This window comes from Melospiza georgiana, chromosome 15 (assembly GCF_028018845.1).
Source record: "Melospiza georgiana isolate bMelGeo1 chromosome 15, bMelGeo1.pri, whole genome shotgun sequence".
In the NCBI taxonomy this organism is placed as follows: Eukaryota; Metazoa; Chordata; class Aves; order Passeriformes; family Passerellidae; genus Melospiza; species Melospiza georgiana.
The window spans coordinates 12098884-12169196 of NC_080444.1; the positions used below are offsets into that span (position 1 = coordinate 12098884).

General features: G+C 42.1%; 4 protein-coding genes across 4 annotated transcripts; 3 read left to right on the top strand and 1 right to left on the bottom strand.

The window, feature by feature from the left end:
• The first annotated feature begins 17236 nt into the window (after positions 1-17236).
• Positions 17237-22763, top strand: CCNG1 (cyclin G1). The gene is made up of 7 exons (XM_058034793.1): positions 17237-17407; positions 17808-18065; positions 19060-19313; positions 19902-19980; positions 20063-20161; positions 20407-20601; positions 21212-22763. Exons 2-6 carry the CDS (start codon positions 17808-17810, stop codon positions 20596-20598), a joined length of 882 nt encoding a protein of 293 aa, XP_057890776.1. The 5' UTR covers positions 17237-17407; the 3' UTR covers positions 20599-20601; positions 21212-22763.
• Positions 22764-25526: 2763 nt separating this feature from the next.
• Positions 25527-29788, bottom strand: NUDCD2 (NudC domain containing 2). Its single transcript, XM_058034794.1, has 4 exons — positions 29492-29788; positions 28126-28174; positions 26763-26914; positions 25527-25862 (listed from the first exon to the last, which is right to left on the bottom strand). Exons 1-4 carry the CDS (start codon positions 29678-29680, stop codon positions 25779-25781), a joined length of 474 nt encoding a protein of 157 aa, XP_057890777.1. The 5' UTR covers positions 29681-29788; the 3' UTR covers positions 25527-25778.
• A 185-nt stretch (positions 29789-29973) lies between these two features.
• On the top strand, positions 29974-42024 carry HMMR (hyaluronan mediated motility receptor). Its single transcript, XM_058034837.1, has 18 exons — positions 29974-30032; positions 30493-30591; positions 31177-31253; positions 31816-31896; positions 32596-32784; positions 33021-33107; positions 33389-33489; positions 34558-34632; positions 34766-34944; positions 35704-35852; positions 36143-36357; positions 36965-37081; positions 37880-38038; positions 39178-39330; positions 39440-39539; positions 39779-39955; positions 40454-40616; positions 41245-42024. Exons 1-18 carry the CDS (start codon positions 29978-29980, stop codon positions 41262-41264), a joined length of 2196 nt encoding a protein of 731 aa, XP_057890820.1. The 5' UTR covers positions 29974-29977; the 3' UTR covers positions 41265-42024.
• Positions 42025-45746: 3722 nt separating this feature from the next.
• Positions 45747-56826, top strand: MAT2B (methionine adenosyltransferase 2 non-catalytic beta subunit). The gene is made up of 7 exons (XM_058034953.1): positions 45747-45868; positions 48789-48983; positions 49804-49918; positions 50203-50355; positions 52988-53181; positions 54096-54209; positions 55234-56826. The coding sequence occupies exons 1-7, from the start codon at positions 45806-45808 to the stop codon at positions 55402-55404; spliced, it is 1005 nt and encodes a 334-aa protein (XP_057890936.1). The 5' UTR covers positions 45747-45805; the 3' UTR covers positions 55405-56826.
• The last annotated feature ends 13487 nt before the right edge of the window (positions 56827-70313 follow it).

A 70313-nucleotide genomic window follows, 5' to 3' on the forward strand; every position in this document is an offset into this window, starting at 1 on the left:
TTGACCTGTAAAAAGGCACTGGTGTGTTTCTTCTGATTCTCAAAAAAACCAAAAATCCTATGAGAGTGAACTTGTCAAGGCTTTTGTGCCATAAACAGCATCTCCCTGAACACTAGCTACTCCAAATTTTTCCACTTTTCTTTCCACACATCTAATGCTGCCTTCCTACTTCCTCAATTACAGATTCAAAAAAGGAAATCCTTTGTCAGTCTCTACACAGGCACTTGTAAGCCCTCAATAATTAACTGACATAATTAACACAAAACACTGGGAATTCAGGACCAAATAATGAGAAAATTTGCACAAAAATCACTTTGAGACCTTCCTTGCCTTCTCCCTTCCATAATTTGATGTGTAATGTGGTTGATTTGTGTTTTTAACACAATTAAATGCTTGCGAAACATAATGACTAATAGTTTTCACACCTCTTTTACCTTTACAAAAAGCTGAAATTTAAACTGCAATCCTTCACTGCTCAGGAATTGCATTTCAACCATTGCATAAAATAAGCACTCAAAACTGATCACCACTGCAATTTCTCTTTGGAGTACCTAAAAATACAAATATGTTCAATGTCCATCTGAAGGAGCTTAAGTTAACACACAGTACCTCCTTTGAGAGCAAGGGGCTTCACCTGAATTATAGCTTAAAAGAACATGGACTAACTAAATGTAAGGTAATTTTTGGTGGTGGTTTTGTGCAGGTTTAAGTTTAGCCTTAAGTGCAAATTTGCTGTAATTTCACTGAAGTATCAAATCAGAACTTCATCCACTATCTTCTACTGAATTCAAATGAAAGCTTTTGTTTCCAAAGACAAGCAATCACATTTAGATGCCACAGATTAAGTCAACACCTCTCCTACTCCTTCTGATACCATTTTCATTACCAAGATCTTCTCACTAAATATATAACATGTGGACACGCAAATCATGTAATCATTCCCAAATCCCTTTAACATTTTAAGTTTCTTAGTTCTGTAGTTGTTAGTCATTGATTTGTACTTGCATTATCCCTAGCCTTTGGAGCTCTGGAAACCAAATACAGACTTTCTACTGCCTATCCTACTACTTTTACTGCTGAAATAATGAAACCTTATATAAGTTAATAATTTCATTATAAAAGTTTATTTCACTATATCTTCCAGAAAAGCCATTCAAGAGAGAAATATGCAGTCAATTATCCAATAGAATGAAGTGGTAATGCTAATTACCAAGTTAATGTTCAATTAGATTTAACAAAAATACTGCTGGGAACTTGAGAAGAGCCATAATACTGATGGCTCTTTATTAATAGAATGATAACATACAACAAAGCAAAACCTGCCAGCAATGAGATGTCAGACTATAAAAGAGTCCCAAGAACAGATGACTTTTCCTGAGATTTAAGCTTCCTACAATCCTCACAGCTCCTTAGGGAGCCATGTCAATTACACCATCATCAATGCAAATGGCATTTTAAAGAGTCTCTGCAATGAACAAGGAATGCAAATGCTGATCAGAGGTGCTGGTGCTCAGCACATTTCTCCCAAAAAGAAAAAGCTCTGGCATCTCTTGTGAGTCTGTTCACTCGGTTCTGATAGTGTCATTTTCTGATGAGCCACTGGTGCCCCCTGTGCTTTTGTCAGGCAAACATGACCATTAAGAAAAGCTCATTTTCCACCACCAGAGCAGTGTGGAATGCAGCAGGGGCAGCAGCAAGTTGAACTCCTGCACACAGAGTGTGATACTGTGAAGTCTGCTGGTGTTTGTGCTTGATAGGCTGTTCTTATTAAGATAAAATGTTTTCTAAGGAACTACCATAAATAGAAAAGTAATAAAGGAAAAAAACAAGTGGCAGAGTGTGAAAACACTTAATATTGCTACATGGTATGGGCAGGAAATGAAACTCTGCCTGAAATTAAATTACCACTATTCAAAAAAAAAAAAAAAAGAAACGAAAAACCCCAAATGCTCATTTTCAAAGGGCATTTGATCTGCATCCTCTTGATGCTCTACTCAGCACATAACAGGGCTCTTCTGGGAATAGATGCAAACAAGTAAAAGAAGGAGCCTTACAAGTCAAAAGGAAAACCCAGTATTAATGAAATAAACTAGCATATAAATCTGAAAATAAATTAGAACCCAGCCAGTCACCACACTGCGAACCCATTCACATGTGATATATCCACTTCACATTTGCATATCAAGCAAAAGCCAAAGAAACTCTACACTTATAAACATGGAAGACTATTCTACAATCACTCCCATTTTTCAAAACCCAAAGCTCAAAAACTTTACCAGAAGCCATAAGAAGTGAACTTTGAAAGGCCTCCATGGAACAGGAATCCCTGCTGCAGATAGCTGATTTTAAATTAGTTTTTAAATTAGTGAGATAATCCCTATTTTTAATTTGGTATTTCAGTAAAGGTTTCCATCGATCTCAGTTTTCCAAGTGCACTTGAAAGCTTCTAAGTAACAGCAGTAGGCCGATTTTTAATTTTGCTTTCACACCACTTGATTGGATTCAAATTCCGTGAGGCAAAATGATATCTGGCAGCAAATGACACAAGATGCCACTTGGCATCGTATTTTGATTTTTAAGCAGAAACTGTTGGAACGCTTAAAATCATTTCCTTGTCTTACTACAGAGTATCTGAAACACAGGTCTAATTTAGTAATGACTCCAATGTCAAACAGAGGAAGCCAGCACACTAAAACCTCCTTTTTCTGTGGATTGGAAGGATATTGATTAGATTAACTGGGGGAAAGTTCAAAATACTGCATGAAATGTATGAAAAAGAAGATCTACTACATAATCAAGAAATGCTACAGACAAATAGAGACTTTACAATGCAAGGACTCATGATGGTCAGTTCAGGAGGTACATGCATATTTTACAGATCACTGCAACCCCAAAACAGATTTTCATCAACCTATGGTTACATCATGAACACCACTTAAATCAGGATATTTGACTTTATTACATTCAGCCCACATAAACACTTATTCTATCTCATTTGAGCTGCAGTACCACTGTGTACTACAAATATTATTTTCATGCTTCCCCCATCCACATTCCACTACTCTTTGTTACCCTCTCTCATCTCAGTGACTTTGCCATTTGTATGGCAATTTCCTCTAACAGCTTTACTCAGATTCCAAACTGTACAAAATGCTGAACAAAGCAGAACAAGTAATTCAAGCACCTTTAAGAGGACTACAGAGCCCTTTAGCAAGCATTAGATAAGCTTCTGAACAAACAGCATTTATTTGGCAAATTATCCCTAAGGTCATTGAATTCCACAACAACCAGAAGCAAACCCAACAAAGAGGAATGCACAAGGAACAATTTTACTGTTGGGGAAAACCTCATCTAGTTGGGATACACAACCACACTTACATAAATGGGGTTTCATGCTTTAAAGCAGCACTAATTCTTATTAATGCTTGCTTCTGGTAATCAAGAAGCTTATGAGAAAGAGAGAAAAAAAAAAGAACAAAGCAGTGACAACACATCTCCCAGAATTCCTCTGGTACTCCAGGGAAGGATCCATCACTAGAAACTCACATGACACAAGGCAGGAATGTTTAGCATCTCTTGATATTCACACAATACAATGGTCAAGGGGTACAGGTTTTTGCGTCTGTTTTTAGCCAGCATAGACTGGCTAAATACATATTGAAGATGAGACCTTCCAAAAGCAGTAATGGAATTTGGTTCTAAAGCTCCAGAAGGACACAATATTTCTCTGCATTTCTCTGGTTCATCAGGGCTTTTCATCTCTACTTCAGAAATACCTAAATTGCCAAGGCTTCAGTCCAAGTTCTTCATAACTAGAAGTACAAGAGTAAGGAATATGAGCTGGTGATGTCTGGGGCTCATTCTCCAACTTCTGACCAGAAGCAACATCTCAACCTTTTCAAAACAAACTTTCTGTTGAAATTAGCCTATTATAAGAAAAGCATTTTGTCAAAAATACCTTAACCAGCTCTCATTCATCAGTTAAGCATTTAGTCTCACAGAGACAGATTATTTTGTTCTACTTCTCTTCCATAGAGCTTCAGTAAGAACACCCCTGGTCCACTCATGCAGTTCAAGACTAACACACCTTCCACACAGCTGCCTCAATTCAGCCACACATTTGAGCATTAAGCATGTTCACATGAAAGAGTGAGAAACAAGAGCCCGGCACTTGTTGAGTTTATAGACAAAAAGCAAGATTTCTTTTTGATAGCTGACAAAACTGTCAACAAATATAGATTTAGGAGCTTGAACATCACTAAATAAGCAGCAGGAATGAAAATACACCATCCGTTCAGACTTGCCAAACATCAGCTTCATTTGTGATTCTAAGTTATAAATCTTTGATAGCTGGGGGCTGTGGAAGTGTCCAGACTGTAGTGAAACACTGACTCATGCAAACAAAGCATGAAGCAAACAAATAAAAAACACCCAAACAACAAACCCTTGTGCCTACAAGTGACTGAGATCCCATTGCAACTCAGCCTGTGAGGTGTGGAGCAGGAGCTGTTTTCCACATGAGAAGATGTCAAAGTTGCACTGCAATGTTTGCTGCTGGATCAAAACCCCTTGCTCTGCTCCTTGCATTCAAAAGGGATGTAACAGCTTTATTCATCCCCTCCAGGGTTTGCCCAAGAGTATTGGGAAGTCTCTTAAGCTCATCTCCTGTAACTACCCTTTTGAACCCTGAGCAGAAGTCCTGGCTCAGACACACTGTGCTGAGCAGCACATTAAAAAGAAACTTGGAATAACTGTGGAGAGAACAAGCACAAAACAGTCCCAATGTGATTTTATGTTCACTTACTCTACAGCAAGGGCCTGTCTGCTTCTGTGTCTCAGGAAAAATCCTACAGAACCAACAATATTCAAACCAAGAAACAGCACACTTGAGTTTCATCATTTTCCCCAGAACAGCATCAAAAATACACAAACAAAACATGGCCACTCACACACTTACAGAGAGTTTGTGCCAGAAGGAGCTTTCAAAATGCTACATTTCAGAGTGCTAAAATGATTGTTCACAGAAACAAAGCCAAGCAACAGAGGCACAGAGCACAGATGAGCCAGCACTGGAGCTGGGCAGGAACCCAGTATTTCATTACATTCCCACTCTGACTTTAGCCTCAAAAGACTTTTTGTCCTCAGTCCAGCTCCCGCTGCTGCCAGCCTCTCCACTGGTTTCAGCAAAGGTTGATTGGGCCTCGGGGCTTAAGTTTCAGACATGCTGGATGTGTGTTGACCTCAGCTGTCGTGGTGAATGCTCAGCAACACATCTGGGAGAGCAAGTCCTCGGCATGCAAAACAATTCTGGTCACGTCATCACCTCACAGGACTCACAAAAGCATAGAACTGCTTTAACAAGAAAGACAGCCCTGAGAAGGATGGTGACAGAGAACTGCAACAAATCAGTCAAGAAGACTAAGCACAGGCTGCAGACTTGCAGAAGGTTTCAGAAATAAATACACATCCAATTCATCCAAATAAATACACATAAAATTCTTCTCTTTTAAGTGAAGCATTCAGTAAACTTCAAACTATAAACCAAAGCATTCTACAAACTGAAACATCGTGAATGAAGAGATGGGAATTTCAACATACCTTAAAAGACAATGCAGTTCTGCATGATTTGCAGTAAAACTTCTTCTTTCTTCCCCTGGTTTACAGGTAGAATTAAGCCAGTACTTATATTTTCTTCTCCAGCCAAAGATGCCTGTCCTCCATTGAAATTCTTGTTTCCATTAAAGCACAAGTCACTTAGGTACTTAAAATGTACTTCTGCAATATTTTGTTTGCATCTATCCACAACACATTGAATAGCACATCAGCTTTATCCTTAAAATACTATTTTTTATACCTGAGAAGTTACACAAAGGCATGGAGGAGGCCATCCAGAAACAGTAGTTATTATAAAGATAACTTCTTTCCTGTTTTTTAAGTGTAGGACTTGAGAGAGCTACAAAACACAGAGCAACACCAGACAACATCAGAAGGCATCAAGCATCTGCCTTTTACTGCTCTTCAGCCCAGCCTTTTATCCCCTCCTGCTGATGCCCTGCACCTGTGTGCCCTCTGCTCCCTGTGTGATTGGTCAGTGCCCCTGGGCTCTCCATGCCTCGTAATCTCCAATGGGATTCACCTGAGCACACAGCTGTAGCCCATTAGGGATGAGGCTGGACCAGCCCCACTCCCAATCACCACAAACTGTGTGCCTACATTTAAGTACCTCACAAACTCACACTGCAATTTTTAAGGGCTAGGAAGACTTACAGGGCGTTTGGTTTTCCAAACCTACTGGGGAAAAGCAGCTCCCAATAACTACCTGTTGTAAATAAGCAATTTCTATCACATGGAGAAAATACTTGAGATTTTTCTCAACAGTTCAGTAGTTCTCTGTTCAAAGGCTTTTACTTTTAAATATAATAAATAAAATTTCTATCTTCCTTTCTAAATCCTTTTTTCTTGCCCATAAGGAATAGCCTTTACAATTACAAAGTAAATGCTGTGATGAGTTGGAACTTAGAACCTCCCTGGAGCACTTTGTGAAAGTGACTGGCTTTCAGTGCTGTCTCAGAGATCTTCCACGTAAGAGTGATTAAAAAAATAGAAAGAGAGGCAAAGCATGATTCTGATGAAATATATTGAATGAGGATTTGGGGATTCACCAAAAAAGATGTCATTTCCCCTTCATTCATAATAAGCTCTGCCTTGTCACCAGCTATTAAAGCTGGGAGTTCTTGCATTATGTCTGGTCAATGCCTGGTGCAGTGATGATGACCACAGGTACTATAAGAAGGGTGGGGCTGCAGACATCAGTATCATAGCTCCTGCCTGGATCCTAGAGTGTTTATAACTTTCTATACCCAGGGAAGAACTGAATATAAAGGCCCAAAATGGTTTCCTTCAATAAATTCATTATCTATGGCCTGGTTACAAATTGTGCTGTTAGCATTTGGACGTGCTGCTGCTTAGCAGAGAATCAGCAATGCAGATTTTGGGCCAAGCCCAGGGTGAAAGGGAATAAAAAGGCAGAGCTGAAAATCTTTGGCAGGGCAGATATTCCTTCCACATTCCCAGCAGCAGGATGGGCCTTCCCTACAATGCAGAGCAGCTCTTGACTGAGGCAAACAGGTCCAAGAATCTTTATCAGCACAGCAAGCACTGGAAATCACAAATGTAGGCAAGAGATTGAAAAGAAATCGGACCACGAGAGACAAAAGCAATTAACATTACACCATTCTGACTATCTAGTCCTACCAGAGGACAGAGAAGTTTAGCACCACAGGACCTTAGAAATTACAGGTTATATTGTTTGTAGCTCACATTAAAAACACTCAGATTATTTCTATTAGCCAGTGTTTCAACTTACTCTTTTCTTAAGTAAATCAATACATTGGTTGCTAATACCAAGTTTATGGAGGTAGCTGTTAACAGTCCTTTGATTTCTGCTTGAAATTCTGAAATACTTTCTAACAAAACCATACTTTTTTTAACAAGACAAGCAAGAAACACATTTTCTGTTTATCTACTGGGATAAACAAAGCAGTAATTGGTAATTCATATCTTCCTTAAATTATTTTCCTCAGTAGGAACTGAGACACACAATAAGTGAGCATTGAAAGGAAGAAAAACAAACATCTGAAATGCTGCAGGTCTTTATCTCACAGCTATGATTATGAAGACAGCCTTTATAGGTCTTCCTCTGTCAGTCTGAAAAAAGTTCCATGTTACAATTAAATCAAATCAGATGTAAGAAAAAGAAAGGTATGAAACACTGAAGTGTAAAGATGCTCATTACCCTGAAAGAAAAATGAAACTGCATACAGAGTAACTGCATAAACCACACATTCTTGTGTCACCAGCAAAAACAATCTTATTGATATATATTTTTATATCTGACATTAGCTTGTAATAACATTTTCAAAGAATAGTTCTTTCCTATTGATTTTCTGTGCAATCCATTAGAGAGAATGCTATCACCTTTGAGTCAGCTACAGGGCTTTAACCTTTCAAGAAGTCTGGGAACACAAATATGACAGTTTTTCTGAGCAGCATTGATTGCTGCATATTTTAAGTTATTCTGTAGAGGAATACCAGAAAAATAGCTTCTAGATGCATAATGTATAAGCTCATTTACAGGAAGCAAGGAACAAATCAAAAAGGGAGAAGTGACACCTAAGAAACTGATAGAAGCAACAGCAATTTTGTCAAGATAGATAACAACATGGAAAATTTAACCTTATGGAAAAACTCTCTTTATTCAAAGCAAGCATTTTGACAAACAGCCTTTTATTTTGCAAACTGTACTTCCAAAAGGTAATGAAGAGTACCCAAAATGAAATAAAGAGCATTGCCCCTTGTCTCTGAGACCTCAGCACACAACCTGCCAAAGCTCCAAAATGTAGATTTCCCTCCCACAGACATCCAGTGACATGGAGACAGCACTAAGCTTCCTGTCCAATGCACATATTCACAAACCTCGTGGTAAATGTGAAAGAGAAGGTTTGCAAACACAGTGCTGCCATAATTCTCCATTCCTCTGCAGTTCCTCAGACCTAGGCTCGTGCTAGATTCAGATCAGCAGCCAGCTGATCTGTAAATGCCTCCTAAGGAAGGGTTTCCCAAGCCAAGATCAGAATCAATTTTACTTCACAGCTTTTACCTGAAAACCATACTATGTTACAACATAATAAACATCCAGCCAGGAGTCCATAAATATTTAACTAATCAGTATTGGTTTTGTTTCAGGCAGCTTGACAATTTACAGCTGTGTGCTTAGTGAAGCACAGGTTCTCCAGGCTCAGCAGAACACAAGAGGGGTGTTTTCCCTGTCCACATTCCAAGAAGAGATTCCCAAACTCCTGTCACTGACCACTCTGTTCTAACCATGCGTGTACCAGTGGCCTCAAAGGAAGGAGCCCGTCCCTGCTGGACCCCACTGCTTGAGGCACAGAAAGTGACCATCAAGGATGCTGTAACCTCAAATTCCTTACAAAGAGAGTGCCTGAAGACATGCAGGTGCCAAAATGGCTCCATTCAGCACACAAGGTATATTTGTACTACAAACAATTCCTGCACAAACGTGCAAGTTCAGTTGGAAGTGCCATTGCTCCTTTTGCACATTGAGAAGGCAGCAGCCACACAGCACAGCACATTTAGCCTGCAGTTACCCCTTGGACAGGGCCTGTCTTCTATCTCTGAGGCCACTGGTAAATACAGACCTACTCCTCCAACATCTCCCTCATCTCATCAGAAGTTTGCTGCCTACATACTTTGAAAACATGATTATGTTTTATACAGGTTGAGTTTAGACTCCAAGGCCCATCCATGCCATTGCTTACCAGGCATAGAAAGCAGGAAGCATTATTCTCTGGTACAGACTCCATTGGCATACTAGAAGATAAATCAAACAAAAAAAAATTAGCTGGATAAATTTCTTAAATTATAGTTAAAATTATTTGCAAGCAAAGCTAATATACTTGATCTTCAGCTTAAAAGCTTTGCCTAGCAGTTAACACTCTGACCTGAAGTATGGATGTGCTCCCTGTCACCTCAAAGCCAGCAACTCTACCACTTTTCACCAACCAAGGATTACATATCTATCTTTCACATTGCTCTAGTGAAGCCTTCAGGAAACTCTCATCATGAGCAGTGGTGTTAGCAGGCACATAAATACAAACATCCCACCCTTCATCAGCCAGCAGCAGTTGTTCTTGCAAGGAATTACTCTTTCAGTTCATTTAATAATCTGCCAAGTCTTCTGCAGAGACCTCAGCTCACTGTTCTGCACCATTATTGGCTTGTGACTGCAGAGATTCCAGACTCACTGGAGCACAAGCTTATGCAAAGCTGTGCAGACACAGAGAACAAACAAAAGCAGACTGGACATAATATCAGCAGATTCTCAAAACCATAATACCCAATTACATAATTAATTCTCTCATTCAATCCAGTTCTTCTGCCACTTCAGCAAGCTATCTGTCTAGTTACAAGCTTATCTTCATTGCTACACTACCTGCCCCAAAACCTGTGTCCCTAGATGTCATGTCAAAAAATCCTCAATTGGTAGAGAAGTCCCACTTCAAAATACAACATCCATCAAAACACCTACAACAACACATTATTCTCTTGCAAATCCCTTAATATTACTCAATACTGAAAGCCAATTAAAAAAAGCATGATGGGTCTTATGTTAAGGCAAAGAGAGGAGAAATTACTCATCTAAAACTTCCATAACTGCTGCTGCAAAGCAGCCACACGAGGATGTAGCAATTAAAAGTACAAGATTTAAGTGCATGTAAATAGATTTGCTGGGTATCGAGCTAAATGGTAAAATGAAACACTGTGTATGGAAAACAATCCTTCAGAAAAAATTACTCTTCATTATTGTAAACTTGATGATTTGAAAATCTAGAACACTTCAGATATAGATTTGCAAACTCTATTTGTCAAGTGAGTGCATCTTATTCCCTTCAGCAAGTTGTCCTGATTTTCTTCAAAATTCAAAAATCCTTCTAGGGGGAGGTTAAGTTGAAAGTTCTCTATATAAAAATATCTCCCTTCACATTCTTTTCTCGTATTTCTCAGCCCTGAATTTATAAAAGTAATTCCACAACACATTCGCTGAAACTCCTAATATAAATACAGCAAATCTCAGAGTCTGTAATGAGCGTTACATGAAACATGAGCAGGGACTGTGCTATCTGTGAGCCACCACTGCCCTCATCTGGGAGAAGGCTGAATCTCCCTTTCTACCAGGACAGATTTCAATTTTCCACATGATTGTTTGTTTCATTAGTTTTGGTACTACAGATCTGAGAATACATGCTGTCATTTACATTTTCCTTCAAGTTTAAGTGTCCTCTCTCAACGAAGAGATTCCTTTTAGATCCCCTAGCAAGACAAGGAGAAAAATCTGCTAGCACACCTGGGCAAACGAACAAATCAAATCACCAAACCAAGAAAACCACAGCACTTGCTTCCACACGAGTGGTAGCAAGTGATTTCAGTGCTGAATCCATCTACATACAAATGCAAACACCAAATATGCAGTGCAAACAAATCAAAAGCTGAAAACAACTGGGATTGAGTTCAAATAGAAAGAGGTAACAACAAAAATAGTGACAATGGGAATAGCTTAAACATTCTCCACTGTTATTCATAAAGGAATAACTACTCAAGGGTGGATGAAAAACCAACCTAAAGGGGGCAGAAGGACAAGAACTGCCATTGAACAGGTCTGATTTCCAAAAAAGGCAAGGAAATGGAGTCATGACAAGAAAAAATCGATTAACAATAATTTAAACCAATCAATGTGTCAAAAACAATAAGGAACCAGATCAGTTTAAAGGAGCAGAAAGACTCACACAGCCTTGACCCAGTATGACACAGAAACAGAAAAAACCCAACTAACAAACCAACATTATTTTGCTCTCCTCTTAAGTAAATCACAGCCCTATTGAAATAGCATTTTAAACAATAATTTTGGCTGTTAACATTTAATTAATAGCAAAAAACTTGAAATGCCTCTATTCCACAAGACATGCATTCGTAAAGAGCATTCTGTGCCATTTAAGTTGATTTTTAAACACTCCCTCCAGAAGCTGGGGTCAAGATAATATTTTTAAGGAAAATATTTAGTTAGCTGTTTAGTCTAATTCAATCCCTAGCAGTATCATTAAATATTTGCCTATTTATGCTATCAATGCACTACTCATTTGGCCCTTTCCACAAAAAAAAAAAGCTAAGTCATCCCTTCTCAGACTGGAAACCCAGTCCCTAAAACTGGCAGCAAATTCTGAGGCTCACAAGCTGAATTTTAACTGTTCAGTAATCAGTGCTGGTTTCTGCAGAAATTACTTGTCTCAGCTGTTTCAGATCTTGCAGTGGGAGGGTGACACAAGCAGAAGTCAGTGAGGCTGCTCACAAGCATTTCTTTATTTAAGCAAGAAGGAATGCGTTCCATGTTTTCAGCAAACAGCTTTGGCCAGCTGTGAGCAGGTTGCAGGGCACTTGGTCTCACTACAGGATTACTGAGTAGTTACAGCACTGTTTGAGCCTCCACAAAGTGGTATCAGAGACCACTGACTAAAAACTTGGAATTCTATATGCCATAGTTTAAGAAAACTATAAAAATAGTAGAGGCACGTACAGGTCAGAGGCAAGGTGAGAGCAGCACTGAGGGGACTGCAGCATCTCTTTCAATTACCAAATTTCACAGCACCTCTCTCACCCATATATTAAAAACTAAAAATTAGACTTTCTTCATCCTCCTCTGGGATCTGCTTTTCAAATGTGCAGCACCAGACAAGCAGCACAACAGGGCTCATGTTCCCCTCAGAGACAACACTGTCACTCCAGCTACATTTGTCTGACATTTTACATTCACACTTTAGGAGACTATGACTATTTCTGGACTGCAAAATACTATCTGAAGGACAGATAGATTATATACCCTGCATTCTAAAGTGGCAGGTTGCTATGGTTTCTCCTTGCAAGAACAAAATTCACTTCATTAGGTTATCTGAAGATCTGCACTAAAACCAAAAGGGGCCATCAGGGAAGCAGCCTGTCCTTTAATCACAGCTCTGCCTTCCTGAACACCAGTCCATTTTTCTTCTGAAACAGCTTTTGAAAAGAAGAATGTAGTTCTGCACATGAACTGAAATATCCTGATACTCCATATTCTGAGATGAGCTCTAACCACAGGGTTGGCACAACAACATGGATCCTGACTGAGTGGAGACTGCTGTACTGAAAACCTATGGTTTAGAAAAAGATATTTAACTCCTGGTTGTTTAAATTACTACCTGAACTACTTAAGTCATTTGGTAAATCACATTAGGAATTAGCAGAATCTCTTTTCTTGAAAATAAAACACAGATAACAGGACAAAATATTTATTTTTTAAAAAGATACAAACCCAGCCGAGGCAACTCCCATGACCAGGTATCACCCTGCTTCTGGAGATTGTGGCAGGAATAATGTATCCAAGTTACTTTTTTTTTTCCCCAGCAATCTTTTCTGTGTATTTTTGCTTATCTCCAACTCCTATGTGATCCATCAAACAAAAATTACTTGCTCATGCCATCTCTTTGGGCTCTTTAGCCAAGCACAGTGCCAAAGACTCCCAGTACTGCTTTTAGCAAATTGTTTTCAACCACTGAGATCTCCTGAATCCTCAATTAGTGTTTCAAGGTGCATTCTTTTGGGATTTATTGAAAAGTTGACTTTCTAAAAAAGAAATAACAGCTTCCAAGTGCAAGTGATTGACTTCCTATTTTTTTTTTCTTAACAAAAAAAAGACAAACCATGTATTTCCATCTTGCCAAGTCTCAGCTTAGAGGGCTCACCAACTGTTATTCCAGAGTAGTCAGGAACAATGAGCCCATTATCAGTAAGCCTAAAGCAACTGTGCAGCACCCACACAACCATTGGAAACATTCAGTCCATAAGCAAAAAAATTAAAATATTGAAACATGAAGCATGACTTTGTACTGTCTTGTAATGACTCAAGTATTTCTAACAGTTCTCTCTGAAGGGAACTGACACTTTCCCCAGGCTGCTCCTCCCAGGGTGATTAACAAAAACACACTTTTTCAGGCCTATTAATCACCACAAGTGTCCAGTCTCAGCTTTCCCTGTCTGTTCAACAAATTACTCTTTGTTCCAAACCCAGCTGACATGACACTTCCTAAAAAAGCACTCCTGAATCTTCTCAAAGTGGGAGAAAATACCTGGCGGAAAATTATCAGGGGAAAATATGTAACCATGAAGAGCACAAGACTGCTGCTAGTTTTTAAGTTTACAGATCCATGATTTCATAGCTCATCCACCCCTGGACTGTAGGGCAGCTAACTACACTCCAGTCATATTCATAATGCTTGCTGATGCTCTTAGCAAGGGCTGAGGGAAAGGAGTGTGAAACAGCAAAGGATTTTTCGGAATGGTGTCAACAGAAACACCATGTCAACATGGGAGCATGTCTGGCCAAGCAGGAGAGCAGGCCAGCCACAGTCCTTCCTGGACCCTGAACTTACTTGGGTGTATGGGTGTGTGAGAGCATGGGTGTGTGAGAAATGACTGGTCACTTTTAAAATTTCAAAGGTTTATTAAATCTCAACAAAAAATACAACAGAAGGATTAAATACGGGAAAAATACAGCACTGGGAGCCCCTGTGACTCTCAGCCACGTGCTTGTCTTTGAAACAGATGCTCTGCCTTTTATACCACTAGGCCCTCCTAAAGTCTTGTCAGTTGACTTCTTCCTTGCTGTCCAGTGGTGGAGATCACTTTCTTACACCTTGATTTGGGGTCAGGTGTTACTGCAGTAGAGAGCCAACCCTCCCCAAATGCCCCAACCACCAAGACCATCCTGTCTAACAATGCAAGAGTGAGGACACATTACAGTAACATTACTATACATTTACAAAACTTCTCTTAGCATGCATATAATGTTCACCCCCTGACTGTGAGAACCAACCATGTCATTACTCATCTATAACAGGTGGACATCTCAGGTGAGCCAGTGCACACATTTACACCCTGCAGGTGCTGACTGTGGCAGTGAAGATTAAACAAATAAATTTCTGAAATACATCTGACATGGGTTAAGCAGACAAGAGGTGAAGATACCACTCCTGCAACTATCCACTCTGCTTCTGTGGCAGGCTCCCCACCCAGCCCTGCAGCACTGCCAGCACTCCTCAGCTTGGCACAGGCACTGGGAGCAACGGGGGAGTGCCCTCGGCCACCAGACCAATCCACAAGAAATGTGTGTGTCCTTGTCTCAGGCATGACACCCACTGAAGAGGCAGAACAGACATTTAGGAGAGAAGAGGTAGCATCTTTGCTATCCAGTCTGAGTCCTCCATCTCATCTCTGCCCTCTCTTGAAGCAGCCTGCAGAGCAGATGGAGTACGAGCACTCACTGCAGCCACTCCAGTGAGAAGTCTGGCAGCTCACAGCAAGACACTTCTCAAGCTGCTGTCCAAGTGCCTACAGTAGCCCCACAAAGGTGTTGTGGGCTTCTGTTTGCCAAATGCCTAATCCCAAATTTTAGAATCATAACTTATATGTTATATTTAATCAACACGAACTGCTTTTCCTTGCTGTCACCTCAGTCCAGAATCCTTCTGAAAGAACAGAAAGCAGTGTTGATGATTTTGCCTGCTGTCAGTGGCTTCAAACCAGATCCATGGCCCACTGCTTTGTACAGCACTCCCTTAGTCTATTTTTAAGAGCAGTTTGAGAAATAAAAGCTATTTAAAACAAGCAGCATGAAAAGAAGTATCATTTGCTTCACATGATTATTATGTGCATAGTAATGACAGGAAGAATACTGCAAATGTTTTCCAACTCTTAAAAAAAAAAAAAAAAGAAGAACACTTCCTTTGCAATATATAATTTTGAATTTTAATTTAGATAACTCAGACTATTTACTGGCAACATAAATATCCATATTCATGACATCTGATTTGCTATAATCTTTATTTCTGATGTGCTGCATCTGTGAATACTTGAAGTACTTGAGTTTGCTTTCATGGGCAATTATATGGGAATGTCATCCAATAGCAACAGATTGATTTACAGTTTAGACTTCATAGCACCAAAAGACAATTCATTTTCTCTCAGATGGGCTGTGGCATGAGACCTGGGATTGATGCTTCAATTCTCATTTTTTTAACAAATTACTTTTTCTTGTCCAATAGACATGCAAATCAAGGGCATTATAATGAAGGTCAAACCAGTGCCTTTTCAATGCATTCTCTCAATGCATCTCAGTGGTTTGAAAAGGTCAGAGGAAGGAAGGGAAATGGACAGCAAGTAGAAACTTGGATTTCTTCTAAGTGTTTTGGAGGGGAAAGAGGCACAGGTACGGTATTTGGTCATTTCACCTTCACACCCAAGGAATCCCTCATTCTGACTTCCACTGAGCCTTCCAGAAATCCAAGCTTTTGCTATGAAAAACACATTTTTCTTAAAAACTTCTGCATCTCTAACTATATTTCCTTCCAGTCCCGCCTGCTGGAAGTTATTCTGAAGTAGAAAGGTTCTTCCAATAAAACAAATTTTAATTAATTTCCACAGGTGACAGGAAGAATTAAACCAACCCACAATAAATCCACAGTAAGTACAATAGGAGAAAGTAGTATGAATATCACTTTTGATGCATATATTGTCAGAGGGGCTGGAAAGTGTTAAAGACATGAACCCTTTAATGCCTTGTATTGGAGAAGTTTCAGTCATGCAGGAGGTGGGAGCAGTAAAGCACTGAATCCCACTAGCCTTCAGCCCTGAGGCACAGCATCTGCCCTGGCCTGGAAACCCAGCCAGGAGCCACGCCAGGGCTGAGAAGCCATTTATGCTTTAAGAGCCATTTGTACTGATGCCTTATCAAGGCTGGCCTAGAGCAGAGCCTAGACAGACTTAAAGAGTAAAGTGGGTATTTATTAAAAGGCCTCAGTGGATCCACCTTGAGCAGCACAAGAGCCCAGCCAGGACTACACCCAAGATGAACTAAAGTGGCCACAAAAATATGGATTACTGGTCACAAGATCTCTCACTTTTATAAGTTCTGGTCCATTCGCATACTTGAATTAATTGTGCCATTACAGCTTTAGGTTATGAAGTCCCATCCTTCTTGTTTTTTTCTTTGTTGTTTGGCCACGTTGTTGTCCATGCTCTTGGGCCTGAAATCTGGGTGGCTGTCCTTAGTCCCAAGCTAGAGAAGGAATTGTTTTGTCTCCCTACTCTGTGAAGAAATCTTACCAACACTTAAAATGAAGCTCAGAATTACACACTAAAGCAGCACAGAACCTGAAAAATACAAAAGTTAAAACCTAAGAGTTTTAACTCTAAGTTAATACCTCACGCTCGGGGAGCTCCAAGCGCCCCAACGAGCGGGACTATCAGAGCGGTCGGGTCGGGCCGGGTCGGGCCGGGCCGGGCCGGGCCGGGCCGGGCCGGGCCGGGCCGGTCCCTCTATGGCCGGGCCGGTCCCTCTATGGCCGGGCCGGTCCCCCAATGGCCGAGCCACACCGGGCCGGTCCCGGCCGATCCCTCCCGGTCGGTCCCAGCCTAGGGGCGAAAGGAGCGCGAGCACGCTCCCCCTTCAGGCGCGGGAAGGGGCGGGGCCAGCTGGCGGGGGCGGGGCCAGCTGGCGGGGGCGGGGCCAGGCGCGGCGGGGCCGCCAGAGGGCGCCACTGCGCGGGCGGGGCGCGGCTCGCGGGCTGGGGGTGCGCGCCGGTGCCGCGGGGCCGGACAGAGCCCGGCCCGACCGCCGGCCCCAACCGCCCGGCCCTGCTCCCCCTCCGGACACTCCAGCCCGTCCGGCCCTGCTCGCCCTCCGGACGCTCCAGCCGGTCCGGCCCTTCCCCTCCCGGGCAGGGAGCGGGGCCGCACAGACAAGGTAAGGGCGCGCGGCCGGCTCCCGTCCCGCCGGCTGCGCGTTTGGCGTCTCCGTGCCGTGTCTCTCCCGTCCCCTCCCGTCCCTTCCGTGGAGCGGGCGTTGTCCCTCCGTCCCTCTGTCCCTCTGTATTTCTGTCCCTCTGTCCCTCCATTCCCCCGGCGGAGCGCGCAGGTCGCCCGTCCGCCGGCAGAGCCCCGCGGCGGCGAGGGCAGGCCCGGGCATGTCCCGGGAGGCGCGGCCCCGCCGTGCCCCTCACACCCCCGGGCTGCGGGGCCGCGGCTGCCCCGGGGCGCTCCGAGCGTGTGCCCGGCCTGCCGCACCTCGGCCGCAGAGTTTGTGCGGGTTTGGTGAGTTTGCCGCGTTCCAGCTGTTTGACCGGCCGCGCTGTTTCTCTCGGCAGATGATCGATACCCCGGCGAGCGCCCGGGACCCGGTGCTGGAGCTGCCCGCGATGCTGGAGCAGGAGCTGCGGGCCCAGCCCCGCGCCGCCGGGCTCCGGCTGCTCGAGGCTGCCCACGACAATGGGCTGCGAATGACAGCACGGCTGCGAGACTTCGAGGTGAAGGATCTCCTCAGCTTGACTCAGTTCTTTGGCTTCCACACCGAGACGTTCTCTCTAGCCGTGAATTTCTTGGATAGATTCTTGTCAAAAATGAAGGTAAGGCTTTTTAAATGATAAGCTCTCAGCCTAGTTCCTATTCGAAACTGGAATGTTTTGGGTTTAGATGAAGGTTAAGCTCCTTCCAGAGATTTATGATTGCGCAGAGCTAAAAAATTGTGTTCTCCGTTCAGATTTTGGTATTGTTAAGAAAGGTTTCCTCTGGAAAAGGAAAAACTGAAGGATGTCCATGGGCTGGGAAACAGGACATGTTAATGGCTTAGACCAACACAGACTGCCTGTGCTGCTGCACTGATACAGAAAAAGTAAAATTACTTCTTATTTAACTGCCTTTTCAACCTATCAATTTACCCTGTGTATATGAAGATCCTGTTGAACACTTAAAATCTGGTCAGACATCAGTTAGCACTGCACTCTCCTGTGCAGATGTGACCTGAGTTGTTTTAAATTGTCTAACAAGACAGGATTACCATTGTACAATTTGGACAAGGACAAAAGCTTGTTTTGCTTGTGTGTTCAAACAAAAATGAGAAAGCTAGATGGAATGGATGGGAAAATGATGGTTTCAAAGACTTGTGAATCCAGATTAGGCAGTAAAAATCGGGGAATAAAATAAGACAATTTATATATACATGTACATATATATGTTTGTATACATAGTTAAAATAAAGTTGTAATCCCCCAATATTTTACTATCACTCACCACGTAGAACACTTTATGTCCTAAAGCCTTCCTATTAGGCTATTTTAGAACTTTATTAGCAAGTCAGTTCTACCTCAATCAAAATTGCTCTGCAGTCTTTGCTTTTTAGAAGAATGAGATGCAATTTACAGTGCATAACTGTTTATTTGTTCAGCTAAATAAAGATAGTAACGTACAGTAAAAGATTTAGTTTTCAGTCTCCAAAACAAAACAACCCCTCATCCCTCATAATTTTTTGATGAAATAGATTGGTGCCTACAGTTTGATACTTGCATGTTGTAATAACTGATCAGAGGCCTTCCTCTCTAAAAATAATTCACTTTTCTTTAGGTACAGCCTAAACACTTGGGCTGTGTTGGACTCAGCTGCTTCTACTTGGCTGTGAAGGCATCAGAAGAAGAGAGGAATGTGCCCTTGGCCACTGATTTAATCCGAATCAGCCAGTATAGATTCACTGTTTCTGATATGATGAGGATGGAGAAAATCATACTGGAGAAGTTGGGTTGGAAAATCAAAGCTATAACTGCCTTCCAATTTCTACAGCTCTATCATTCATTCATTCATGAGAATTTAAGCTGTGAAAGGTACAAGAACTAATGCTGATTTTGCTATAACTGCCTAAGACCAGAAAATGTAGAATGTAGAACAATAAGCAGGGAAATTGCTTGAGTACTTGGCCTTTCTATACTTTAAAAATACCACAGACTTTTCCCCCTACTTGTAATTGTCATAAATGTGAGCATCTGTGGTTTAATATTATTGTAATTTTAAATATTATTTGCTTAAATGGAGTATTGCTCTCTGAGCCGAAAACCAAACTTGCTCAATAATGGTGGTATAATAAATCTCTGTTTATGCTGCAGTGAAGTATTGCCTCATTGTAAAGATTGCAAAATCTGATTTAAAAAGATTCCTTTTGCTAGTAAGCACTGAAATTCCTTGTTAAGCCTGCTTTGGTAATGCAACTCTTCCCCAGTGTAACACAAGATTTATTTTTGGCATTGAGGCTGCCAAAACTGAACACCTGTTTGAATGTAACCCCAGAAGTTCTGGGACAAGTGAGACCTTTGTTTAGATAATGAACATTCTTGCTGCTTCTCTGAGCTCCCAGAGTGATGTTGCCTTGATCAGTCTTGCATTCCTCTAGATTCACTCATCTGTTCTTATTACAGGAGAAAATACCTTAATTTTGAGAGACTTGAGACCCAGCTTAAGGCTTGTCACTGCAGAATCATGTTTTCTAAAGCCAAGGTAAAGATCTTCAAAGTTCAGAGAAAATTAAACTGCTGAAACTTAGCAAAGCAGTGTCTAAAAACATCTTCTCTCTCTCCAGCCTTCTGTCTTGGCACTGTCTATTTTGGCACTAGAGATAGAAGAGCAAAAACTGCTGGAGTTGACTGAGCCATTGGAATTTCTACAGTTACATTCCAAGGTATGTGCAGATAAAATTTCAGGGGAGGGTGGAAGCAAAGTGCATGGAAAGGTCTACACAGTGGGGAAGGAACAGGTGCATTGGCATATTGGTTTCTTTTGTGGCTTTCTTGTGATGTTTTGTTGGGTTTTTTTCATTTGGCCTGAGATATTTGGCTGCCTGTCTTGTTGAAGAAGCTGAAAGTACATGTACAAAGTAAAGATTTAGCTAGTTGTTAACACAGGACATTCTGTCTTGTTATGTAGATAAGCAACAGAGAATTGACCTTCTGGAAGGAGCTAGTGTTGAAGTGCCTTAGAGAATATTCCTCAAGCAAGTGTTCCAAACCAAATGTGCAGAAATTAAAATGGATTGTGTCTGGACGTACAGCTCGGCAGCTTAAACACAGCTACTACAGAATAGCACACCTTCCTACCATTCCAGAGACCACCTCATAATAGGTAAGGCTTTGTAAAATCTGTAAAATCAACTTCTGATAATGTAGAAGTAAAATGTTAACTACCTCCAGGGTTTTACAGGTTACCTCCTGGAATCATGCAATAGAAGTGTAGTTGCCTGTTCTCATGTTCATGCTTAGACCATGCTGTACCTAAAGAAGGGACAACCTAATCAATGTATGAACACTGGAGAAAGAACTGATGTGTGTCGTGGTACCAGAAATGTTCTATAGACATTGGGACCACACTCACACTAAAATGTGAAGTAAAGCTTGGAAAAGGGGAAAAAAACCTTTGCCTTGCTCTTAGCCAAAAAGAAAACCAGGCTGTTAGAATGAGTTTCTTGTAATTGTTCACTTGAGCCACTTAGACAGTTTTATACAGTTTTACTTGTAGAACTGCTTAGTGAAGGCTAAAATCTGTAATTCAGTTATTCCTGTTACTGTTGTTTTACTCTGTAAAATGGTAAACTTCTTACCTAGACTTTACTTCCAGAGGCTACACGTTTTTCTCTAACAGCCATCTTGCTGTTTTGCTATATTAAGATCTCATGCTTTGTTTGGCTCTTGAAGAAAGCATTTCTGTTGACTGGTTTGTTTGGGTTTTTTTACAGGAGTACAATAAAATGGGAAGACCATCCTGTGACCTTGTCAACAGGCGCACAGATATCTGAGAAACAGTCTGAAGCGTGATCTTAATAATGAAGAGCTCAACTCATGGAAAGAACATGTAACATTTCAGACTAAAGATCCTTCCAGCAAATACCAGTTCTTTTCATGATGAATTCAGTATGTGGTGTCAGTTTTCATTCTTACTTGGTAGACTGTTCACTAGTCAGTGGAATAGCACAATCCCAATACAAGGGATTTTAACACCTTAGAGTTTGTAGAGCAGTTTGTGTAATCTAACCTCAGTTTACAGTAACTGCAGGTGCTGAATTAGGTATTAATTTTTAAAACCTGGTTCACTTTCTGAGGATTATGCAATACTAGGAAAATCTGATGTGCAGTAGTGCAGTGCTGCAGTGTGTTAAGAAAAGAAAGACTAATCCAACTCAATCCTAATGACAACAGCAAATGCCTGCCAGCTCACCTGGTGTGCTGTTTGGGCAGTACCTTGTGTTCATGTGTTCCTGCCAGGTTGGGCACTGGCCTCCTACCACAGACACATTAAACAGCAGCCTGTGATACCCACTGAATGTGTCAGGTAGGTAGAGCAGGAGAAAAGAGGAACTTTACTGTGTTCCTTTAGCAAAGACAGTCACTAGCACAGCATCAGTAATTGCAGTATTTGGTAAGAGCTGTAGTTGGCTGATGCCACTCTCATTGAGTGTAAAACTTGGTGATACCTGATGAAGGACTAAGGCAAAGAACTGGGTCACATGTTACCCTGTCATGCCCTAAATCTGACATTAGTTTTCCAGAGTTTTGCTGTACTAGAGGTAAATGCTGATACTGAACAGGCACATTGTTACAGGTACAGTAGGAGCAGGGCTAGTTCCCCCCGTGGCCTCTGTGTAGGAGTAATCCAGATGAGAAACACTGAAGATTGCTTCAACTCTGATCTCTTTCATGGTAAGCTTTGTAAAACACAACTGTTCTGAAGACCAGGTCAATATTTGAGGCATTCATGCTTCTAGTGCTACCAAGGAAGTGAATAATAAGAGTGTATTATTGTATGTTAGATGAAAAGGGGTTCTGGGAGAGTTGCTAATGTCCTCTTGAATTCTGCATCACTGTGGGACAGAGGCTGTTGGCAACAGGCTGTTAAAGCTGATTGTTATATGGACTGATGGAGTGGAGAAGGAGAGATCAGAGTGTGGGATGAGGTGTTGGCCAGCCAACCCTTCCCTGTGATGGTAGCAGCTGAGGTGGAAACCATTCTTTGCATATCTCAAACTAGTTAAAGCTTTCACAGAAGACTCCATACCAAAGCTCTCTACTGGACAAATCAAATCCTCTCATGAGCTCATGGGAGTGATTGCACTGCAAAACATGTAAGTGGCTGTCACACCTGTCAGCGCTGCCTGGGCATTGTGCTGACCTGTGCAAAGTGATTCAAAGGTGTGGTCAGCCTGCTGGGAGAGGATGCAGTGTGCAATTCTAATTGTCCTGTCTCAAGATATGTACCTTTAAATTAAACATTGAAATGTGCTTAACTAAGTAGCTTTTTTCCTGTAATGTGTGTTATGAAACATATTAGTAGGAAGCCTATAAATGTGACTTACACCTGAACAGTACCTGGAGAAGAATTTTCAGGCAGGAGGTAAGACATAATGCAGATTTTTTTTTCCCCCAGTTTATTTTTATAAGAGGTTGAGGTTGTGTAGGAGGAACCATATGAGAAAATGCTAAATATATGAAAATATCTGTTCTTCAGCAGTGAATCACAGAATGGTCAGGATGGAAGGGACCATGGGTGGGATCAGCTGGTCCCACCTCCTTGCTCAAGCAGGGTCATCCCAGAGCACATGACACCAGATTTTGTCCAGACATTTCTTGATTAACTCCAGTAAGTCAGACTCCATACCATCTTAGGGAAACCTGTTCCTGTGCACAGTGGCTGCACAGGAAAGAATTTGTTCCTCATGTCCAGGTGGAACACAGGCATCACAGAATGACTAGGTTTGAAGAGACCTTCAAGATAACAGTGAGTCCAACCCATGCCCTGACACCTCAATTAAGCCATGGCACTGAGTGCCACATCCAGTCTTTTTAAACACATTTGGGGGTGGTGACTCCACCACCTCCCCAGGCAGGCCTTTTTAATTCATCATCACTCTTTCCATAAATAACTTTTTCCTAGTATCCAACCTGTATTTCCTTTGGTACAGCTTAAGGCTGTGTCCTCTCATTCTGTCAGTTGCTGCCTGGAGAAAGAGACCACCTCCCACCTGAATACAGGCACCTTTCAGGGATCTGTAGAGAGTGATGAGGTCACCCCTGAGTCTCCTTTTCTCCAGGCTGAGCACCCCCAGCTCCCTCTGGTTCCTCACAGGTTTGTGTTCCCAGCCCCTCTCCAGCCTTGGTGCCTCCTCTGGATGTGCTCAGCATCTCAACATCCTTCCCAAGCTGAGGGGCCAGATCTGGACACAGCACCCAGGGTGTGCCCTCACCAGTGCCCAGTGCTGGGGCAGAGTGACCTTCCTGCTGGCCACACCATTCCTGGTCCAGGCCAGGAGCCACTGGCCTTGGCCACCAGGGCACTCTGCTGGCTCATGTTCAGTGGGCTGTCAGCCAGTACCCCCAGGTCCCTTTGTGCCTGGGCACTGTCCAGCCACACCATCCCCAGCCTGTAACACTGCAGGGGGTTACTGTGGCCAAAATGCAGGACTTGGCTCTCAGGTTTATTAAATTTCATCCCCCTGGACTCTGCCCATCCATCCAACCATTCCAGGTCTCCCTGCAGAGCCTTCCTACCTTCCCGCAGAGCAACACATGTTCCCAGGTTAGTGTCATCTGCAAATTTACTAATGAAAGACTCAATCCCCTCAACCATGCCATCAATAAAGATACTGAACAGAGCTGGCCCCAGCACAGAGCCCTGAGAACACCACTGGTGCCTGGCTGCCAGCTGGATGCAGCACTGCTCACCACCACTCTGGGCTGGCCATGCAGCCAGCTCTGAACGCAGCACAGAGTGCTCCTGTCCCAGCCCTGGGCTGCAGCTTCTCCAGGAGTGTGCCAAAGTGGGAGACAGTGCCAAAGGCCTTGCTGAAGTCCAGATACACAACATCCACAGCCTTTCCTGCACCCAGCAGGCAGGTCACCTGGTCATGAAAAGAGACCAGGCTGGTCAAACGTGACCTACCCCTCCTAAACCCCTGCTGGCTGGATCTGATACCCTGGCCATCCTGTAAGTGCTGTGTGATGGCACTCAATATAAAGTGTTCCATTTCCTTACTGGGTACTGAGGTCAGGCTAACTGGCCTGTAATTACCAGGATCCTCCTTCCCACCCTTGTGAATGAGTATCACATTGGCCAGCTTCCAGTCATCTGGAACATCACCAGTGAGCCAGGACTGCTGGTAAATGATGGAGAGCAGCTTTGCAAGCTCATCTGCCAACTCCCTCATCATCCTGGGGTGGATCCCATCTGGCCCCACGGATTTATGAACATCCAAGAGGCTCAGCAGTTCTGACTGCCTCCTCCTGGATAATGGGGACCATTGTGCATTGCTCCCTCACACCATCTACCAACCCAGGAGGAGAGTTGTCCTGAGGACAAGGCATCTTCCCACTAAAGACTGAGGCAAAGAGTGTGTTAAGCACTTCTTCCTTCTCATCTGTGGGTACTGAGTTCTCTCCCACATCCAATAGGTTGGTCCTAACAAAGGTTGGTTGTGTTGTGCCCATTGTCTCTTGTCCTGTTGCTGGGCACCATGGAGCAGAGTCTGGTCCCTGCTGTGAGCCCTCCCTGCAGACAGGGACAGACAGGGATGAGGTCCCCTCTCAGCTCTGTCTCCTGTGGAGGCTGAACAGCCCCAGCTCCCAAAGCCTTTCCTTGTAGGGACACCCTTCAATCCCTTCCACGGCCTCTGCTGGACTCACTCCATGTCCCTCTCATCTTGAGCAGCCCAGCTGGACACAGCACTCCAGACCTGGCCTCACCATGGCTGAGCAGAGGGGCAGGATCACCACCCTGACCTTCTGGCAATGTTCCTGATTCACCCCAGGATATAATTGGCCTTCTTGCCCCCAGGGCACTGCTGGCTCAGGGACAGCTCATTGTCCACCAGGACCCCAAGGTCCTTCTGCACAGAGCTGCTCTCCAGTAGATCAGCCCCAGCCTGGTGCATGGGGAGATGCCTTCCCAAGTGCACATAAGCAAGAATAAGAATATATCCTTGCATTAAGACAAGTGGTAGATTAATATCTGACTTGTTTACTATAGTGTTTCTAAAAAGGAAAAACCACCCAAACCAAACATTCTGCTTAAAGGCATTACTTTTTATGTACACCTTTCTCTATAGGTTGTGCCTTAGGATCATAAAGTTATCACAGCTTATAAATCAGCTGGTAACATTTTGTCTTCAGTCTGCTGGAAAAGATCTTCTTTCTCTTCACTGAAGTAATTTTGACAACAATCCATTGAAGAGATCACTGAAGTCTTCAACAGTTACATGATTCCAGTCCTTAACTGTAACATGTAATTTGTCTAAAGGGTCACATATAAAAAGTTCACTTTTCAAGACTAGAAAAGTCTGGTCCTCCTTTGCTGTAGTTTCCAGAAATTTCTGCCCCACTGAAGTCAAATCCAGGGTTCTGATGGAAGTAAAATTAAAAATTGTTTAGTAAGTAAATTATGTAGAATAAAAATGCCTTAAAAAATCCCAGACAACCCACAAAATAATATTCTGCCATTGTAACAAGAACATACAACAATCAACTTGTCATACATTTATCACAGCACTGAAATTCTTGGAACATGCATCAAGAAACACTGAATTGTCATGGGTTGGTTGCCTGCTGCTGAAGTGACTTTGTAATGCTGTTCTTGCTTAGCAAGTAGTCAGATCTGCCAGAAAAGAAATTTTAAGGAAAGTTTAAGAACAAGATCTGGCTTTTGGTGTCCTTTGAAACTGCTTTTTGAAAATCTGTGTGCTGATGGATAGCAAGGTTCATAAAACTGCTGTTCTCTGCTGCAGTACATAGCCTGCTGATTCAGCTGGTGTGTAAAATGTAATTGTACACCTCTGCAGACATGTACAGGAATAGTTGTGTGCCAAAGGTAGAGCAAAAGAATTTAGGCAATTTTAGTAAAAGTGCAAGGAACATCTTTTCCAGCCAACTATTGCACTCCATCTTACATCATAAACAAGCATATCCAGCAGAGTTGATGTTCAGATTTTATTGTAAATATGGTTTTGTCACAGTTCTAGATAATAACAGAAGCTGTGTGGAGCCTAACCGGTGAAAAGTTGTTAGGAAGATGCAATTACTAGAACAGCAACAGCACCTCCAAACTCACCTGAACTTATCACAAACCCTGCAGACAGAGTGCAAACAGAATAATCTCTTCAAAGCACAGTGATAAAACCTTGTAAGCATTTTATAGATATTGAACTAAAGCATGTATTTCCATGGCATTTGCTCAGCTTTCCTGGCCATAACCTCTGTGTGCTAACAAAACATCTAAGGAGTAATTATGGTGCTTTAACTTACTTCTCTTTGGAATCTCTCCAGTGTAAGTTTCCTTTGCATCTGGTCCTGTACCCAAGGGTCAGCAGCATATTCATTTTCTAACAGAGAGGTCCAACAATTTCCAGCATCTCTATTTGTCTTCATTAGAACAATTCGTATCAGCTGCCTGTCTTCTGTTGAATGAAAACACACAGAGCAACTTTAAACTCAGTCCTACGTGCTGGTTCTTTTCTTGGTTTGGTGAATTCAACATTAACAAGCACAAGATATGAAGTAATTTAAATTCTTAATGCCAGTGCCAACCTAGTTCTTGATAAATAAATAAACATTAACAAAAAAAGGCTGAGGCAAAGACAGCCTGTACTGTCATCTCTCCCCTTCTGGCCTGTAAGATGCTGAAGCTGTTTTAAGGGATTAAACACAGTTCATAAGTGCTTCTATTGCAAACATAAAGTAACCTTTTGGAGATGTTCACAACAAAGATTTAATCTACTAATACAGACAACTCTGGTAAGGCAATAATGAAAAATTTAAGGTCAGGCTGTACAGAGAGTTATTACCAACAAAATGCCAGAACTAAGTTTTAGCAACATATGAACAGATGGTGTGTATGGCCACAGAGAATATACTGAAAGTATGTTTCAAAATAAATGTGCAGTGCAGGGTGTTCAGTTCTACTGAAGTGAATAAATACAGCATTAGAAATGTATTTTGAAGATTATTTGTGTACTGATAAAGACTGGGTTTCACTTCACAATGTGTATTACCACTGTAAATTTTATTGGCTTAAATTACTAAATTATCAATAAATATTTAATATAAATATTGAATGGAAAAGAAAACCCTTCACAGAAAATCACTGAGAGGCACAGTCCACAAATATGATTGTCAAACCCCAAAATATTCAGAATACTTTACAGTATTTATGATACAATGGCCCAATATGCTTTTTTATCTCATTATATGTAGGAACCTTAGTGTGATTTTAAAATTTCTTTCTGATTCTCTTGGACTGTAGATTTTGTCATTCATTCAAAAAATGTAATGCATAAAGAGTAGTAATTATGGAGAGTCATAGACCACACAGCTCTACCATAACTGTTTACCTTCAAATAAAGGTTTGCAAAAAACTTCTCACTTTATGGAAATGTTGGCAACCCATTGATTAAGACCTTCCAGGATGTGGCATTTTCTCATTAACCTTAGTCTCAAGTGCTTTTGTAAAACCTCAGTTCCTTAATCCAGCAATAATGACTTTGCCTTTTTACAAAGCTAAGGGAAGGAAGTAATCTTTTCCATTAATAAAGAGGGGGTAAATTATTCTGCAGTGTCTACTGGAAAGTCTTACTGTCTTTATAATGTCACTTCAGATGTAGATTATTACCTAAGGTCCACGTTCCTTCATCAGTTACTGTAGAGTCAAAAAGTTTACCCTGCAAAAGACAGGTACAATATTACAAATCAGTGAAACTTTTTCAGCATCCAGTTCACACTGAGTTATGAAGTTTTACTCACAACTTGACCACTGTGTATTCTGCTGAAAATAAATAGGGTGACCTAGCCCTACAAGTATACACTTGTCAAAGAATTATTGCTTATTACACAATTATTTTTTTTTAACTGGAGCATTTAATATCTTGTTTCAGTATATGGAGTCATTGAAAAGGCTTGTGTTTCTCAGCAGGAAATGCCATTTTTAATAATCTTGTCATGAAAATGCAAGGGTTTTTGTCAGGAGTAACATCTAGCTCTGGTGCAGGATACAGGTAGCATAAGCAGCTCATTATAAATGTGAAAGTAAATCTGTCTTTAGGCTGTTTTTTTGTTGTTGGGGTTTTTTTCGGGTTTTTTTTTTTTTTTTTTTTTTTTTTTTTGTTGTTGTTGCTGTTGTTTGGTTGGTTTTGGGGTTTTTTGGTTTTTTTTTTACCTTCTGGAGCAATTAAAGCTGTACACTGAAATGCTGTCCATATTCACAGTAAAATCCATGTGAATTAGTATTTTTATTTTTCATAGAATCACAGAATGGATTGGATTGAAAGGGACCTTAAAGTTTATCTAATTCCAGCTCCCTGCCATGGGCAGGGACACTTTCCACTATCCCAGGTTGCTCCAAGCCCTGTCTAACTTGGCCTTGAACACTTCCAGGGATGGGGCATCCACAGCTCCTCTGGGCACCCTGTGCCAGGGCCCCCCACCCTCACACGAAACAACTTCTTCCTAATATCCAATATAACAATGTATTCTGACAGCTTAAAGCTTTTCCTCCTTGTCCCATCACCACATGGCCTTGTAAGAGCCTCTCTACAGATCTTTCCAAGTACTGGAGAACAGGCACCATCTGTAAAACCTCGTGCAAGTGAACACAACTGTTTCCAATAAATGCCATTTTTAATGTATCAAACCTGGCATAAAGAACAGAGAGGTGGCACAGGCGTGCCAACCTTCTCCCAGGCGACTAATGACAGCACATGGGGACACAGTCTGGGCTGTGCCAGGGCAGGTCTGGGCTGGACATCAGGAAGAAATTTCACAGAGAGTGTGACCAGACCCCGGATCGGGCTCCGGGGGAGGTGGCGCGGCCACAGTCCCGGGAGGTGTTTAGGCAAAGCCCGGCTGACACAGTGCTGGGTCAGGGGCTGTACTCGGTGATCTCAGGTATTTTATAACCCAGCTGAGGCCGTGCCTCCCCGGTGCCCCGCGGCCTACGCGTCGGACGGGCGGGCGCCCGCCCTCCGGGCTGCCCGCGGTACCTGCAGCAGCTCCTGCCCGCCCACGGCCAGGGCGATGTGCCGGCTCCGCAGGCTGCAGCGCACGTCCTTGGCGCGGGTGCCCGGCGGGACGCGCACCTCGATGAACACCTCCTCCAGCGTCTGGTACCAGCGGCCCCAGGGCGTCGCGCAGGGCACCACCCCGCTGCGCTCCTCGAACGGAGCCGACATGGGACACGGCGGCAGCGCTCGGCTCCGCGACCCGCACCGAGCCCCGCACACACGGAGTGAGTGAGCGAGTCCCACACAGCGAGGGAGCCCCGCACCGCTCCCGGCCCCGCTCCCCGCGCCCGCCCCGCGCACGCGCACCGCCGGCCACGCCCCCCGGCAAGCCCGCAGCGCGCGTGCCCCGCGCCCGGCGCTCCGATTGGCCGAGGCGGGCGGGGCGGCGGCAGCTGATTGGCTGGTCGGCGCACGCCGCGGCCGTTGGCCCTTTTGAACGCCGGTCCGCGGGGTTTCAGCGCCGTCATGGCCTCCGCGCGCGCGCCGCTCCGCCGCCCCCTGCACCGCGATGGCAGCGCCGGTACGTGAGGGGAGGGCACGGGGGGAGCGGGGAGACCTTCGGCGGGACAGAGGGCCCGGAGCGGCCTCCTTCCCTGTGAGCAGCAGCCCGCAGCGCAGTGCCCCAGGGCTCTCGCAGGGGTCCGCTTCTAAGGCAGAAGGTGCCGACTTCGTGTCTAGCCCTGGCATGCCGAATACAGCCGTGAACGTGTGTAATGTTACGTGTATTCAGCTAGGTGTAGTAACTAAAGCGGTGCCAAGCCTTGCTGACCTCTGGTTCCGTAGTACAGCGCTGTAAGAGGAGCATGCAGAGCTTGCTACGGCTGAGGCTCTGCTAGCCAGAGCGTTTGCTGATGTACGAGTCTCTCACAGTGAGGTTTCGGTTGTAGATTTACCCTAGATGTGTGATCAGTCTCATCGAAGCTGAAAACCCTGTCGTTTGCCTTCATTGTTCTCTGTTGTTCTGAAAATCTCATTTTTAGCACGTACTCCCTTGCAAGAATCCCGTAACGTTAAGCCATCAGGTGGAGGGGGAAGTTTGCTGTCCTCCGAAGCATGCCAAGGGGTTAGGAAACAGAAAAGTAAGTAAACATTGCACAGAATATACAATGATAAGGTGTCTTGAGATGCTGCAGCTGTTAGTGCTGTTGCTGCTCTGCTGCCCAGAAATTGGTTTCTGTTGCAGAGACTCGCTGCCTGCCTTCCAGCTCAAAGGAACAGCTGTAAAAACATCTATTGGAGTCTACCAAAAATAGCTTTATATGGGACTTCTGCTAATTAGGCGGGGGGGGTCTCTGGAGGTCTAATCAACTACTTATTAACCTAGGGTTTAGAGTTACTTTCATGCCTATTTAATATCTAAAGCATCCCTCAGTTTAAAACTGACATTATGGATCTGGATCGTGTCAGGGAATCTTGGCAGAAGTGGAAATATCACAGCTATCACCTGGTAGTCTCTTAACTTGGCCAAGTACCCAGATGAACAATATTGAACTGGCTGATTGCAATAAAAAAGTAGCTAATATTGAGTTATGAAGTTGATAGTCTAACAAACAGGTGGAATGGTGTCTTGTACACAATTAACCTCATATAGTTTCGTTGTATTTGTCTCACTGTGTATATGCACACCCTCTTCCTTCACTGTTCCTTTGTACTTCCTTCTGCAGGTGAGACCAATCTGAGCAGTGAGAAGAGTGTACCCACCCCAGGAACTGCAAGGAGACTCACATCTCTTGGATCAACAGTAAGACTCTGCTGTGGTGTCTGTAGCTCTGTTAAATCCCAGCTGAATCTCTGACTGCTTAAACAATGCAGCCTTTTCATGCAACTGTCATTAATCTGTCGAAGTGGAATATTGCACATATTGTTTTATCTGTGTTCCTTAAGACCTAAGCAGGAAAAATGAAGTTGCTGCATTCTTGGGAATCATGTGATAATTAACTTGGGACTAGAGAGCAGCTTGTTATTTTTGATGCTGCAGTCTTGTTCTTTTTCTGTTGTTCACCATGTAAGTATGGTGTGACTCCTTTTTAAGGAGATGGTGTTCCTGCTCTCAGGGGATGGGCAAGGCAGAGTGGAAACCTGGGGGTGAAAGGAACAGGGTACTGCATGTACAGGTTCTGAATGTCCTATGCTGGCATATGGATTTCAAGATTAATAGCTTAACAGGCTGAAAAATTATATCCCTGACATGCTAATTAGATTCATGAGTATTGATGATGTAGGATGGAATTCTGCAAATTCTTGTATTTAACTGTGTTCAGCTACTTGAAGCTACAGATTTCTAACACATCTCTCTTCCAAAGCCTGCTAATGGGATTGGGAAGACTAAAAAAGATGTTCTCCTTATGAAGGAGAAAAAGAAGCAGAAGGCACTGGAGAAGGAGGTATGAATCCATTGTCTGAGTCAAATCCTGTCATGTCTCCTCCCCCTTACAATAACAATAAATATTAGCTGATAGAATTGGCCCCTTTTGTATCAGACAGCATGCAAGTAGTTTACAAACAGCTCTGTGCAAAATAAAGATTATCAGATATTATGGGTGTATAAAGCTCATGGAATTGCATTAATTCCTGCTGACTGTGATCAACTGTTCTTGTCAGTGTTTTGAAAAACAGAACTAAGTCCTCTGTTTGGCTGCCCAAAAAATTTCTGTTTTATTGAACATTGTCTAGCTGAAATTTTTTGCTCACTAATTGTCATACTTTTAATGCTTAAGAGGCACCCTGAACTGTATCAGTACACTTTGGTGTGCTAATTAGTGCCTTGTGTCTCAAATGTCATGTTCTGCCTTTTTGTCTCTCACAGCCAAAAAGGAGAGTTGGCTTCTGTTGCACATTAATCCTCAGACTATTCTAATTTTTACATTTTGTGTTGGCTGGGAAGCATAAAGTAAGCCAGATTAAATGTTGCTATTGTATGCTGTGTGATAATGGGGAATTGTGGTAATTGTTATTTCCTTCCTGTGAATGAGTTGCAGATACATATTCTGAATGAAAGTAAACACAATTTGGATACCTATGCCTGTGGTTTACTTGACTAAACTAAAGATAGTAGGAAATAAAGAAAATACCTCATATTTTAGATTCGTGCATTAGTGAGAGAACGTGGAGAGCAGGACAAAAAACTTCATGCTCTGGATGAAGATCTTGTAAAGATGGAAGCAAAGCTGAGTGCTGCAGTTCAGGAGAAAACCTCTCTTTCAGCAAACGTTGCATGCCTGAAGAAACAGCTGCTGGAGTTAACAAGAAGCAATGAGCTACTAAAGTCAAAGGTATTCAGACAAATAAATGCAACTTTGCTTTGCCTTGGCTGTTATTGAGCTTCCTGTGCAAGAGGAGGCTTTACATGCTGATCAGCAGCTGTTTTGATGTAAAGCCTGTCTGGTTTGGGATCTTGTGCTCCCCTGTCTAAACACAGAGTGGGAGGGGAACACTTGGAAAGGGTTGTGTGAGCAGCAATTCATAGAAAGGAATTACACTGAGAGGTTTTATCTTCTTTTCTAACAAGCTGTCTGAAGATGGTGTGCAGAAGAAAATGAGCAGCCTGTGCATGGAGTTGATGAAGCTCAGAAACATGAGGGATGCTAAGGAAAAGGTATGACCATTTGTACAGGACAGTAATTCTGAGCTTCTCATCAGGAATAAAGCTAGTGATCCTCAGTGTAGCTTGAAGCTCTTGGTGATAGTAGTTGTTTAACAAGTGGCTGATATCTTTACAGAGGAATACCTGCAGTCACATTTAGCATTGTAGCTGGTGCTGTCATAAAATTTAATCATCACTCCTGTTTAATTTCACCACTGTTTCCCATGATGCCTTTTTTATTTACTAAATATCATTTTAATGTTAATATGGCGTGTTTTGTTTGGTTTTTTCAGAGTGCACTGGCAAAGCAGGAAAACATGGAAATGAAGCTGCAGGAAGTGCAGAGGAATCTAGAGCATTCAAAGGGCAAAGTAGCACAGTTACAAGAAAAACTGTAAGTACTACGAAGGGAATTAGATGATATGATATGACTTGGCTGCATTTCCATGTGTATCCTTTGTAGTAACCAAAATCAAGGCTGTCTCTCTACTGAGAAGGAGCAAACATTATCAGTGTTTGGAATAAATACAGTGAAATGAAGTTCTAACAACTGCTGTGGTGTGATAAAGCTACCATTAGAAACATTGTTTCTCTAGTGTATGTAGCCAGTTTTCAAAATACAAACTGTATCACATCAACCCTTTGTCTTCCAGTGTGGTATGGGTGGGGTTTTCTTGGGTATGGGGTGGGGAGGGAAGACATAGGTTGTTAGAAAAGAATGGTTATTGAGGTTGGAGGAGAATGTTTACATGGATGGGATATTTCTGGCCCTTTAGACTACTAAGTCAGGAATAAGCAAGAATAGAAAAGCATTAGAGCAGGAGCTGAAATCCTAATTAAGCAGGCGTTTGTCTTGGATTTGATGAACACATTTATGTCCTCCAGAGAAGTGCTCTGAAGAGCCACTGTGGTGCCTTCAGAGCTGCTTTGGTGTAGACACGTGCTCTGTAGAAAGGCAACTGCAGAGTTTCTTGGTTCCAGCAGCTCTAAGTAGATAGAGAGTGGGTTCTAACTCAGCACTTGGTATTCTGCCCAAACCATGTCATGTGCTGCACAGCAACAGAGCACTAACATGCAGCCTGTTGCTGAGGATAGTGACCTGGGATGAACTTCCAGCCATGTTCACTGTAAGGTTGGCACAATTGGCACTGCAGCACAAACTTGGCTGTGAAAATACACAAAGGTAATAATGCAGGTCACAAAGGGAGGAGGTGCTGATTTGCTAAGAAACTGCATTATGTTAATGCATTTTTGTGTTTGTGGCGTATTGCTTGTGGCAAAATGTGGCACAGCATCATTACTACAATGAGAAGACAATCTGGAACAAGGATGAAAAGAGGGTAGAATCACCTGTTAGAGCCAGTATCAATTTTTCAGCTAAACTAGGAGATGGAAAGTATGTGTTACTGCTTAACTCTGGATTTGTTTAAATGTATCTGTCATAAAAACTGTCTGGTTTTAGGTCTGCTACTGAGAGAGACAAAGCTGAAGAAAAGTCTGACATTGAAAAACTCTTGGAATATGTTACAGAGCTCAGGTAAAAACAAATTATTGTCAAGAAGGCAGTTTTCCTCTTGAAAACGAACAGTCCTAAGCATTTTCCTTTGTGTTGGTGTGTAAGCCTGCAAACAAAATGTAGTGGTAACAAGTGCCTGAATTTTCTTCTACAGTAGCATTGCAGAAACAGCAGAAAAATACAAACTAGAAGTTGCCCAGATGGAGGAGACACTGAGTAAGAAAGACCAAGATATTGAGATCCTGAGGAATACCCTCAAAGCAAAAGAGGAAGAGTCATGTAAACTGATGAAAGAACTTAATGAGAGGTGTCAACTGCTTCAACAAGAGAAAGGTAATTGTTCTTGTACACTGTTCCATATGTGGGATCACTCCCATGTCTTAAAGCACCTCAAATAGGTGTTTTCTAAAATGTCAATTTAGACTGGTTTTTCTACATGACAAGTCAAATTTCTGAGCTCCAGCTAGAAACACCAAGGCATGTTTTTAACAACAGGGAAATCACTTCACATCTGACGTCTCTTAAGTCTGAATTGGTGTTTCCATGGAGGGTGACTTGGGTAGTATACAATGAAAATTGTAGGAGTGGCTTTCATCTGAAAGGTGAACACTAAGTTCTTGTTGCTTACTCTTCACTGAGAAGCAGTGTAATATTGTGTGAATTCACTGCTAGCAGCTTGTTCACAGATTCACTGAGGTGTTGGGAATGTGGCAAGGATCCTTCTTCACCTCCTTACTCCTCCCCTCCCAACTCTAGCAACTCTGCAATCTGAGACATGTACTCACTTTTCTGTATCAGCTGCTTTCTGTGTGCTAGCTTGTGGAAGAATCTTTGGGGAACTCATGTAGTTGCTTTTCCCTGCTCTTCTGGTGGAAAAAGCTTGGTCCAAACACTCCTGCTGTTAAAATGATTTTGAAGTGGTTACCCTGAGCCAGTTTTGAGGAGTTTCCAGATGAGTTGTAGTTATGGATTTGTTTCCCTAGATAGGCAAGGGAAAAACAAAGATAGAATGGCAGTATTATGATTAATATATTGTAGCTATTTGAAGATAGAAAAGGGAATTTATGTTATATTGACAATTTTTCTATGCAGAGAAGGAGTCATCTGAGGCCAAAGGACAGTTCCTGAGTATGAATGCTGAAATAGAAGACCTGAAAAAGAAAATTGATTTGGTGGAACAAGAACACCAAAAACTCCTTCAGAAACATGAGGAGGTCATCTCTCAGCTGCAGCAAGAGAAGGTGAATACAGGCTATGAATTAGTCTAAAAATAGGTTGTAATCCCAAGGACTGGCACTAAAAATTGTTGTTTGCACATGAGATGTGCATTCCACAGATTAGATTATCATTAATATGGCCAAGTGGGAACTGGCCTGCAGAACTTGTGTGATCTAGTAGGTCTAAGACCCATTCCTGGTGTGATGGGGGGTTTGGTTCTTACCATAGATGTGAAACTTAAACACTGCAAATTAACCCTTGACTACTCAGGAACTACTGGTAGTTTTAAAATCTGTGGTATTCTGGCATGCAGGAGTCATCTGCATCAATGCAGCAGAAGTTACTGGAGTTTGAAAATGAAGTAACAAGTGAGAGACATCTTCTGGAAGAAGAGCTGAAAGGTACCATGAAGGAGCTGAATAAATTGCATGCAAAGGAAAAGAAAGCTGAGAAGTTGGTGAAGCGACTGGAACAGGAAATCAAGTCTCAAGGTCTTGAACTCACACAGATGGAAGAAGAATTGAAAGGGTTTGTGGAAGAAACTTTTTAATTCAAGCTTTGAAAGGAAAAATTTTAGTTAGTAGTGTAAGCAGAGCTTGAGTGCAATTCAGGGTTTAGAGACCTGAGCAGATCTGAAGTGATTTCTTGCTGATTGTTGATTATTGATAGTGATGAGATCTAATCACTTGCACTAGTAACTTGAATCAGTATCAATAATAATTTGAGTCATTTTATATTGTTGTAATTTAAAACAAAAAAAGCCAGTTGGGATTTGCTTGAAAGGCTGGTGTTTTAGTGCTCTGGCTTTGCTGTGCTGGACAAGATCTGTGCATGTTGCACTGGCTATTTCTGTCCTGGTGAAGGCTATGACAAAAGTACTTTCAAACCAGTTCTTTCTTGTTTACGTTTACTATTAGGTTTTTAATCTATTCTATAGCTCCCTTAGAAAACAAAGGGAGGGGGAAATCCTTAGCAAAACCTGTTATGAAGATTGTGCTTTAGTATGTGAGAAGTTACTGGTTTGTCACAGTTAATTTATTGCTGCTGCTTCAAGCTTCCTGTAACTGATGGCAGCATTTGGTGATGTGTTCACACATGCTTCTCTGCAGAGTGCAATGCTGAGTTTTTATTTCAGGAAGAATGCAGAGCTGGAGCAAATCAAGGCAATGCATAGCAGTGCTGTATTGAAAATCCAAGAAGAGCACAGCAATACACTGCAGGAACTTGGAAAGATTATTGCTGACTTTGACAGGTATTTAGGTTTTATTAATGTGTAGGAGAGGCATTATCTCTAAGATGACAATAAAATGTACTGTTCATTTATGTGCCACATGTGAGTGTTGGCATGGTATTTGAGCAGAGGATTTTGTGATGGTGTTTGGTGGCATTAAGAATTTATTTCCTGAGTACTAGGCTAGTATAGTGACACAGTATCACTATCTAGTTCAAGAAGTTGGATATTTCTTCTTCCAAAATGTAACCAGTTGGAGGAGTTCAGTGGTCTTGAATCACAAAGATTTGTAACTAGTGATGGTGTTCTTGACAATGAAATATCTTGCAAAAAGACTTATAGAGACTCAAAATTTGCACTGAATTGAATGTAGTTTCCTACAGTTACTGCAATTATTGTACCTTAAAATACTCAGGTATAGGAAGTATATAAAAAGTGATACTGTTATTACTGGGTATGTGTGTCACCCATGAAGGATCCTGTGGGATATTTCCAAATGCCAACTACAGACAGTAGGTGCTTTACTGTTTAAGATAAATTTCAGAGGGAGTAGGCCCTTTGTTTTAAAACACCTACAAAATATAGTAATATCTGTATCACAGAGTTTGTCATAGTGTTACTGCTTATGGCTTTAGGGAGCTCTGTGTGGTTTCTTTCTTACCTTTGGATTTATCAGTGCCTGTACACTGCCACATCTCCAGGTTATACAATCTTGATACTTGCTAGCACAAGTTTGTATTGTTCTTGTAAGGTGTGAAGATTTCCATCTGTTTTTTGCCTGAAGTAACAAGGTTTTTCTCATTTGTACTGTAATACCAGCTACAAGAAAACATCAGCTGAAGAAATTTGCAGTTTGAAACTGGAGAATTCCTCTCTGCAAGAAGAAGTTGCCAGCCTGAAAAAAGCAGGCCAAGAGAATCTGCAGTTGCTTCAAGAGGCAGAATACACTAAAAACAAAGCAAATGAAGAATATGCAAGGTACTACACAGACAGACTTTTTCTTAAGCTAAAGAATGCAAACTGAGGCTAGGCTTTCTAACTAGAACCTCATGTGATGCTCTAAAGATCACATCAGTAGTTGGTGTAAGCTGAAGTTTCTTGCTTTTCCCATTGGAAAAGGTTGAAAATACTGATAGACAAAAATCATTAAGTTAATATGCATTAGAAAAATGGCCTGTCCGATCAGTTATTTCGACTTCTGTTTATACATGGAACATGGAGGAAAAGGAAAATACTTGAATGAAATATATAGGAATATTGTCTGTTTCAGAAATGTCAGTTACAGTGGTTTCTCTGCAAATGAGATCCCCAGGGATGACAAGCAGATGGTTAATGCACAACTCACTCTCTGCCTCTCCAGTCTGAATGATGTCAGCTCAAATTCTGCTCACAAGCAGATGCCAATTAATCATCCATGAGATGCTGCACTGTGATGATATAACTGAGGTCCTTTCTCTGCCTAATATGAAGCATCACAGTGCAGCTGATGAGAAACAACACCCAAGAAGTTGTGTTAGGCCAGTAGCTGAGAACGTGCCTCTGACTGTCCAGCAGTTTGGTGATCCATGTTCTCTATGCTTCTGTGCTGTTAAGATGCTGCCCTTTCTTTCCTCCCACCTGCTTAATGTCTCCAGTTCTCATTAGAGCTGGTAACAGAAAAACTGGAGAGCTGTTTGCTGGCTGAAGTGGCAGAGGGGGATGGAGCAAAGCTCTTCAGCTGGGGCTGAAGAGAGGGTCAATGCTTTTTTGCTATATCCACACTGAACAGTATTGATTAGTTCCTGCTTGAGCAAATCTGTCCATGAAAAGCTTAACTACTGAACCATCCCTGCTAAAAGCTGTTTGGCTTGAACAACCTTAAATGAGCAACACCATCTTTCTTTGCTTGAAAAGGACTGCTTGCATCCTTATAGAAAAAGCTTAAAATGTTGTTCATCTTAAACTTTACTGCCTTCTGTACTTTTGTTTTCTTTGTGGCACTTTTTGTGCCAACTTTTATTTCAGTTCTACTAACAGCTTTTCAACCATGGTTACTTGTGGGTTTTAGATTTAGTGTAGTGGAAAAAAAGTAAAAATCAAATAAGAATTTTGATTCAATAAGAAATTATCTTCCTCAGGATGCTTTCAGAAGTCCAGACCAAGCTTGCACTAAAAGAAGCAGAAACAGAGAGAACAAAAGAGTCTTGCCTTGCACAAATGACTAAACTTCAGGAAAAACTTGAGGAGCAAACTGAAGATCTGAAAAGAGAACTTGAAGCAGAAAGATCAAGGTGACTTTCTCAAACTTGAACTGCATATGATAGCATAGCCACGTTTTATTAGGAAGAAGTGCTGAGAGCTAACAAGGAACATAACAAAACTCTGTTCCTTGCTTTTTAGGAAAACCATAAGTGAAGATGTGACCTCTGCCTTAAACAAAGAGATGCAGACCTGGCGTAAACTGTATGAAGATTTACATAACAAAGTGAAGCCTTTTCAGGTGTGTTGTGAAGTAGGTGTTTGTTAGTATCTCTTGACATAAGACTTTTGCACTTAGCTCAAGTTGTACTCCTGAAAGGTAAATATGCTTCTAAGGCATTTATTCTGCAGTGGTTTCCTGAGTTACTATCCAATGAGCCAGCTATTCCCTTTCCCAATCTCATCTTCCTTGGTAGATTTCAGTTCAATAAAAAGTTATGCTTAGCTGCAAGATTTCTAAAACATTCAAATGTATTTCAGCAACAACTAGATGCTTTTGAAGCAGAGAAGAATGCTCTCCTAGAGGAGCAGGGGGCAGCCCAAGAACAACTGAATAAACTGAGTGATGCATATGCTAAACTACTTGGCCACCAGAACATGAAGCAAAAAATCAAGCATGTTATGAAGCTGAAGGAAGACAATGTCCACCTGAAACAGGTTTGTGAAATGAAAAATTAGAAATCTGCATGTTACTAATGTGCTTGATGCCTTTGTTAATTACTCTAAATATTTATCGACTAGTCCTGCAAGCTACTTATTTCTTGGTTTTTAAATTCCCTGCACGAAACAGATTACAATAAACCACCAGGCTCCAGAAATGCCAAGAGTTGTATTTTTGACAGGATTTACAACATACAGAGGGATCAGCAGTACAAATAAGTACTTTTACTCTTAGCTTGGTTGGCTTTTTTTAGTTTTTTTTGGGGTCCTAGACTTAATAAACTATCTGCTGTAAGTTTGAGACTGCCATACTGCTTGTTGGTGTTACACAGTACCTGTACGTGCTGTTGGTTTCTCTACACCTGCATGTTTGGGTTGTGTTTTAATGCCACCAATAATTGTCTCTATGTTTAGCATTAGGCAAAATGGCTCCCTCAGTAAATGATGAAGCAGAATCTTGTCATGTTCTTTACCTAACATCCAAGTTTTGCCTAGGATGTGTCCAAGCTGCGTGCACTGCTGGCCAAGGAGAAGCAAACCAGCAGGCAGCTTCAGGAGCAGCTGGCTGCAGCACAGGGCATCAAGCGCTTTGATCCTTCCAAAGCTTTCCAGCATGATAGCAAGGAAAATGTTCCTCCAAAAACACCTCTAAAAGAAGGTAAGTGTGAGCTTGATGTAGCCTTTGTCCCTCTTAGCCTTAACCAAGGCAGGTATGAGAGCCTTGCATGGTCTGCTGCATCTGAGGGAGGTGAATGGCATCTCTGGTTCCAGAGCAGGTGTTGGAGGCTGCCAGCAGTGGGGCACTCCCAGGGTACTTTCCAGCCCAGATCCCTACAGCCTGGCAGGAATAGGTGTTGTGCCAGGTCAGACAGCAGAGCTGTTCTCCTTCTGTCACCAGCTCACATGTTCCTGCTGATGAGGTGACAGGAAATGTCTCCTGCACAGGTGATGGGGTACAAGTGGCTCAGCCAGACCCCTTTGCACCCTGGTTCTTTAGCTGCTACCTGGCAGGACCTTACACCACTGCAGGTGTCAAAGTGAGGTGCAAAAGGTCCTCAGATAAATGTGGAGTGGAAGAACAGATGGAGAGAACATGGGGACACACCAAGGGAAGCAGGGTAGGGGACGGAGTTTCATTATAGGATCTGTTCCAGGGTCTGAAATCCTGGCTTCCCTGCAAGATTCAGAGTGTAGGGCTTTCTGCCCCCCAGGAGACAAGAAATTTACTTACTGTGGTGGGAGCAATAAGTGAAAAACTGAAACTTATTAACGTTTTTCCATTGCAGGTAATAAAAACAAAATTTGAAGTTTTCTTGGTATCAAGAAAATAAATCACCCATAAATTTGTGTGCTACAGGAGACTTCAACAGACTGCTGCTTCAAGGTGAAATTGGATGCTCTATATAATGCAAATAAGTAGGAGACCTAGAGAAATGATCTAAAATTATATATATTTCTAAAAACTGTTTTACTGAGAAGCAACAGGTGACAGCTCATTCCTGACTCCTGGTAACATCTTTACAGGCATGAATTCTGAAAAGTGTTCACTGTTGCACATTTTGGATATGCTGAGGCTGCTTAGTTAGGTTTTGAACAGAGCATTTTAAGCACTGGAGATTAAGATGACAAATGAAATCAGATTTTATGTGAGTTTATTTTTTATGTTTTTAATTTTTTTTTGCATCTATCCAGTGTATACAATTCTATGATAAATCCATTTTGCTGTTTATAGCTGCTTTGGTACCAATACTGCCAAGAGACCTTTTTACTTCTGTGGCCTACACACTATAGAACCTGATTAGAAATGGGACTGTACACTTAATTTTGATATTTTACAGGATCTATATTCAGTATGTGTGAACTTAAATCCTGGGGCTAGGTGTTGCAGCTGTTCATCTTCAGAAGAGCATTTTCAGGTCAAAGTTGAATTGACTGCATTTGTCTGAATGTCTGTGCACTGTGACTAAGATTAGTGTCTCAAGAGCAGTGCAGTGTCCTCTGGACTCTTGAACTGCCATAAAATCTCTGTAGCCAGCTGTTGTACATGATCAGTGCCACAGTCAGGGAATAACACCACAACTTCTCTCACTGGGGTGGGAGGGCATCACAGAGCTCACATGCATTGTACAGACTGGAACTTTGACAGTGGGGAAAGAATCTGTTAAACTGCATTGAAAATTAGGAATATTTTGGCGCAATAATTTTAAATTCACGAATTTGTCCTTTTCCTTTGCAAGCCAGTTATAAAACTCAAAATTACATTACAGTGGGATTCATCTAATGTTTTCTTTAGTCTTGTCTTCAAAGCAAAGCCCAATGTCAGTCTTGCCTCAAAAGCTACATGTTCTCTAGTCTTAGGCAAGTTATTTAGCTGAACTGTACAATACATAGAACCTGCTATTCTCTGATTTCTCTTAATACAAAAGCAAATACTGAATTTAAGTCAAAGGTGGAACTGTGTTTTTGTTATTGTATCTCTGTGCAGCTCCCTTACACAGAGGTGCTGCAGAGGCAGCACCCAAAGCTTAGCTGGTAGAAATTGTTTGCATTTATGCTGACATTTTGAGCCTTACAGAGATATCATAATTCCTAGGAAATTATATATAGAAAATGCAAATTAAGTCCAAGGAAAGAAGTTGCTAAATGGTTTCTCTTAGTGTCATGTTTGTGTATTTGCTGGATTACTTGGTCCTTTGAAGATTGAGGGTGAGGATTACTTTGTGTTTTAATTAAGAGAGCACTTGGTGTTCAGCCTGAAATGTTGAGAGATTTTTGATTAAGTTGCTAGAAGTATTTTTTTATTGGAGTTCTCTCCTTGTGGAGAAAAAAATTAAGGTTTTCTTGTCTGAAGGGTGTAAATGGAGTAAAAAATTGTAGAGGAAATGGGCATTTGTCTGAACGTTGATGAAAGGTTCCACCAAACTCAAAACATAAAAATGAGGATGCTGATTTAAGGTTTTGGCTTTTTTTGACTGAAGGTACCAGAATGCCAAGGGAAGCCGAGAATGGCAGGTGTCACAGGACTGGGCTTTTAGGGATCCTAAACCCTTGTTTGATACAGCTGACAGGAGCAGGCTTATACTGACGGAAGAAAAGACAAACTCCAGCAAATAATTCTGCTAGCCTTACAGCAAGCGGCATCCTTGAGCTTTAAAACATTGATAAGTCATAGAGGAGAGTGGGGAGGGAAGCAAAGGATGGAAGTCAAGGCAAAGTTGAGGGCTTTTGTCAACTTCAGCCTAGAAGGCTTTTTTGCTTTCATGCACTATGAAATGAAGTATTAAAAACTGAAACCTTGACACTTATAGCTCAACTGACATTAGTATTCACTGCAGGAATCCATTATTTTCATGTTGTGGATGACTTTTAATTGCAAAATCCATGATTTAACATAAATCTCTGATCATGTCTTGCTGTATTGTAGCAAGAGCTGGGCTGTGCTCATTTGAAATGTAACATGAAGAGCTCCTGGAATTCTCAACCTGGCTGACCTAATTAGAGCCCTCCTCCTGTTTGCCACAAAAGACAAACTGTCTAACACTCAGTGCCAGTGCTTTGACTGGATCTCATGCACACAATGGCTGTGCCTGCTCATGCTGGCTGTTGTGAGGTAAAAATTTAAGCTCATACTGAGCTGCTTAAATGGTACCAGTGGGACCAGACCAAAAGCTTACCAGGAATCAGAGGCACACGTGATGCAGGGCTTGGATGTGTGTTGTGGTTCCAAAGGTCAGCAGAGCCAGTGCTGCTCCCAGCCCATGTGCTCTCTGCAGGCACAGCACACAAAGGGACAAGTGCACAGTTGAGCTGCAATGATTTCCCAGGCTGCTAATTCCCCCTGTGCCTTGGCAGTGCCTGAAATGCTGCTGGAAATGGAGCAGGTAAGGCTCTGAATATTTGCATTAACAGGTTACTACCACACTTTGGTTACAAAATCAAGGGAAAAACAAATGGGGAGGAGAGAGAGACTTAATTATGCTGTTGTCTCTGTGAATTACAGTCTGAAATGTGAATTTAATGAGTGGTCCATTTAATCACCCAGGGATGCATAATGCTTAAGGGACTGTGATCTAGACAACAATACAATTCTTATTGTAAAATCACAGTGTTTCACAAAGTGGATGTAACAATAATAAAGAAATTGAAAGTATAGGTAGAAGACTACAGAACTTGAGGTAAATATTTGAGGGAAAAATAGATTATATTATATAATTAATATACCAAAACTGTATATAATTTAAATTAATCTGGTGACAAAGATGGTAAGATGTTTTACAGGCTGATTGATGATTGTAGGTTGAGATTTCAGTGTTTGCTTTTGGCTATTTTTCTCTTGCTCTGAGCCCAGATGACCAGCTTTTTATTTCTCTATCATGGTTTTTGTTAAAAAAAGAGCACAGGGAGCTCATCCAAGCTGTGCTGGGAGGAGGTGTACTGGGAGTGACATCAGGTATACTGGGAGTTCTTGCATCCATGCTGCTAAACAGTTTGGTATTGCTTTGTGGTTTCTTCTTGATTTCAAGTTATGAAATACTGATTTGAAATAGAATTCTGAGGTTAATGGAAAGGGATTAAATGGGAATAGCTTGTTACAGGGGAAAAAAGGGCATCTGTATGAAGGCAGAAACTGGCTGAAGTGCTTTATTTTTTTGAGTATACACATTTTTTATCTTAAACATTGTTTGTGATAAAGGTAATTTACAACATTCTGTAAAATTTCAGTATGATTTGATTAAATTTTGGTAGACGTTTCTGGTTTCCTTCCTTGAGTCTTCCAATTAAAACTAGTTTAATCAAGTCTAGTTGAAATAAACCCATTGGCATAGATACAAGTGTGAAGTAGCTACAGTGAGTTTTGGCCAATAATTTTTATGCATCTACTTATCTTTTGGTTCTGTTGATAAAAAAATCTCTTGCCAGGTACAGTCTCTGCCTTTGTGGGTCAGAAATGGTACAGTAACACTTTGGATACAGTATCCTGTTACCTTCAAAACTTCGTAAGAAATCAAATCTGTCACCTTGTAAGCATGTAATGATACATTCAGGATCAGTACTGTAAGCAGGGATTGCTCTCTCAAAAACAACCTCTCTCTGTGGGGTTTACCAGTTGCTTTAATATTAAACTTTGGATAAAGGCAATTGAAAATGCTTTTCTCCACTCTAAAACGAGGAATTCAGTAATTTATAGTGAATATATAAAGTCACTATAAATGCCAGAGCTATATGCAGGATCATATGGCATTTTGGCCTAATTCTGAAGTTTAACTTTGTTTCTTACAAATGAGAACTCCCAGTAAAAAGTTGACAGTTTCAACAGGAGAAGTGTGGTTAGATGTTAAAGGGCAGCGCCAGACGTGCTCGGTGCAGTGACTTTTGTTACTGTTTAGAGCACCATGAACACGGCCAGAGGAGCGGCCCTGCAGGTAAGGCGGCCCCGGGAGCACGGAACCCCCTATTTCCCTTCTGCCGCGAGGCCAGCAGTGCTCGGGGTGGCCGTGGCGGTACCGTGGCGCTGGCTGCGGGCGCTGTCCCTGACAGCCCCATTGTCGCTGACAGCTCCCCTGGCCCTCGCAGCCGCTTCTCCCTCCGGCCCCGCGGCTGCCCCGCCCACCCCGTGTGGGCCCTCCCTGTCCCGCGGGGCCGCGCCCGCCCCTTTAAATACCGGTGCTGGCCCCGCCCCCTCCGGCGCGCCCCGGCCAATCAGCGCGCGGCGGCGGGAGGCGCGTGCGTGGGGCGCGCGGCGGGGCGAGGGCGCCCCCCTGAGGCTCAGCCCGGGCGCGGAGCCGCGGTCGCGCAGCGCCGGGAGCCGCGGGCGCGGAGTGGCACCAGGCCCGGCCCGGCCCCGCCATGGTGGGCCGGGAGAAGGAGCTCCGCATCCGCTTCGCGCCGGGACGCTGCGAGCTCGTGGAGGTGAGGGCGGAGGGGCCGGCAGCCCGCGCGGGGCGGCTGTGCCGCTGTGCAGCGCGGGGCCGGGCGGGCAGGCCCGGAGCGCTGACGCCTTCGCGGTGGGGTTGGGCCCGGGGGGCCGGGGCTGCGGCCAGAGGGGCCGCGGGTGCCTGAGAGCCGCGGCTGGGAGCGGTGCCGGGGCTTGGGTCCGTTGGTATCCGCTCGGCCCCGCGGAACGGCCGGCGGGACGCGGCGGTCGGCAGCGCTCGGGGGTCGCGGCGCCGCTCTCGGCGGGCCCCAGGCGCGGGCAAGGGCTCGCAGCCAGAGCCCGAGTGCGGTGGTTCCACGGAGGGTTCGTTCCCCGGGCAGGCGCCTCCGTGCCCGCTGTCCCGGGCGGGGCCGGCGGTAAGCCACAGGTGAACGTGAGCTGCCGCAGCAATGAGGGCTGGGCGTGGAGGGAGCGGCACAACAACTTCTGGCAATGCCAATGTCGATTCACCTGTCATTGCGAGCCTTCGGAAAGCCCCAGGCTTTGCCTTTTGCTTTCTGCGGCTGCAGGGCATGTCAGAGCTGAGAGAGCTCCGTCTCACGTTCCCTTCCCTGTAGTGACTTGGATCCATCGGATTGTTTTGCGAATCTTTTACACCGGTGGCTTCCGGGTTTTGGTGGCCATTCCTTAAAATTGGTGTTTTCAGTTCATCATTATTTTCTAAATAAAAGTATGAAGATTGAAAAGCTTTATGACAAACTCTGAAAGTACTTGTTTCTGGTTTTCAACTTGAAATGCATCATGTTTTGTTTTTCTTATAAACTATACTGTTATTTTAGATTTTGGTAGTGTCTGCAAAGCGATCTGGTGTCTCATAAATGCTGTTTTTAAATATGATAATGCTGTGACTTGTTTATGAGACTTCTAAACACAATATTTTTTTGTTGTTCTTGGCTCATATGGACATGAGATAACAATAAATGGCATGGTTCATTGTAAACCTCAAACCTCATAATTGTATGTTGTGGTAGTGGTAGAGGACCACAGAAATGCTGTTGCAGCTACATGATGTCCTGTGAAGGAGCAAGGCAGCATACAGGGAAAGAGTTCATCTGTTCAGGTTTTTTATCACCAGAATGTTAGAACTTCTGGCAAGAAGAGGTTCAAAGTGATAATTAGTTGGTGTTGGATATATAAGAACCATCTATCGTTTGTCTTGCTCTTTCAGAAACAAGTGACTGGAATAGATCAGTCTTGCAGACAGCAGTAGCATGCCAGCTGTGCTTGGTGAAAGCTGTGTTTGTGTCCAGTTCAAGCTGTGCTGCTGATGTAACATCCTCTTCATATGTAAAATAAACAAACTGAGATGAATGAGGTTCTAAAACATCAGGTTTTGTAAATGACACTTGGTTTTGGGTTGGTCACTTCCTACTTACTGAAGATATTCAGTGATCCTTTGATGTTTTTAGAGAGCCTTTTGACTTTGTTCTGCAGCAAGTGTTGGATGTTTATTAGTGAGCACCTCTGGCTGTGGAACTCTGATTATAGATCCTGTGGCACTGTGCAGACTTTGGTAAGAGGAGTAGAAGAAGAAAACAGTAGTTGCATGTTCTTGCTCATGCTGTTCAGAGAGGCCTGGGTAGCCTTAAAAATGGTCAACCAGCTTGTGTTCTCAGGTAATGTTTAAGGATAAAAGTAACTTTTTGAAATGTCACTTGCTGTAGTCTGTCATTTTCAGGCAACTGTCCTGATATATATTATTAATTTTCATCTAGTACTAATGGGAATAAAGCTTTCATCTGGAGATTTAGAGTTGAGAAAAATTCCTGCCCTGTGCTGGGAGCTTGGAAAAATTGTTTTGGGTAGGCATTTCCATCGTGCCCTCTGCATATGCCCTGATGGAACAAAAGCTTTGTAACTTTATGGGTGAAAGACACAGTGGGAGTGATTGCTGAGCCTTCCTGTGCTGCAGTCAAAAAGCACCAGTCTGGTACAATGCTTAGAAATTACAGGGCTATTGAAATTGCATAGCAGAAAGCATTTTATCATGTACAGAATTATAGTAATTAGTCACAAATTGTCCTTTGGTCAGGAAATCCAAGATCTGTGGCTTCTGCACACAAAGTTTTTTCTGCACAGACATGGTGAAGATATGCTTTCATTTTTGTTTTTAGCCAGGAGGTTTTTGGGTTTATTCATGGCAGATACAGAAGGAAAGCATTAAAGGAAAATAGAGATTGCAGAAACAGACTTGAATCTTGTGTTTTTTGTCTTGAAAACCTGACGTTCTAGTGAGAGGTGAGATGAAGTTCATGTGTGCTGATGTTCACAGCTGTCCCAAGTACCAAAGGGAGCAGGAGCTGAAGTACAGCTTTAGTGTGTTGTGTAGATTGACAGCTGAAATTGTCAAATTGCTTCCAGGTGCATTTTGTAAAAAGAGATCCATATCTTGGTTTTACTTACTGTTGAATAGCAATTAATTACTCTTCTCTTTGATAATAGAATTCAATATTTTAATCACTACAGTAAGTTTTGTTGTATTGCTGTACCTTTTAACAGGCACAGTCTATCCAGAGTTATTTGTTGAAGGATTTGGACCCTATGTGTTAAACCTTTTGGGTCTGTTTTCTAAAGAAGTTAATTCTTTCCTTTCAGATTGCACAAAGTTATCAGCTTTTGAATGAACTTAAAATTCTGTCTTCACTAGTGGTTTGGATTGTTGTAGAAGTAAATGAGTTTGTCACTGAAGTTTTGTTTTCATTACCTTTGAGTGTGGTGAAATAGTTGACTGGCTGCAGTCCTCCCAGATGTTGGTGTTGAATGAGGCACTCCAAAAGACTCAGGAGAATCTTTTTGTAATACAGTAGCCTTTGACTGTAGTTTTGCATACTTTTAAAGAAAAAACAGTACAAAATTACAGTAGAAACAAAACTTTTCCTGTTGTCATTTCCCTAGGAAGATGTTGAGGTTCCCAGCAGGAGAGTTTTGATCACTGGTGCTACGGGACTTCTTGGCAGAGCTGTGTTTAAAGAGTTCAATGAAAACAACTGGAACACAGTGGGTTGTGGATACAGGAGAGCTCAGCCCAGATTTGAACATGTTAATCTTCTGGACTCTATTGCAGTTCATGACATCATCCATGATTTTCAGGTAAGTTTCTAGAGTATAAAGTGGATGGGAGGGGTACTTTGTGTGCAGTAGTCAGCTGATAGTGCTGCTGAGTTCTGGGCTGTGAGTGGGGCTGGTGCTTGGGCACAGCTCTGATAAAGGGGTGTGCTGTGCCCCAGCCAGAGCAGAGGTTTGCTCTGTGGGTACAGACAGCTCTGGCCTTTGCTGTGCTCACCACAGGCACAGCTGTACCTGCAGCACACTGCAAAGGAACAGATACTTGTGAGTTATTGACACAGCAGTGTGTCACTATGCAGTTCTGGGAAAGTGGAGGAGTATTTAAATACAACAACAGTAACTCTGTGTAGTGTGCAGTGTTCACTGTAGTTTCAGTCTGAGTGCCAAGAGGAATATGTAAAACCTGAAATATATGATCCACTATTCTATAAAATAGTAAATATCATCTTAATAATCTGCAAAAATCAAGTAATCATGTATAAATAGCTTACCTAAAAATTTTTAGTAGCCTTGTGTGTATGAGAAATCTATCTTATGTTAATGTATATTTTACTATACAAAGTTAAAAAAGAAAAAATCCCCACAACTTCCAAGCTGCTGCAAGATGGAAGTTACTGAAGACCATAATTGCACAATTAATGATAAATGTTTTTCATATATTGAAATAGCATGGTTTTATTGTGAAGAGATAATAAGGGAAAGGTGTTCCTTGGAATGCCAGAATTAAAAAAAAAAAAACAATTTTTATTACTTAATTTTGCCTGAGGTGTGTCATCACTAGAGTTAGGGTGCAACTGCCATCTCTTGACATGTTGGTTGTTTAAAATTAGTCTTTAATTTCCAGCCTCATGTTATAGTGCACTGTGCTGCTGAGAGAAGGCCAGATGTTGTAGAAGGTCAACCAGATGCTGCTTCTCAGCTCAATGTGGCTGCTTCAGCAAACTTAGCAAAGGAGGCAGGTAAGGAGATCATCCCGTTGGTGTCTGGTTCAAATCCTGCATCTGTTTATACAGGGACATGAGTACAAACAGTGCATGTGTTAAAGTCACTTCTGCCATCAGTGTGCTGTTGATCTGTTTGCCATAAGAGTAGTGTGCACAGCTCTGTGAAGGATCAGGGAACAGACAAAGCAGCAGGAATGAATATGCATGGAAGATGAGGTCCTTGGGAGATTTAAGGGTCTGTTAGGATTTCAAAGAAGGCATGAATTAATATAAATTATCTATGAACACTTTCTTCCTAGCTGGAGTTAGAGCATTTCTGATCTACATTAGCACAGACTATGTATTTGATGGAACAAGCCCTCCATATAAAGAGACTGATGTGCCAAATCCCCTGAATTTATATGGTAAAACCAAACTGGAGGGTGAAAAGGCAGTTCTGGAAAACAATGAAGGTAAGACACTCAACCATTTTTAATGCAGGCTTTCTATTTTTGCTCAGTTATTTATTAGCTTAGTAGGCTCTTAAGTCAACGATGAAGTTGCAAAACCATGGAAACGAGTTTCAGAGAAGAATGTGATTGTGGATTGGTCTCCTTGCTCATGAGCAATTCCTCTTCTTGTATCTTGACTAAAGCTTTTGTTTCTAACATGTTCCTATCTTCATTCATGTTATTTATCTCTTCCTGATGGACATTCATAAGCCTTTGTCTATTGGGAATCTGCTGTTCCTAAGGAAAGATGAAATACTTTACTCAGTATATAGCTGCAGTAATTATGAGGATGCATTACATGTGTTGTCAATGTATGTTTACTTAAAGGAAAAACCAGACTTGTGATTCAGTAATTACACAGCTCAAATCAACATGGAGCCTTATTGCTCTTTTGCTCTATTATTTGTACCAACATGCCACCCATCTCAGTTTTACTCACTTACACACATCATATTCCTGCTTGTAACAAAAGGTTTCATTGCATATTTATGGTTTTAAACCACCAGATTTTTAAAATTTGTTTACGTCTTTTCTTAATGAAAATTTGGCATATGAAATATACAGACATGATTGCTAAAGTTCTACTTAAAGGAAAAGAGCATGTTCTCTTTAAAATAAGATTTAATTCTTGTACAAAAGAGATTTGACTGTTTCTAGGTAGTGCACTGTCAATATCCAGTTACAGATTATTAGGAAAGAAGCACTTGTATTTTATCAAAAGATCTGAAGAAAGTAATCTCAGTACACATGCAGAACAGGCTTCTGATACTCACACTGTGGTTCTGTGCTTCCCAACCAGAGAACCAAGCTATTGATAAATTAATGTGATGGTCTTCCAGTAAGTAAACATATGCTGTGTATGATGAATTTGGCATTATAGTAAGAAACAAACTTTGTAAAAAAAAAAAAAAAAAAACTTTTGATAGGAAAAGTCTCATTTAAGTGAAAACAAATTTAAATGACAAGTTATTGACTCCACCTCTAGATTAAATACCATCTCTGAATTTGACTGTGATGCTGTTTGCTGCCTGTTCTACACTGGCAATGAAGATAAGACTTTACCAAATGCAGGGATGTGTGGGTATCCTGCTAGAGCCTTCCCCCAGCTCAGCACTGCAGTTTGGTTTTGTAACCTTTTGGAGCAGGATCTGTCAGGCAGCAGTGTTTGCAGCAATGGAGTGTTGAGGTGGTGATGAGTAAAAGGTTTGAAAAGATGAGTGCTCTTGATTCATACAAATACAAGTATTTTCCATGTCCTGGTGTTCCAACCACTCATTTACTGATACAGAGTAGGTGGAATTCCATTGGTCAAATCTGTAACTGGGAAGAACTGCCCTGTCCATTTCTGCTGTAAGACGCAAAAATCTCCAGTAAATGGTTTTAACTTTTTTTTTAAAAGATACTTTACTTTGGTTAGAAGGGGATACATATAAATATATATGTATATATGTAAAGTCATGCTTAGAGAACTACAAAGTGTCAGGAGGTGCTCAGAGCTGTTAATCATGAGGCTGATCCTCTCCATATCCTAGAGAGCTGAGAACAACAGGAAGGCAGTTGTGTTCTCAAGAAATGAATATTTTTAAAACAAGTTAAAAATAGATGTTTCAACCAGTATTTAAAGAGAAGAGCATATCTGCTGAGTGACCAAAAAACTGCATCTAGAGCAGCAGGAAATCAGTGTTTTGTTGGGTTTTCTATTTGTTTTTCTTGTCTAAGTACTTATTCTGGTTTACTTCTCTGTGAGAATAATTTCTGTGTTAGTTTTTTCTGTTTGTCTCTCCAGTAGCTATAGCATTTCCTCCAAGTATATTAAGAATGGCAATGTTTTGATGACTTCAGCTTCTAATTTCAGGTCAAATTTTTTTGTTTTCTCTTTCAGCAAAACTATTACTTTTAGGTACTTTGTCATAGTCTTGGATTTCTCCTCAGAGGCTTTTTGAGTCTTCATGACAGAGATAGACTAGTATGATGTATTCCATCATAAAATATGCTTCTCTTTGCATTTTGTTAATTTTTCAAATCACTGTCCTGGAATCCAACATTGTTTAGTATTGTATTCTGTGAACCTGTTCCTTATTTGTCAAGCTTTTAATTTATTTCAAGGTTCATGGTTTTTATTTTTTTCTGGTAAATAATATCCTCCTTTTTACAGGAGGCTTCTGCATGATGGGTGAAAAATCTTTGTAATTTATGCCTAAATAGGATGACCTGGGATTGGTGGGAATTTTTTTCCTTGCTCTTACCCAGAGGGGAGTGCTGGAGAAACTGCACAGAGTAGTTGGGTTTTTTAATTTTTTAATTTTTGTTCTAACCCACACAGGCATCTTTATGTAATTAATGAAAACTTGTTAACTTTCTGGAAATCAATGGCATAAATGAAAATAAATAATAATACAATAATTTCTATAATCTTAGTGTTTATAAACTGGTTTTGATATAAATTAAAATTATATTCTGTGGGCTAACATTCTGCTTGCATTTTATTTGTGATTTGTAGATGCTTAATCAGCATATTTCTTAACACTTCCACTTCTCAGATTGTGCTGCAACATTGCTACCCACCCATGATCTAAAATATTCTTTCTTTTAGACACTGCAGTACTTAGGATTCCTGTCTTGTATGGGGAGGTGGAAAGACTGGAGGAAAGTGCTGTGACAGTTATGTTTGATAAAGTGCAGTTCAGTAATAAATCTGCCAACATGGACCACTGGCAACAGAGATTTCCTACCAATGTCAAGGATGTAGCAGCTGTTTGCAGACAACTAGCAGAGAAGAGAATGTTGGTAAGAATGGCAAGAAATGAGCCTCTGCAAGGGGAAAACAGTTGGAGTTCTCAGCGTTGCTTCTGAACAACTGAGAACTGCACATCACCTGGATTATTTGCATTTCTGGAATGCTGGAGGGAGGAAGGAACTGACTGTAATATTACAGGATCTGTGCATGACTGAGGGTATTGTAGTCTTTGGAACAAAAGTGGTTAAAGAGATTGGACAGAACCTTCTGAAAACTGTCTTGTGTCTCCTGGTATAGAGGAGAGAATTAGAAATGCCAACTTATTCTGATATGCTTTTTACAAATTGCTAGTTTGAACTAAAAAACTCGTGGTTGAATGTAATTCTCAAAGATGCCCTTGTTTATTGTATTAATTACACTGAAATGGCCAAACAATGCCCCTGGACTGAAGCACTTCCTTGTATTTGTTCACCACAACACCTTCAGATTATAATCTTTGCAAGGTAACAGAGCCAAACAACAAACAGCCACCTTTATGTTTTTCACACAGTAACTTTGAAAACATGGACTGTACTTGTACAGGGTTTGCAGTTTAACATTCAGAATGTGTGTGATGCCTTTTGCCTTTGTTTTTGAGTAAGTGAACATCACAGAACAGCTGGGTTCCTCCTTCCCAGCTCTTCGACCTTGCTTGGTTGGTGGGCAGCTCCTTTCCCTCCTGTTCATTCTGCAGGACACAAACTGTCTGTGAAGTCAGGTCAGGTAGAAGTAACACCATTTTCCAGTCTCAGGTCCTGGTCAGGTGAAAGGGTACAGATGTTTCTAGAACACCACTGAGGTGCTGTAAGATGCCTTTTGAGATAGGGTCTTGCTGGATGCTAATTCTGAACAGTTCTTGCACAGGAATTAGCCTGAGGGCCAACTGACTGCCTCCTTTCATCTCTGTTTCCTCTTTCTTCTCTAGGACCCATCAATAAAAGGAACCTTTCACTGGTCTGGCAATGAACAGATGACTAAGTATGAGATGGCCTGTGCAATTGCTGATGCTTTCAACCTTCCCAGCAGCCACTTGAGACCAGTAAGTGATGTGCTGTTGGACCTGTAGGCAGACAGATGTGCCTGATCATTGCAAGTAGCAGGTCTCTCACTGGCTGTACAAGTGAACTTCCCCTTCAGGACAGGCTGTGCACATGTCCAGCACAGCAGCTGTGTAGCTGAGGAGACTGGCTGGTATCAAGCTCAGGACAAAAACAGCTGCTTCGACTTGCTGAATTAGGAAAATTATTCAGTTAGTCACCAGTTTCTCAGTCTATAATGTAATGGTATTTCTGCAGAACAGTTCCCCTTAGTCACAAGCAAATCTGTACTTTTATGTTTGATTGATAGAACCTTTTATAGAGCCCTTGAAGATAGAGCTCTGTAAAAGCTGTGCAATGCCCAGATTTATTTCTGAGTACATGCACTTAAGAACTGCAAATTATTTTTGCTTTGCTTAAACCACTCGTCCTGCAGTTTTATTGACACTTGAGACTACTCTTAAAGACATACTGGTAATGTGATGGGCATATGACATGCCAAGGAGATTGTATCTATGTACAAAATAAATTCTAAGGATTCTGAATTGGTGAACACTGGAACTGAAATGTGACTTGGAAGATGGAAGAAAAACAATGGAGAACACTTAGTCTAAATTTTTTCTGCTCAGTTCTATTTCTCTTCAAGACATGGTTGTCTTCATATTGATCAAGACATGGTTCTATTTACATTCTGGAATATTCCTTATCTTGTGACAGTAATCACAGAATGAAAATATGAATAAAATGTGGAGAACCACAAATAGTAGCAGTCAATAGAGTGAGAATAAGTTGCCTTAAAACAGTTCACATGGCCTGATGGGTTGAAATAAAGTTAATTACATTACAAGCAGATAGCAAAAAAATCCAAACCATAGAAACCCTCACAAAATAGAAGGGAGGAGGCAACCATACCTATATAGAAATCTGTGAAGAAGTAGTTGTAATGTACATGTACAAGTATTTTTCTGTCACTTCTGTTTACTTATTCCTGTGGGTTTTTTTTTTGTCTCCTGTTTCTGTTTCCAGATTACTGACAGTCCAGTTGTGGGTGCTCTTCGTCCCAAGAACGCTCAGCTGGACTGCTCCAAGCTGGAGATGCTGGGGATAGGGCAGAGAACACCATTTCGAGCTGGGATCAGAGAATCACTTTGGCCTTTCCTTGTTGACAAGAGATGGAGACAGACAGTCTTCCATTAGTTTGTAACTTTTTTAGTAAAAGTATGGTATGTGGCACTTTTTTAAAAGAAAAAAAATAGTTTTGTATGAGTGTTCTTAAATTGTGACATTTATGAGCTTTCATTTAATTGGGTAAACAAATGGTCTTGCACTAGTGAAACTTAGCCTAAAAAAAGTTCAGTGACAAAAACTGAGCCTATTTGATGTCATGGGTTTTTTCCTTCCATTTATACCAGTCTAACTTGCTATCTGTTCTTGGTGGGTTGAGGTTCTTAGTAATGAGTACTGTGTGATGCTAAGAATGACTCCAATCACTTGCTGACTTACTTCTGGCTGAAATGTTGTTGATGCTTAAGGTCTGTGCCATTGTTGTATATACCATTTCTCTTCATTAAAAGACATGGTCAGTTACTTTATCACCAAAAATCTGAGGTTTTTGTTTTGAATTTCTGAAGATGGTGTTCTTAGGGAGTTAAGCTGAAGTAGGAATCCTTAAATGTTTGTTTTGCCTGAGCTCTGATCAAAATGTTTTTTAAAAAAGTGAAACTTTATTTTTGCAATTATCAAGTGTACTTTTTATGCTTGAAATATTTTCAGAATGTTCTGTACATTGAATGCCTGCAGCTTTGTATTTGTACAGTAAGTTGTATGCATTTGTTTTCATGGTGACTTACAAAAGCTAGGGGAGGGTGGGGACAGTGGGCAACCAATCGTTTTGAACTGGGCTTTTTTTGGGTGGGGGATTGGAGTTGAAGGATTTTTTTTTTGGGTGGTTGTTTGTTTTTTTGTATGAAAGCACAAAATATCTTGATCCTTCCCTTCCCTTTTTGGGGAGAGCGTTTGCAACTTGTTTAATTACTGGAAGATGTTTGTTAGTCAGGACATGGGAGATGGACAGGAAAGTGTTCAATAATTTGTAGCACTGCAGCAGCTTTTGCACAGACTGTCAGACCTGGCACTGCTGCAGCTTGTTGTGGAACAGCAAAGTGTGTGTTTGGTGAAGGTTTGCAGCATAATAAAACTGCAGTAGTCCAATATAAGTCAGTCTTTAAAGCTGGACTCCATAGCCAGATAATGTGGAGGAAGAACATTGTGAAGCTTTGCTTCATTTTGAAGTTATAGAATCAACAATATGAATGTTCTGATATTGCTAGTAAAGCTAGTAAAAAGTCCAGTTGGATAGTCATTTGTTTTTCTGAGGCTGAAATAAAGGGGAGGGAAAGATGTTCAGATTTGTTTTTTTTTTTAAAGTGTGTGGGGGAGACACATGCGAAAATAGACCAATTAAGGTCTTGTAAGGGTGAGCTTTACATTCAGTCATTTCATTTCAACTGGCATATGCTAAGCTATCATAATCCCAATCTGTTTTAGTCTGAAGTCCTGATACACACATGGTAACCTATCTCCAAAATGACAATAAATATATATTGCCAGCATGAGAAACAGTTGTTGATTCTTTCTTTACCATCAGGATTTGTTTATCTGAATCAGAAATGTTTGCAGTTCTTCTTGAAATCTGTTTGCCCTTTCAATGCTGGGGTTTTTTTTCTTCTTTAACTCAGTAATTATTTCTGGACTTGCATTAGATTGCATCAGTTTCTCTGTCAGTGTCACTGCCTTGGAGATGTGATTAATGTTCACACCAAAGATGCCGAAGGTGTTGAAAATATGAGCCCTGAAGCATCTTGGGCCTCAGGGCTGGATCAGGAAGATTCTATGTCCCTTTCCCTTGCAGAGAGCAGTTTGACCAGGATTGAGAAAAGGATGACTTCTCTCCCAGGTGAGAAGAATTGGGCATTTTACTGGGAGGACAAAATTGAAATATTTCAACTTCTTTTTCCACACTGAGCAAGTAAGTCTCACTGTCCAGTTGTAGCCTGTCAGAGGGGATCCATGTCCTCAGCATCCCTCTTGAAGACTGCAGTTTTGAGGCATTTTGCTACTGGACAGACACCTTGGATGACATTTCCCTCCTTTGGCTATAGAAGTCTAAGACGGCACCAATAAATACCGCAAGAGGCAGTGGAACTAACACTGTCATTTTCCAGTCACTTGAAAGAGATGCTGCTGTTGAAATAACTTGTTATACTCTTCCCTTTTTGTTTCTGGCTCCATGACACTGGAGGTGTTTGTGTTCATCCACAAGGGCCCAGGAACTTTTAGGGTCAAAACTGTTGTGCTTGCATGAGACACAGTCTTGGTGTTGGGAGGAAAGCATGGCCTCTTTTTACAGAAGCAGTGCCAGTTTCTGCCAGGTTAGTGCTTGTGAAGTATGGCCATACAGAGTCCTGCTCCTGTCCCATGTGAGGGTTGTTGGAGGTTCATACTCATTTATTCACTGCTGTCTGTCAGCACTGGGCATAAAGGAAGAAAAGTCACTGGTTGTGAAGTCTTATTTTCTGTTCAGGCTGGGGATGCTGTGGAAGCCCAGCAGAGCAGGAGCTGATGTGTGTCTCAAACACCAATAGCAGAGGATGGTTGCAGAACCAGCCAAGGGCCACACAGGGGTTGGGCAGCATTTTCCTGGGACAAATGTCCTTGTTCTGGCTGCTGGACATCAGCACAACACAGAGCACAAGCACAGGAGTGTGGCCCAGATGTGGGTGTATATTTTTCAAAAATACTCCAAAGCTCTCTGACCCATTTCCAGAAGGGTTTAGGAAAAGGAACTGCAGGGTAATTAATTTGCACAGAAAGTGATAAACTCATCTCTAGGGCAGGGAAAACATATCTAGAGAAAGGTATCCCCACCAGGCCCAGGACTCAGGGCACATCAGCTGGAGCAGCACGGGAGCCAGGATTGGTGATCTCCCTTTTTCCGTCTCTGCCCCTCTTTAATTCATCTCTTTCCTTTCACCCTACTCCTTTATGCAAAACCCACTGCCATGTGCTTATATAGGAGGTCAGGGACTAACTGGTATCAATTTCCATGCCAAGTGTGTCATTCAGTAATGAAACTTGATAAGCTTTTGCAGAACCTCTGACTTTTGCCATCCTTTACAACCCTGAGTAAGTAATTTGAGGAAATTTGGTTGTTTGTGTCTGAAGGGACTGCATGTCTCTCCAGGAGGCTCAGGAAGCACCTGCTTGTGGAGAGCAGGATGGCAGCAGGGGAACAACAACTGCTCCGGAGCCCCTGGATGTACTTGCAGAGCTGTGACCTGTGCTTGGGGGGCAGCTGGCAGGGCAGGTAACACAATCTCCCAGGATATCAGTCATTTCTGCCCTAATATACAGGAGGCTGTTTTACATTAACTCACTAATGACATAAATTATCCAAGTTTTAACTATTCTGATCCCACATACTTGGTAATTAAATTGAAACTGGATGTTATTTTAAGTGACACATCTTCATTTAAGCTATTTGCTTCATGTGTTTACAACCAGTCCCTCACATACAAAACTGCTTGTGCATTAGCAATTACAGTATAGCAGGAACTTAAATGAACTGTAAAACAAGATGAAAATATATAGCCTCCTACAATATCCACTGGGTTTGATGAGCTTTTGGACTTCAGAGATGCATTGAATGATGAGCTTAGTGCTGTCTTGAGGGCCCCTGAGTTGCAGCTTTGAGGTCAGGGAACTTGTGGCTTTGCAGTGTTGCTTGTTTACTTTATAACAGCTTTATTCAGTTGCTTGCCTGAGCTAGTATTTAATTAAAACCTTAGAGAAGTGAGACTTCTGTCTGAAATGGCTTCTTTATAGCCTGAAAGAGGTCTCTTGAGTAGGATTGACTGCTCAGTGACACTGACTTCCAAAATAATGACTGCTGTGTAATGTCATAGGGCATTTACCAGCATGAAAAAATGTCATTAATAGGTATGGAAAAGAAAAAATGTGTAGGCAGCAGGGATTAGGAATTACATTAAGAAAACTATTACAGAAAAGATTTCTCTCTGTGCTTAATGTTTCACTGATTTCAGTAGGGTTCCTTCCCATGCTTACATTTAAGTACAGGATAAAACTTCTAAGCATCAGTGCTTGGGAGTACCTTGATGAGAGGTGAATAAGGATACAGATTATGGACCTCCATGTATTTTTAAGTTTTGATAGTACTCTGTTGGGGATACTGTAATTCAAATTGGTATCAAAGAGTGCAGCAGTTAAGTTCCAAATCTTTTCACGGCAGTCAGGCAGTTAGTGCAATCACAGGGGATGGACCTGATGAGATCCCCAAAGCCACTGCTCCTATCCCGGCCCAGTGACCCTCACGCTGAGAACTGCTCTCCTTTGTTCATCAGGAGAAAAGTCCAGCTCCTTCAGCTTCCAGAAACCTGATCCACCCAGCTGTGACATGGGGGCACTCCTGTCAGTGCCTGCACACCCCACAGATCTAGAGGATTCACTTCTGGAGGATAATGTTAAACTAGTGTAGAGGAAAAGAAGAGAAAGATTTATTAACAAGTCCGGACAAAAGGAAGGGGACTACGAAAACACTGGCTCTGAGCCTTTCCCAAAACACAGCAAAGGACTCTTATTTCTTCCTTTCTTTGGGGCAATGCAGTTGGAGTTGAATGGAAGTTCAGCAAAATACCTTTGTATCCAGGCTTTCTTTTATTTCTATTTTAGTTGCAGATGTCATGTTATGATTGGTCTCCTTCTTGTTTGATTTTTGAAGAGAACTTCCAGTAGGAAGAGATAAAAACACAGAAAGCTGAGAGTATGGAAATGAATGACAGCAAGGGGCAATGCAGGAAACAGAACAAATACTGAACTGATGTGAAAAACACAAGCTCATGTTCTTAACAGTGGAGTGAAAGGCTCAGAGGCATGATTTAGACCACCAGGGTACACTGCAGACACATGTCAGGGCCCTGAGGGAGCCACTGGGCTTGCTGCAGTGTGGGGGCAGCTCTGGGATGGGTTCAGGGGGGAGCAGCTGTGGGAAACTCCCTGGGCCTTTTCCCCAGTGCCCATGGCCACTGACCCTCCCCTGTCAGCTGGGGACAGGCTGTGCATGAGGAGCTCAGCCTTCCTGCCCCTCTGGCTTCCCCCTGGCCAGGGAAGTAAGAAAGCCTAGAGGAATAAAAAGGCCTCTAGGCTGGCTGAGATCACTGAACCAACTTAGAATTTTTCCCTTCTTGAGTCTTAATGGTGGCTATTTTGACTTTTTCTTTCTAAAGTGTGTGTTTTACTGATAATTTATTAAAGGACAAAGCACAGCATTAGGCACCAGTGAGCATCTAATAGAAGCAGAAGGAGTAGAAGAAGATTGAGAACACTGTGGGCTTGTAAATCTGATCTCAGCAGCAGAAAATGCATGGAGAGCAATTATGCACACAGAACATTTAGATATATGTAATTGCTTAAGGGGAGTCAGCATGGATCCTGGAAAAGAAGATTAGGCAAGATAAATGTGCTTGACAGCTCTGAGTAGGCAGGACAGCTAGAGTGGATACCATTTATCTGGATTATGGGGAAGGAGGGGAAAATTTCCTAATTCTGCATAAACTGAAAGATGACTCATTTTCCAAGGTGGCCTGGGTTATGGCAGGTAGAGACAACAGGCATAAATATCATGTAACACTTTTACAAAAATTCCCCATCTGATTTTCATACTGCTTAGTGAACCCCTGAGGCTTTGTGCTTCTCTCAATTGCATTTAAGTGACCCCCACTGGCTCTAGGACTGTGCTAACATAACCTGAGCCAGGGCAGCAGTTTGTGAGGCAGGGGCTGGAGCCTGCACTCACCTGTGATATCCACTGCCACAGAAGCAGGGGTACAGCCTGGCACCAAGGCAGTAATTGAGTTACCCATTTTAAGATGTATTGGGACCTCTTTTAAGACAAGTTGCATTAACTCAGGGGTGGAAAGCATCGGAACTAGGACAACTCTCAGGGCTTTCATTTCCATCTCCAGCAGCCATTCTTACGATTTTGCTTTTATTCTGCATGGAACATTTCAGAACTCAGAGCAGAGCAAGGACATTATCACTTTAGAATATACAACTGAGCTGCAAAACTCTTCACAGATTGGACTCCAGTGTGTTTTTCATGTCTCCAGCTGGAGTGGTCACAGACACCCATCCCTGGCACATTCATGGCCTTACTGCTGCTGTGCCATCACTCCAGAGCATGTCCCCAGCACTCCTCAGGAATCAAAACCAGCTAGAGCTTTGAACTCAAGTCACTGCAAAAGCTCATGTTCATTCTGCACTGAAGGCTTCACTCAGTTTACACAGAGGAATTATATTGATCAGAGTGCCTTTCACAGGGGACAGCCTCATTTCTAGCTCTCGAGGGAGCTTTGGGTTTCTTGGGTGCTTCTGGCACTGGGGTAAAACATTTACATACAGACTACCTGCTTTGTTCCTCCCAGACATGGTGAGCACTTCTGTTCCAGCTGTGCTTCACAATCATTTCCCTCCACAAAATTATTTTTGTACAAACCAATCCTCAGTCCTGAGGCACCTTTGCTCCTCAAACCATACTGCAGCTTTGAGTTGAAATAGAGCAACTTTGCAAGACTGTTTTCCCCATTTTTCCCTTCTGGAAATGAACCCCTGGGATGTCCACCACAACCACCAGCTGAGGAGAGCTGAGAGTGAAATGGAGAGCTCAGATCCTTCCCAGAGGAGCAGCCTGTGAGCTACAGTGGGGTGCGATCTGTGCAAAGCCAGTGAGCCCCACTCCAGTGCCTAGCCCCAGGGCTAGAGCAGGCACAGCCACTCCTGGAGGATTCCCCAAGCCTGTTCTTGAGACCAGCCTGTCCTGGAAAATGTGCTATCTCCATGAGTATCTGTGACACTTCTTTCATGAAAAAGCTGAATATTTTATGTGTGTTGGGGTGGGTGGTTTTTTTTGGTTGTTGTTTGTTAGGTGGGGGGAGGCACATTCCTGATTCTTTTACTTTCTTTTCCTGTTTGTTTCTCTTCGTTTCTGGATTTTTTTTTTTTTTTTTTTTTTTTTTTTTTTTGCTTGCTTTGTTTGGGTTGTCATCTTGTTTAATTGAAGCTCACTGAGAAAGAGATAGAATAGACTGAATGTGAAGAAAGGTAGCAAAGATGGTTTGCAACCACCTTTCCTTTTCGAGTTGCCTACTTGCTCCAGAATCAGTGTTTGAGAGCTGGGGCGGTGTTTGCTTTGACTCCAGAACCTGTCTGGGGCTGAGAGCCCCTGCCTGTGATCGGAGCTGGCTGTGCTGCTGCAGCCACAGCGCTCGGGGATGGGGAGAGCGGGCGGGACCAACCCGTGCCCACCAAGGCCATCGGCCAAACACAGCGGGGACTGCGGGAACACTCCCGAAACCAAACACAAAACCGGCCGGGGACAGGAACGGGATATTGGGGAATGCCCGGATTTGCCTCAATTAGCCAAACACCTGGACGATCAGTGCCGGGGTGGGATGGCAGAGCTGGATTCCCTGTTTGGGACAATTATCCGCACCCGCGGTGCCGGGCTGGATTCCCCGTTTGGGGCGGGTTTTCCGCACCCGCGGTACTGGTTCCGGCGGGGTATTGGGGCTGGGTTCCCCGTTTGGGACAATTTTTCGCACCCCAAGGTGCCAGGCTGGGTTCCCCGTTTGGGCCGGGTTTCCGCACCCGCAGTGCCCGGCTGGGTTCCTTATTTGGGACAATTTTCCGCACCCGCGGTGCCGGTTCCGGGGGGATATTGGGGCTGGGTTTCCCCGTTTGGGCCGGGTTTCCGCACCCGCGGTGCCGGTTCCGGGGGGATATTGGGGCTGGGTTCCCCGTTTGGGCCGGGTTTCCGCACCCGCGGTGCCGGTTCCGGGGGGATTTTGGGGCTGCGTTCCCCGTTTGGGCCGGGTTTCCGCACCCGCGGTGCCGGTTCCGGGGGGATTTTGGGGCTGCGTTCCCCGTTTGGGGTTTCCGCACCCGCGGTGCCGGTTCCGGGGGGATTTTGGGGCTGCGTTCCCCGTTTGGGGTTTCCGCACCCGCGGTGCCGGTTCCGGGGGGATTTTGGGGCTGCGTTCCCCGCTGGCCGCGGTTCCCCGCTTGGTGCAGTTGCGCAGCGCGGCCGCCGGAGGGCGCTGCTGCCCACGCGGCGTGTCCCGGCCGTCGAAGGCAGAGCGAGTCCGCGGTTAAACATTTCTATTGTTTATTATTTCTTTATTATTTCTTCCTGTGCTTGCATTGATGCAAGCGGCCAAGCAGATGATTTATCCTCATTTGTCAGTTTGATGGACGCGTGCTAACTGTGTGAGTGGGGCGCTCCTTTCCCCGCCGATGCACGGCTTGTACAACAGGTGATGTTTAGTTGCTGGTGCACATCACCTGCTGGATGCTACCTGCCAAACCTGTCATTAAGATTTCAGGTGTGTTTTCATACAGGCAGAGTAAAATGGCTGGAGGCAATAGGATCAGTTTTTGGGGGGCTGTGTAGTAATGACTTTACCTGCTCCTTTTCTGCTGGATGGCTGAGAAGCAATAACAATGCCCAAAGTCTGAAAGTTTGTACGCCATCAAGCATGATGTTACACTGCAGCTTTCTCGACTGGTAAGAAAATCCTGAACACAATTGGTTTGCGAGTTTTCTTGTAAAATATACTGTGAGAAAAACTCTACAAGATTTAGTTTTGTTTATGTAGCTTAAATATAAACAATCTCATTTTCATAATGTGTGAAATTTCTCTGTTTTAAATGGAGTGTTCATCTGCTTCGTCTGCAAGTGTCAGTTATCATACATGATGACAGAAGTGCATTAATAAGGCAGTCAGGAACAAAATGCCAGGGCCTTCACGTTCTGTCTCTTGATGCCCTGAAATCCTGGTGTTTAGTTTTCACTTACCATGGCAGATTGCATAGGCATCGAAAAGAAATGCTCCTAATCCTGAAATGCACTTTTGACCCCTTGTCTTTGACCCTGACACATGTTGACATTGGAAATTAAATTTCAGTGAGGGGAAATTACTGCATTCAGTAGAGGGGAGTTTGCAGAGGCAGACAGGAAATCCATTCCTACTCTGCAGATTTATCACAAAAATGCCGAAAGCAAACAACAAAGCAAGTTTGCTTTACTGGAAACAAACTCACACCTTTGCTCTTTCAAAGATCCTGTTTACAAGTTAAAGCCGTGGCTCAGGCTGTCTTTCTTCTTAAACTACCAATCTATAGGTGCTGCCTGGAGGCACTTGCAAAGGAAGAGATCAGGAGATATCCTGCTGCTATCACGGTCTAACAGAAGCACTTGATGTTCTGAATGCTGGATGATTGTGTTTCAGTAGTCGGAGAGCCTGGAGAGCAGAAGCTGAAATGGAGGCACAGGTGTGCTGTCACCAGCAAAATGATTGCTCTGTGCAGAAAATCTCCAGCTGACGTTGCCCAGACCAATAGAAATCTTTCTGGCTCAAAGTAAGTTCCCAATCAGCCTATTAATGGGTTATATAATATAAAGATTCTAAAAAGGTCAGTTGAAAGGACTCTTGATGTTACCTTGCTCAAAGGCTCTGCCCATGCTTGGAATAGAGCTGTGTTCAAAGTGATGTTGAGGCACAGTTTGGGTTCAGCTCTGGCTGTTCCATTAGCAGCCTGGCAAGAGCTTGGATGAGATGTCAGGAGCTATATTTTCTTCTTGGAGGAGGAGGGGAAGCTTTTGAATTTTGTTAGAATTAAACTAGGTGCTGTGAGGCACAAGTAACTTTATTTTTTAAAATTTTTTAATTATTTTTACTTCCTTAATGTGACTGGATTTGTGCTTAACATATTTTTATGTTACAGGCATGCATGACACAAAATTCATCGTGGATTGCTTCTAAGACTGTTGTCCGTGTGGAATTCCTTCTCAAAATGGACCCAATCTGTATTTGGAGAGAATTAAATGAAATCATTATAGATGGTGAAACAGACCTAGCAATGAAAGTGTTATGAGAACATGACAAGAAATTGCTCCTGTCACATGGTGGTTGTGAAAGTTAATGCACAGAAAAAAGAAAGTAATGAAGGAGTAAAGGTTTAGATTTGTTATGCTGGCTGGAAAATAAATGCAATAAGTTTGTAGTATAATTGGGAATAAAACCCGAGTATTTTGGTGCCCAGTTCTGTGCATTGTTTGCTAGCAATGACTAATTTGAATTTTGGCACTCTAAGAAAGGTGTATATGGAGGTGATTTGTTATGATTGCTGATAACTTGTCAGGTGTCCACTGGGCACTCTTGTTGGCATAGTTTCTGGTGTGAAACTCCATTTTAAATATAGAAACAGATCCGTTAAAAAGAAGCAAAAATTTCTCTTTTTTCTTTCTGTCCTGTAAACGTTTTTCCAAACTGTTTCCTCTTTACAGAAGATTTTTTTAAGTCAGTGAAGTAGGCACCATGGTATCAGGACACCAAACAGAAGAGAAGCTCCAAACTTTATATCCATGGAAGCTGCTGGCAGCTGCTTTTTACTCTGCATTCTCTCTTGCTGGCTGGTTCTGCATCCTCACTGCCTCACGTGGGTGTGTTTGTACCATTCTCAGTTATGCCATGGCATTTCTTATTTGTGACGGTGTTCACAGGGGTTTTCAGATTGGGGAAGAGAGGAGGATCTGACTCCATGCTTCAGAAGGCTTGATTTATTATTTTATGATATATATTACATTAAAACTATACTAAAGGAATAGAAGAAAAGGTTCCATCAGAAGGCTAGCTAAGAATAGAATAGGAAAGAATGATAACAGAAGCTTCTGTCTCAGAGTCTGAGCCAGCTGACTGTGATTGGCCATTAATTAGAAACAACCACATGAGCCCAATCCCAGATGCACCTGTTGCATTCCACAGCAGCAGATAACCATTGTTTACATTTTGTTCCTGAGGCCTCTCAGCTTCTCAGGAGGAAAAATCCTAAGGAAAGGATTTTTCATAAAATATGTCTGCAACATTACTGGCAGCTAAAGATCACCTACAAATATAATATAAATGTAAGGGTATTGTTGCAATGCCTCACCTAAACGTTTGCTCAAGAACAGGTGCCTTATCTTTAAAATCCTCTGGGTGGCACTGAAGCCTTAGATATATCTACTGAGAGTCTTCTTTCGGGTACCAAATCCTATTATCTAGGTTAGCTCATCTGTATTCAAAAGATCAATGTTGCATTATTACAAAGATCCTTTCAAGTGTAAAAAGGATGGCACTTCATTACAGAAAGTAAAAGAAACTAATCAAACTTTCTTGGTGAAATCATTGACTTTTTATAGTAAAGGGCAAATTTAAGAATTTGAAAGTCCGAAATGTAAGAGTCTTACAGTTGAGGCTCTGTGCTGCTCTAACTTAAATCTTCTGTAGCACAGTCCTTGGATTTTCACATAATCTGGAGAAGAAAGTGGTGTGATGTAACTCTCCTGATGGCTTCTGGCTAAGCCAAGTTGCCATTTGCCCTGCTGCAATCTGATATTCTCTGTTGCTTAGGAAGTGTCCAGCATGCAAAGAGGGTCTTTAGATGAGATAATCTCTTTGCTGAGGACACTTAGTTGTGCCTTAGCAGATATTCAGTTAACCTGAAATCATAATGTGTTTGAGTCCTTACCTAAAATGTCTTTTAGCTTTGTGCAACTTGTCATAACAAAAACTCAGCTATTTTTCCCCTTTTTGTTGTGTTTCACTTGTGAAAGGCCAGCACACAGTTATACAATTTCCTGGTTTATTTCTGATAGCCAGATCTCCTGTCTCTTCCTTGTAGCTTTTCAAATGCTTTGCTATAGAAATGGTTATTGCTGCCTTGCATAGCCTGAGGATAGATCCAGGACAGAACTCAGACCCCTGAACTTCCACTCCTCAGAGAGCTGGTGCTGATCAGCAGCTCCTCTATAAACACCTCACTCCCAGTATTGGTAATCACATTTTTTCCCCTTTTGCTTGTTTCCTTGCCTGATTAGGTGACTTGTGTAGCTCACCAGCCATTGGTAGGCCTTGCCATTGAAAATTTTGCTCAGAATTCCCTTTTGTTGACTGAGTACTCAGTTCATTTTCATGAATAAATCTCCAGCATCTGATCATCCACAGAAATGAATATAAATGGATTATGAATGCAGCCAAATCAAAATTCAGCTTCAGTTTACATGCATATTCATGAATGTTTCTTCTCACCAGCTCCTTTCTCACTGAAACAGGCACGAGTGGAGCTGCCAAAGGTCAGGGCAAGAGCAGATCTCAGCAGCACTGGTAGCAGATCAGTCCAACCAGCTTGTACCAGTTTGCACTTTGGGCTCTGTTCCTGCTTCTCCATCACATCTCAGTTTTGCACCTTCCTTTGTGCAGGGAGAACTGGACTGGCTGTTTTGTGGTCAAGGTGAGTTTGACGGTGGTCACAGGAGCCTTAGGATGAGGGAAGAGATGTAGATCTGACTCCATGTTACAGAAGGCTTGATTAATATTTTATGATATATATTACTTTAAAACTACACTAAAAGAATAGAAGGAAAAGTTTCATCTCAGAAAGCTAACTAAGCTAAGAATCGAAAAGAAAATATGATAACAAAGGCAGCTGTCTCAGACTCTCTGTCCGAGTCAGCTCTGCTGAGATTGGCCATTAATTACAAACAAGCACATGAGACCAATCACAGATCCACCTGTTGCATTCCACAGCAGCAGATAATCAATGTTTACATTTTGTTCCTGACGCCTCTCAGCTTCTCAGGAGGAAAAAATCCTAAGGAAAGGATGTTCATAAAAAGATGTCTGTGACAGGTGAGGTGTTGGAGACTGCAACCGTGAAATAAACTGTAATTAACATGATAACCCAACTCCTCCATCCTCAGTACTTAAAGGTGTTTGCTGGAGAAAACTGAGCATAAAGTAGTATTTACCTCAAGGAGAGAGAGAAACATCTTTGCTTTTGTGTTAGGATGGGCTCACCTGGGGATTTCTTGAGATGAGCTCAGCTGGTTGGAGCCTGGTGTTGATAATGCTGAGATCGATCCTGGCCTGGATCCCTCTATGGGCCATCACCTGAGCTGAACTCAATCATCCCTGTGGGTCCCTCACACTCAGGATATCCTGTGATTTCCTGCATTTCTGGAAACAGCTGGCAGTGTTTGCTGTCACAGATGAGGGGCTGGATTAGATGAGCACTTTATAGTTCTGAGGTTGGTAGGATTTTTCTCTTTCTGGAAATACTGGCAACAAACGTACTGCATGGGTTGTGCAAGGCTATCAAAGGGTGGAAATGTACTGGGCTGAGGTTTCACATTATTAACCGTGCCATTGGGGAAGATTTGTAAGAGCACATAAAAACCTAGTTAGTAATTATTAGGTTATTTCTGGTAAATAATGGAAGACCACAAAAAACTAATTTATTTTCTTTAGAGCTGATTGTATTTACAGATTGTAATGTGATTTGTAAATTATGTTAGATGTGCTTTTTTCCTCTACTCTACTACTACTACTACTACTACTACTACTACTACTAGTATTATTATTATTATTATTATTATTATTATTATTATTATTGTGGGTGTTTATATTTTATCTAGTTTGCTGAGGTCATTTAACAGTTCTGTTACAAGTGTCCTTGGCACTACTGTCCCAGAACAAAATGTACTAAAAAAAGAAATGGAAATATCTTACTTTTTCCCTCATGGCTTCTGTTTGCCATTTCTGTCACTGATATTGTAGCTTTAGAGGATGCAGAACTGAAATCCTCTGCCATTTCACCATGACTCAGAAAGGCTAAAGCAGACTGCACAAAGCTATCAAGCTGGATTGCAAGCCTTTTCATAGGGCTGTTCTCCTTACATTTCAGCATTTTATTTGCTCACCAAATGTCTTGACTGATCCATCATCTTCAGGTGTTGATTTCAATGGAAACACTGTGCTTGATCTAAAGAACAACACAAATAAATGTGGATTGTATCAGTAGATTTTTTTAAAGGCTCAAAATAGTCTTACTATTCTTCTGCAAGAATTTAGAGGAAAACAAGTTGTTTGGGTTTTTTTATAAACATATGATATTGTTATCCATCCTTTGTAGAATATGGCTCTACTAGGAAGGGACTAAAAATATTTGTGTTTTTAGACATCTTTTTCTGACTTTGACAAATGACTTTTACAAAACCTAATGAAGACCAAGATATGCACAGCTGGCAAGTGAATTCATTTCATTTCATAGTAAATAGAGCTATGATTTTTGACTATTTGTATTTTAATATAAGAAATGTGTCTTCTACTTAGCTTTTTACTTCTTAGGTCTGTTGTTGACAGCTTAAAATTTGTCCTGGAACTGCATGACTTTTCTTCCTGTGTCTTGATATTTCTGGTGCTGTATCCCATGTGAATTGGAAGAGCTCGCTTCTGCCAGTGGTGCATGGCACTAGGGCACTCCATCGTCAGAGGGTAGCAGGTTCTGTATCTCAAATCCTTAATATTAGCTTTACTGTTGGGAAGCACTATATTTTAATTAAAAAGTTCAAAAAGTTCGCTCCTTGGGTTCAAAAGTCGCTGCTTGGAGTGTTTGTGGCATTATGAAAACTCTGTGCCTGATGATAGGTTTTGAAAACATTAAGAGCATGTGAATAGTTCATTATTAGATGTTCATTTTGTTCATCCATGCCCTTTGCTTGGTGTACCAGCCCTGAGTCAGGGCCCAGCCACCCTGGCACTCACAGCCAGCACAGGCCAATCCCCAACATCAATTCCCTATGCATTGGTGAGGGAGTTTGAGAGTGGAGTCCTAAAATACCTTTAATTCTGGTTAAGACCTGTGTCTGACTACAGTTAATTTTCTTCTTCATTATGATTTTGACTCAGGTGGCCCTGAGTGCATCTGGGTTTCCTGTTAATCCCTACCAAAAAAAGTCACACTGATGCATCCTCATATTCCATTAAGCCTGTCTTCCCATCACTTTATCTCATTAACTGCTTGATCAATGTCAAAAAAAAAGAATAATCTTTCATTAGCTCTCAACTTCAAAAGCCTCAGATTTTCAGATCAAACAGTTTCTCAACAGCTGCATAAAAGTCTGTAAATCCAAGAGGTTAACTTCAAAGAACACC

Excerpts from the sequence above, each read along its gene's own strand:
- CCNG1 (XM_058034793.1), top strand. The coding sequence starts at position 17,808 with ATGATCGATACCCCGGCGAGCGCCCGGGACCCGGTGCTGGAGCTGCCC. Across the intron at positions 19,981-20,062 it reads TCATGTTTTCTAAAGCCAAG|CCTTCTGTCTTGGCACTGTC; the intron begins GTAAAGATCTTC and ends CTCTCTCTCCAG. Across the intron at positions 20,162-20,406 it reads TTCTACAGTTACATTCCAAG|ATAAGCAACAGAGAATTGAC; the intron begins GTATGTGCAGAT and ends CTTGTTATGTAG.
- NUDCD2 (XM_058034794.1), bottom strand. The coding sequence starts at position 29,680 with ATGTCGGCTCCGTTCGAGGAGCGCAGCGGGGTGGTGCCCTGCGCGACG. Across the intron at positions 28,175-29,491 it reads GCGGGCAGGAGCTGCTGCAG|GGTAAACTTTTTGACTCTAC; the intron begins GTACCGCGGGCA and ends TGTCTTTTGCAG. Across the intron at positions 26,915-28,125 it reads TGAAGGAACGTGGACCTTAG|AAGACAGGCAGCTGATACGA; the intron begins GTAATAATCTAC and ends TTCATTCAACAG.
- HMMR (XM_058034837.1), top strand. The coding sequence starts at position 29,978 with ATGGCCTCCGCGCGCGCGCCGCTCCGCCGCCCCCTGCACCGCGATGGC. Across the intron at positions 30,592-31,176 it reads AGGGGTTAGGAAACAGAAAA|GTGAGACCAATCTGAGCAGT; the intron begins GTAAGTAAACAT and ends TTCCTTCTGCAG. Across the intron at positions 31,254-31,815 it reads TCACATCTCTTGGATCAACA|CCTGCTAATGGGATTGGGAA; the intron begins GTAAGACTCTGC and ends TCTCTTCCAAAG.
- MAT2B (XM_058034953.1), top strand. The coding sequence starts at position 45,806 with ATGGTGGGCCGGGAGAAGGAGCTCCGCATCCGCTTCGCGCCGGGACGC. Across the intron at positions 50,356-52,987 it reads AGTTCTGGAAAACAATGAAG|ACACTGCAGTACTTAGGATT; the intron begins GTAAGACACTCA and ends TCTTTCTTTTAG. Across the intron at positions 53,182-54,095 it reads TAGCAGAGAAGAGAATGTTG|GACCCATCAATAAAAGGAAC; the intron begins GTAAGAATGGCA and ends TTTCTTCTCTAG.